At 39.8% G+C, this 72,089-nt stretch overlaps 4 protein-coding genes across 8 annotated transcripts; 2 read left to right on the plus strand and 2 right to left on the minus strand.

Annotated features, from left to right (window-relative positions):
• Nucleotides 1–362: 362 nt before the first annotated feature.
• Nucleotides 363–18,901, minus strand: RHO1_3 (GTP-binding protein Rho1). Of its 4 annotated transcripts, none has more exons than XM_051216803.1 (4): nt 1,139–1,357; nt 957–1,106; nt 749–923; nt 364–714 (listed from the first exon to the last, which is right to left on the minus strand). In XM_051216803.1, exons 1-4 carry the CDS (start codon nt 1,295–1,297, stop codon nt 617–619), a joined length of 582 nt encoding a protein of 193 aa, XP_051073843.1. In that variant the 5' UTR covers nt 1,298–1,357; the 3' UTR covers nt 364–616. The 4 variants fall into 4 exon arrangements, with proteins under 4 accessions (XP_051073842.1, XP_051073843.1, XP_051073845.1 ...); XM_051216806.1 differs by lacking the exon at nt 1,139–1,357 and adding an exon at nt 8,650–8,847 and having other exon boundaries at nt 367–714; XM_051216804.1 differs by lacking the exon at nt 1,139–1,357 and adding an exon at nt 18,707–18,901 and having other exon boundaries at nt 363–714; nt 749–1,106.
• A 1,602-nt stretch (nt 18,902–20,503) lies between these two features.
• Nucleotides 20,504–21,380, minus strand: MS3_00008479 (uncharacterized protein; the record flags this gene model as incomplete). The annotated part of the gene is made up of 2 exons (XM_012946433.3): nt 20,504–20,649; nt 21,218–21,380. The coding sequence occupies 2 exons, from the start codon at nt 21,378–21,380 to the stop codon at nt 20,504–20,506; spliced, it is 309 nt and encodes a 102-aa protein (XP_012801887.2).
• Nucleotides 21,381–35,195: 13,815 nt separating this feature from the next.
• MS3_00008490 (uncharacterized protein) lies at nt 35,196–36,325 on the plus strand (the record flags this gene model as incomplete). Its single annotated transcript, XM_035730154.2, has 1 exon — nt 35,196–36,325. One exon carries the CDS (start codon nt 35,196–35,198, stop codon nt 36,063–36,065), a length of 870 nt encoding a protein of 289 aa, XP_035587943.2. The 3' UTR covers nt 36,066–36,325.
• A 24,259-nt stretch (nt 36,326–60,584) lies between these two features.
• RHO1_5 (GTP-binding protein Rho1) lies at nt 60,585–61,711 on the plus strand. Of its 2 annotated transcripts, XM_051216837.1 has the most exons (4): nt 60,585–60,939; nt 60,972–61,121; nt 61,155–61,329; nt 61,364–61,711. In XM_051216837.1, exons 1-4 carry the CDS (start codon nt 60,781–60,783, stop codon nt 61,459–61,461), a joined length of 582 nt encoding a protein of 193 aa, XP_051073846.1. In that variant the 5' UTR covers nt 60,585–60,780; the 3' UTR covers nt 61,462–61,711. The 2 variants fall into 2 exon arrangements, with proteins under 2 accessions (XP_051073846.1, XP_051073847.1); XM_051216838.1 differs by having other exon boundaries at nt 60,756–60,939; nt 60,972–61,329.
• The last annotated feature ends 10,378 nt before the right edge of the window (nt 61,712–72,089 follow it).

The raw sequence follows: 72,089 nt of genomic DNA on the forward strand, positions 1-72,089 counted from the left end.
TCACAACAACGATAAGTAAAACACTCACTATATATCACACAAACAGCAGGTAATGGCATTGTAAAATGAAGCAGTATTCATGGTCAGTACACTCTTTTGAGCCAAAACCGACTCATTAGATGTAACTGGAGAAGTAATAATAATTAATCTGAACCTGCGCCGCTACGTAAACCAAACAGAAATAAACAAGGCAACTTTCCGCTCCACTCTTGTGAATATACGAAGCATAACACATAGTAAGTAGGTGAGTCGCAATCATTTTGCAGACCGGATAAACTTGGAACAGAATTTAGTTATAAACTGGCTTTGTATATTTTGTTACACTCAACAGGTATGAATGCTGGATAACAAAGTTAAAAAGCCGACTGATTATAATAATTTATTCTTAATAAATATAAGTTACATGAGGCATGCCCTGTCTTAGTATCAAGACAAAAATAAATGGTAAGTATTTCCGTGGAATGGATTGTCTTGTTGGTAAACAAAAAGTATGATCGTTAAAGAAACAAGTAGTCCATAGAAGTAGCAATTTAAGGTCCTGAGGAAGAATTAGGAGGGGAATGTACGTTTTGGAGACCGGAAAATCAAGTTTAGACAATTCAGAGAACAGTGAGGATCAAATTAAATCACATTTCCTCCTCTTCTTCTTCGCTGAATTCAAGGCGGCTCGAGTAGCTGCTACAAAAACATCGCTGACACCTTCCTTGGTCTTAGCTAGAGAAAGCTAGACAATAAGTAAAGACAGTACCTGAACACTCATAGAAGGCATAAGCAGAAATCTTTTCAGCTACTTGTTTACCCTCATTAAAAGTGACGGGAAGTTGCTTGGTTCTATGAAGCTCATTCTTCGTAGCCTCATCATGTCGTAAGTCTTTTTTGTTTCCAACTAAGATAATGGGGACATCAGGACAAAAATGCCGGATCTATAATAGGATTTATGAACTCGTGGTATCTACTTCTGGTAACCATTTCTCCTCAATGTTTGCAAAACTATCAGGAGAATCAATACTATAACACAACAGAACTACATCAGTATCAGGATAAGAAAGTGGCCGTAACCTATCATAATCTTCTTGGCCAGCAGTGTCCCAAAGAGCTAATTCAACCTGCCACATATAATAAGTACATATACACCTACTTGTCTGTTATCAACTTCGATATCTGCAACATAGTTTTCGAATACAGTAGGAACATAAACTTCGGGAAACTGGTCTTTGCTGAATACAATAAGTAAACAAGTTTTTCCACATGCACCATCGCCAACAATAACAAGTTTCTTGCGTACAGCACTCGCCATTGTTTCGGACCAAAACACCCGAACTGACCGCGAGTGCTCAATTTCGGTTTCAGTTTTGAGAGAGTATGAGGCTGGATGTTTTGGAGTTCTATCACACCTGAATAGAGTGTTTGTTGTATAAGGAAGGTGAGTAGAATGAAAAAATTCCATCATTTCAGTGGATGAAAATTGCTTTTGAAAGACTTTACCAATCACACATTGACTTCATGAATTAAGGTTAATAGTATTCGTGTCAGTTATCTCTCGCTTCTATTGCGGTGCTACGCTACAGTTGTCTGTGAGTGGAAAGTGTTGTCTCGAAACTTTTTGACGATATTTTTTAATAATGCCATGCTAGTTATGCAGTTTTTGGCAACATGTACTTTGGTACAGTGACAATAGTTCAGTTGGTGTCACTATCTTAAAACACCGACTTTGGTGACTCGGATATATGTTACAAATATTGTGCTTGTGAATTCTTTATCACGTATTGTATGCTAACGCTGTAACTGTTTGGGAAAAATAGGGAGGTGAGTAGTTTGTAACATGTATCTTGGGTTTGGGTGAATATTGTACTTGAATGTCTTCTGCCAGTCGATCACGATTACCCATTTTGGTGTCCTAGAATATGTGCAACACAGTGGCTTTGGAAATTATTGTACAGGACTCAGAACAAAGGACATTATTAGTCCTACCCTAATCGTCTGTTACTTACTGAACAAAGGTTCGTGGGACCTTTTTGACTGACATGATTCTTCCTGCTTATGTTTGTCTTGTTCGGATTGTTTATCCGATTATTTTTAAAACTCTCATTCACTTATTTTTATTCAGTTGTCGTTTTAATAAATTGTGTTCTTATTCTTTCATCTATCTCTTCATAAATTCACTTCCGTATTGTTTGTCACATGACTATGTTGGTATCAATTTATACTAGTGTTTATGTTTAAGTAAATAGATATCCAACAATCAATTGTCCCATTATACTGCTAACTATCACAAAATAATAATCGTCGTAGCAATCTTATTGGAATATTTTATTCCAATAATGTATTCATTGATTTGCTGCATTTACGTTATCCATTTATAGAATTGTGAGACGAATACAAATGCAGTAGTGCCATGAAAGACAATAAACATCCTATAAACGTTGCATTTCATATATAGATATGTAAGGAACTGATAGGAAGTCGGAGTTTGTTTTCCAATACACACATCCAATTTTTTCATACGTTAAATTACATAGTATTCGTGTTAGTTATCTCTTACGTCTATTACTGTGCTGCGTGTAGCAGCAAATATATCCCCAAAATCAATAGTCTTCGACATTTGATGCTGATCTCAACTGTGTCACAATGCAGGCCCTCTTTTGGAATCCTTAAGGCCAAAGGAGAATAGGAAGATCGAAGAGCACATTACGCCAAGAAATGGAGCCAGACATGGGGCGAATGAACAACAATTGCATAGAACTAGAAAGGAAGGCCCAGGACAGTGTGAGTTGGAGAATCCTGGTTGGCGGTCTATGCTCCAGTGGGAGTAACTGACGTAAGGAAGTATGTAGGTGACATTAGTTTTAATGGACTCACTTAGCTGAAGGAGCTCGGTTACGTATCCGCACCAGATCACGACTGGAAACGCTGCGCTCAACTTCTACTCCAACCGCTAGCCAGTATAGATCTGTCACTTCTCGATATATTGATAACCTATCAAATATGTCTTTGAACCTCATCGCTCCTGACTTCTGATTTCACTGGGTGGGCACGATTCAACTACAGAAGGTTTCTCTGGCTAAAGTGTTGTCAAATTCCAAATACATGTGGCACGTCATTGGTGATCCCGAAGTGATCTGGTATACCAACTCGGGAACTTACTTTAATTTTTTATATTTTGTGATATTCTTTCGGATTTTTGAATATTCTTCCTTTCGTTCATTCCTGCACTTTATATTCCCCATGACAGAACAGACTACTAATGTAATTAGGTTCAAGATTATGACACCAACCATATTTCAGCTAACGTTTATTTGATCGGATAACAACGAAGCCTGGTTCTGCTAAGCTGAGGCTGATTTCTACGAGCTCGGCCTGGCCGACCCACGTGCCCAATTCCTCGCAGTAGTAAAGTTACTACCGCGTGAATACACCAGTTACCTCACACCTAGTATCTAATTTTGGTCATCATTTCTCCTCAATGTTTGCAAAACTATCAGGAGAATCAATACTATAACACAACAGAACTACATCCGTATCAGGATAAGAAAGTGGCCGTAACCTATCATAATCTTCTTGGCCAGCAGTGTCCCAAAGAGCTAATTCAACCTGCCACATATAATAAGTACATATACACCTACTTGTCTGTTATCAACTTCGATATCTGCAACATAGTTTTCGAATACAGTAGGGACATAAACTTCGGGAAACTGGTCTTTGCTGAATACAATAAGTAAACAAGTTTTTCCGCATACACCATCTCCAACAATAACAAGTTTCTTGCGTACAGCACTCGCCATTGTTTCGGACCAAAACACCCGAACTGACCGCGAGTGCTCAATTTCGGTTTCAGTTTTGAGAGAGTGTGAGGCTGTATGATTTGGAGTTGTATCACACCTGAATAGAGTGTTTGTTGTATAAGGAAGGTGAGTAGAATGAAAAAATTCCATCATTTCAGTGGATGAAAATTGCTTTTGAAAGACTTTACCAATCACACATTGACTTCATGAATTAAGGTTAATAGTATTCGTGTCAGTTATCTCTCGCTTCTATTGCGGTGCTACGCTACAGTTGTCTGTGAGTGGAAAGTGTTGTCTCGAAACTTTTTGACGATATTTTTTAATAATGCCATGCTAGTTATGCAGTTTTTGGCAACATGTACTTTGGTACAGTGACAAGAGTTCAGTCGGTGTCACTATCTTAAAACACCGACTTTGGTGACTCGGATATATGTTACAAATATTGTGCTTGTGAATTCTTTATCACGTATTGTATGCTAACGCTGTAACTGTTTGGGAAAAATAGGGAGGTGAGTAGTTTGTAACATGTATCTTGGGTTTGGGTGAATATTGTACTTGAATGTCTTCTGCCAGTCGATCACGATTACCCATTTTGGTGTCCTAGAATATGTGCAACACAGTGGCTTTGGAAATTATTGTACAGGACTCAGAACAAAGGACATTATTAGTCCTACCCTAATCGTCTGTTACTTACTGAACAAAGGTTCGTGGGACCTTTTGACTGACATGATTCTTCCCGGTTATATTTGTCTTGTTCGGATTGTTTCTTCGATTATTTTTAAAACTCTCATTCACTTATTTTTATTCAGTTGTCGTTTTAATAAATTGTGTTCTTATTCTTTCATCTATCTCTTCACAAATTCACTTCCGTATTGTTTGTTGCATGACTATGTTGGTATCAATTTATACTAGTGTTTATGTTTAAGTAAATAGATATCCAACAATCAATTGTCCCATTATACTGCTAACTATCACAAAATAATAATCGTCGTAGCAATCTTATTGGAATATTTTATTCCAATAATGTATTCATTGATTTTCTGCATTTACGTTATCCATTTATAGAATTGTGAGACGAATACAAATGCAGTAGTGCCATGAAAGACAATAAACATCCTATAAACGTTGCATTTCATATATAGATATGTAAGGAACTGATAGGAAGTCGGAGTTTGTTTTCCAATACACACATCCAATTTTTTCATACGTTAAATTACATAGTATTCGTGTTAGTTATCTCTTACGTCTATTACTGTGCTGCGTGTAGCAGCAAATATATCCCCAAAATCAATAGTCTTCGACATTTGATGCTGATCTCAACTGTGTCACAATGCAGGCCCTCTTTTGGAATCCTTAAGGCCAAAGGAGAATAGGAAGATCGAAGAGCACATTACGCCAAGAAATGGAGCCAGACATGGGGCGAATGAACAACAATTGCATAGAACTAGAAAGGAAGGCCCAGGACAGTGTGAGTTGGAGAATCCTGGTTGGCGGTCTATGCTCCAGTGGGAGTAACTGACGTAAGGAAGTATGTAGGTGACATTAGTTTTAATGGACTCACTTAGCTGAAGGAGCTCGGTTACGTATCCGCACCAGATCACGACTGGAAACGCTGCGCTCAACTTCTACTCCAACCGCTAGCCAGTATAGATCTGTCACTTCTCGATATATTGATAACCTATCAAATATGTCTTTGAACCTCATCGCTCCTGACTTCTGATTTCACTGGGTGGGCACGATTCAACTACAGAAGGTTTCTCTGGCTAAAGTGTTGTCAAATTCCAAATACTTGTGGCACGTCATTGGTGATTCTGAAGTGATCTGGTATACCAACTCGGGAACTGTGAGTCTGTTTTTTACATATCATTTCTTTACTTTAATTTTTCATATTTTGTGATATTCTTTCGGATTTTTGAATATTCTTCCCTTCGTTCATTCCTGCACTTTATATTCCCCATGACAGAACAGACTACTAATGTAATTAGGTTCAAGATTATGACACCAACCATATTTCAGCTAACGTTTATTTGATCGGATAACAACGAAGCCTGGTTCTGCTAAGCTGAGGCTGATTTCTACGAGCTCGGCCTGGCCGACCCACGTGCCCAATTCCTCGCAGTAGTAAAGTTACTACCGCGTGAATACACCAGTTACCTCACACCTAGTATCTAATTTTGGTCATCATTTCTCCTCAATGTTTGCAAAACTATCAGGAGAATCAATACTATAACACAACAGAACTACATCAGTATCAGGATAAGAAAGTGGCCGTAACCTATCATAATCTTCTTGGCCAGCAGTGTTCCAAAGAGCTAATTCAACCTGCCACATATAATAAGTACATATACACCTACTTGTCTGTTATCAACTTCGATATCTGCAACATAGTTTTCGAATACAGTAGGGACATAAACTTCGGGAAACTGGTCTTTGCTGAATACAATAAGTAAACAAGTTTTTCCGCATACACCATCTCCAACAATAACAAGTTTCTTGCGTACAGCACTCGCCATTGTTTCGGACCAAAACACCCGAACTGACCGCGAGTGCTCAATTTCGGTTTCAGTTTTGAGAGAGTGTGAGGCTGTATGATTTGGAGTTGTATCACACCTGAATAGAGTGTTTGTTGTATAAGGAAGGTGAGTAGAATGAAAAATTCCATCATTTCAGTGGATGAAAATTGCTTTTGAAAGACTTTACCAATCACACATTGACTTCATGAATTAAGGTTAATAGTATTCGTGTCAGTTATCTCTCGCTTCTATTGCGGTGCTACGCTACAGTTGTCTGTGAGTGGAAAGTGTTGTCTCGAAACTTTTTGACGATATTTTTAATAATGCCATGCTAGTTATGCAGTTTTTGGCAACATGTACTTTGGTACAGTGACAATAGTTCAGTTGGTGTCACTATCTTAAAACACCGACTTTGGTGACTCGGATATATGTTACAAATATTGTGCTTGTGAATTCTTTATCACGTATTGTATGCTAACGCTGTAACTGTTTGGGAAAAATAGGGAGGTGAGTAGTTTGTAACATGTATCTTGGGTTTGGGTGAATATTGTACTTGAATGTCTTCTGCCAGTCGATCACGATTACCCATTTTGGTGTCCTAGAATATGTGCAACACAGTGGCTTTGGAAATTATTGTACAGGACTCAGAACAAAGGACATTATTAGTCCTACCCTAATCGTCTGTTACTTACTGAACAAAGGTTCGTGGGACCTTTTTGACTGACATGATTCTTCCTGCTTATGTTTGTCTTGTTCGGATTGTTTATCCGATTATTTTTAAAACTCTCATTCACTTATTTTTATTCAATTGTCGTTTTATTAAATTGTGTTCACATTCCTTCATCTATCTCTTCATAAATTCACTTCCGTATTGTTTGTCACATGACTATGTTGGTATCAATTTATACTAGTGTTTATGTTTAAGTAAATAGATATCCAACAATCAATTGTCCCATTATACTGCTAACTATCACAAAATAATAATCGTCGTAGCAATCTTATTGGAATATTTTATTCCAATAATGTATTCATTGATTTTCTGCATTTACGTTATCCATTTATAGAATTGTGAGACGAATACAAATGCAGTAGTGCCATGAAAGACAATAAACATCCTATAAACGTTGCATTTCATATATAGATATGTAAGGAACTGATAGGAAGTCGGAGTTTGTTTTCCAATACACACATCCAATTTTTTCATACGTTAAATTACATAGTATTCGTGTTAGTTATCTCTTACGTCTATTACTGTGCTGCGTGTAGCAGCAAATATATCCCCAAAATCAATAGTCTTCGACATTTGATGCTGATCTCAACTGTGTCACAATGCAGGCCCTCTTTTGGAATCCTTAAGGCCAAAGGAGAATAGGAAGATCGAAGAGCACATTACGCCAAGAAATGGAGCCAGACATGGGGCGAATGAACAACAATTGCATAGAACTAGAAAGGAAGGCCCAGGACAGTGTGAGTTGGAGAATCCTGGTTGGCGGTCTATGCTCCAGTGGGAGTAACTGACGTAAGGAAGTATGTAGGTGACATTAGTTTTAATGGACTCACTTAGCTGAAGGAGCTCGGTTACGTATCCGCACCAGATCACGACTGGAAACGCTGCGCTCAACTTCTACTCCAACCGCTAGCCAGTATAGATCTGTCACTTCTCGATATATTGATAACCTATCAAATATGTCTTTGAACCTCATCGCTCCTGACTTCTGATTTCACTGGGTGGGCACGATTCAACTACAGAAGGTTTCTCTGGCTAAAGTGTTGTCAAATTCCAAATACTTGTGGCACGTCATTGGTGATTCTGAAGTGATCTGGTATACCAACTCGGGAACTGTGAGTCTGTTTTTTTACATATCATTTCTTTACTTTAATTTTTCATATTTTGTGATATTCTTTCGGATTTTTGAATATTCTTCCCTTCGTTCATTCCTGCACTTTATATTCCCCATGACAGAACAGACTACTAATGTAATTAGGTTCAAGATTATGACACCAACCATATTTCAGCTAACGTTTATTTGATCGGATAACAACGAAGCCTGGTTCTGCTAAGCTGAGGCTGATTTCTACGAGCTCGGCCTGGCCGACCCACGTGCCCAATTCCTCGCAGTAGTAAAGTTACTACCGCGTGAATACACCAGTTACCTCACACCTAGTATCTAATTTTGGTCATCATTTCTCCTCAATGTTTGCAAAACTATCAGGAGAATCAATACTATAACACAACAGAACTACATCAGTATCAGGATAAGAAAGTGGCCGTAACCTATCATAATCTTCTTGGCCAGCAGTGTTCCAAAGAGCTAATTCAACCTGCCACATATAACAAGTACATATACACCTACTTGTCTGTTATCAACTTCGATATCTGCAACATAGTTTTCGAATACAGTAGGGACATAAACTTCGGGAAACTGGTCTTTGCTGAATACAATAAGTAAACAAGTTTTTCCGCATACACCATCTCCAACAATAACAAGTTTCTTGCGTACAGCACTCGCCATTGTTTCGGACCAAAACACCCGAACTGACCGCGAGTGCTCAATTTCGGTTTCAGTTTTGAGAGAGTGTGAGGCTGTATGATTTGGAGTTGTATCACACCTGAATAGAGTGTTTGTTGTATAAGGAAGGTGAGTAGAATGAAAAAATTCCATCATTTCAGTGGATGAAAATTGCTTTTGAAAGACTTTACCAATCACACATTGACTTCATGAATTAAGGTTAATAGTATTCGTGTCAGTTATCTCTCGCTTCTATTGCGGTGCTACGCTACAGTTGTCTGTGAGTGGAAAGTGTTGTCTCGAAACTTTTTGACGATATTTTTAATAATGCCATGCTAGTTATGCAGTTTTTGGCAACATGTACTTTGGTACAGTGACAATAGTTCAGTTGGTGTCACTATCTTAAAACACCGACTTTGGTGACTCGGATATATGTTACAAATATTGTGCTTGTGAATTCTTTATCACGTATTGTATGCTAACGCTGTAACTGTTTGGGAAAAATAGGGAGGTGAGTAGTTTGTAACATGTATCTTGGGTTTGGGTGAATATTGTACTTGAATGTCTTCTGCCAGTCGATCACGATTACCCATTTTGGTGTCCTAGAATATGTGCAACACAGTGGCTTTGGAAATTATTGTACAGGACTCAGAACAAAGGACATTATTAGTCCTACCCTAATCGTCTGTTACTTACTGAACAAAGGTTCGTGGGACCTTTTTGACTGACATGATTCTTCCTGCTTATGTTTGTCTTGTTCGGATTGTTTATCCGATTATTTTTAAAACTCTCATTCACTTATTTTTATTCAATTGTCGTTTTATTAAATTGTGTTCACATTCCTTCATCTATCTCTTCATAAATTCACTTCCGTATTGTTTGTCACATGACTATGTTGGTATCAATTTATACTAGTGTTTATGTTTAAGTAAATAGATATCCAACAATCAATTGTCCCATTATACTGCTAACTATCACAAAATAATAATCGTCGTAGCAATCTTATTGGAATATTTTATTCCAATAATGTATTCATTGATTTTCTGCATTTACGTTATCCATTTATAGAATTGTGAGACGAATACAAATGCAGTAGTGCCATGAAAGACAATAAACATCCTATAAACGTTGCATTTCATATATAGATATGTAAGGAACTGATAGGAAGTCGGAGTTTGTTTTCCAATACACACATCCAATTTTTTCATACGTTAAATTACATAGTATTCGTGTTAGTTATCTCTTACGTCTATTACTGTGCTGCGTGTAGCAGCAAATATATCCCCAAAATCAATAGTCTTCGACATTTGATGCTGATCTCAACTGTGTCACAATGCAGGCCCTCTTTTGGAATCCTTAAGGCCAAAGGAGAATAGGAAGATCGAAGAGCACATTACGCCAAGAAATGGAGCCAGACATGGGGCGAATGAACAACAATTGCATAGAACTAGAAAGGAAGGCCCAGGACAGTGTGAGTTGGAGAATCCTGGTTGGCGGTCTATGCTCCAGTGGGAGTAACTGACGTAAGGAAGTATGTAGGTGACATTAGTTTTAATGGACTCACTTAGCTGAAGGAGCTCGGTTACGTATCCGCACCAGATCACGACTGGAAACGCTGCGCTCAACTTCTACTCCAACCGCTAGCCAGTATAGATCTGTCACTTCTCGATATATTGATAACCTATCAAATATGTCTTTGAACCTCATCGCTCCTGACTTCTGATTTCACTGGGTGGGCACGATTCAACTACAGAAGGTTTCTCTGGCTAAAGTGTTGTCAAATTCCAAATACTTGTGGCACGTCATTGGTGATTCTGAAGTGATCTGGTATACCAACTCGGGAACTGTGAGTCTGTTTTTTACATATCATTTCTTTACTTTAATTTTTCATATTTTGTGATATTCTTTCGGATTTTTGAATATTCTTCCCTTCGTTCATTCCTGCACTTTATATTCCCCATGACAGAACAGACTACTAATGTAATTAGGTTCAAGATTATGACACCAACCATATTTCAGCTAACGTTTATTTGATCGGATAACAACGAAGCCTGGTTCTGCTAAGCTGAGGCTGATTTCTACGAGCTCGGCCTGGCCGACCCACGTGCCCAATTCCTCGCAGTAGTAAAGTTACTACCGCGTGAATACACCAGTTACCTCACACCTAGTATCTAATTTTGGTCATCATTTCTCCTCAATGTTTGCAAAACTATCAGGAGAATCAATACTATAACACAACAGAACTACATCAGTATCAGGATAAGAAAGTGGCCGTAACCTATCATAATCTTCTTGGCCAGCAGTGTTCCAAAGAGCTAATTCAACCTGCCACATATAATAAGTACATATACACCTACTTGTCTGTTATCAACTTCGATATCTGCAACATAGTTTTCGAATACAGTAGGGACATAAACTTCGGGAAACTGGTCTTTGCTGAATACAATAAGTAAACAAGTTTTTCCGCATACACCATCTCCAACAATAACAAGTTTCTTGCGTACAGCACTCGCCATTGTTTCGGACCAAAACACCCGAACTGACCGCGAGTGCTCAATTTCGGTTTCAGTTTTGAGAGAGTGTGAGGCTGTATGATTTGGAGTTGTATCACACCTGAATAGAGTGTTTGTTGTATAAGGAAGGTGAGTAGAATGAAAAAATTCCATCATTTCAGTGGATGAAAATTGCTTTTGAAAGACTTTACCAATCACACATTGACTTCATGAATTAAGGTTAATAGTATTCGTGTCAGTTATCTCTCGCTTCTATTGCGGTGCTACGCTACAGTTGTCTGTGAGTGGAAAGTGTTGTCTCGAAACTTTTTGACGATATTTTTTAATAATGCCATGCTAGTTATGCAGTTTTTGGCAACATGTACTTTGGTACAGTGACAATAGTTCAGTTGGTGTCACTATCTTAAAACACCGACTTTGGTGACTCGGATATATGTTACAAATATTGTGCTTGTGAATTCTTTATCACGTATTGTATGCTAACGCTGTAACTGTTTGGGAAAAATAGGGAGGTGAGTAGTTTGTAACATGTATCTTGGGTTTGGGTGAATATTGTACTTGAATGTCTTCTGCCAGTCGATCACGATTACCCATTTTGGTGTCCTAGAATATGTGCAACACAGTGGCTTTGGAAATTATTGTACAGGACTCAGAACAAAGGACATTATTAGTCCTACCCTAATCGTCTGTTACTTACTGAACAAAGGTTCGTGGGACCTTTTTGACTGACATGATTCTTCCTGCTTATGTTTGTCTTGTTCGGATTGTTTATCCGATTATTTTTAAAACTCTCATTCACTTATTTTTATTCAATTGTCGTTTTATTAAATTGTGTTCACATTCCTTCATCTATCTCTTCATAAATTCACTTCCGTATTGTTTGTCACATGACTATGTTGGTATCAATTTATACTAGTGTTTATGTTTAAGTAAATAGATATCCAACAATCAATTGTCCCATTATACTGCTAACTATCACAAAATAATAATCGTCGTAGCAATCTTATTGGAATATTTTATTCCAATAATGTATTCATTGATTTTCTGCATTTACGTTATCCATTTATAGAATTGTGAGACGAATACAAATGCAGTAGTGCCATGAAAGACAATAAACATCCTATAAACGTTGCATTTCATATATAGATATGTAAGGAACTGATAGGAAGTCGGAGTTTGTTTTCCAATACACACATCCAATTTTTTCATACGTTAAATTACATAGTATTCGTGTTAGTTATCTCTTACGTCTATTACTGTGCTGCGTGTAGCAGCAAATATATCCCCAAAATCAATAGTCTTCGACATTTGATGCTGATCTCAACTGTGTCACAATGCAGGCCCTCTTTTGGAATCCTTAAGGCCAAAGGAGAATAGGAAGATCGAAGAGCACATTACGCCAAGAAATGGAGCCAGACATGGGGCGAATGAACAACAATTGCATAGAACTAGAAAGGAAGGCCCAGGACAGTGTGAGTTGGAGAATCCTGGTTGGCGGTCTATGCTCCAGTGGGAGTAACTGACGTAAGGAAGTATGTAGGTGACATTAGTTTTAATGGACTCACTTAGCTGAAGGAGCTCGGTTACGTATCCGCACCAGATCACGACTGGAAACGCTGCGCTCAACTTCTACTCCAACCGCTAGCCAGTATAGATCTGTCACTTCTCGATATATTGATAACCTATCAAATATGTCTTTGAACCTCATCGCTCCTGACTTCTGATTTCACTGGGTGGGCACGATTCAACTACAGAAGGTTTCTCTGGCTAAAGTGTTGTCAAATTCCAAATACTTGTGGCACGTCATTGGTGATTCTGAAGTGATCTGGTATACCAACTCGGGAACTGTGAGTCTGTTTTTTTACATATCATTTCTTTACTTTAATTTTTCATATTTTGTGATATTCTTTCGGATTTTTGAATATTCTTCCCTTCGTTCATTCCTGCACTTTATATTCCCCATGACAGAACAGACTACTAATGTAATTAGGTTCAAGATTATGACACCAACCATATTTCAGCTAACGTTTATTTGATCGGATAACAACGAAGCCTGGTTCTGCTAAGCTGAGGCTGATTTCTACGAGCTCGGCCTGGCCGACCCACGTGCCCAATTCCTCGCAGTAGTAAAGTTACTACCGCGTGAATACACCAGTTACCTCACACCTAGTATCTAATTTTGGTCATCATTTCTCCTCAATGTTTGCAAAACTATCAGGAGAATCAATACTATAACACAACAGAACTACATCAGTATCAGGATAAGAAAGTGGCCGTAACCTATCATAATCTTCTTGGCCAGCAGTGTTCCAAAGAGCTAATTCAACCTGCCACATATAATAAGTACATATACACCTACTTGTCTGTTATCAACTTCGATATCTGCAACATAGTTTTCGAATACAGTAGGGACATAAACTTCGGGAAACTGGTCTTTGCTGAATACAATAAGTAAACAAGTTTTTCCGCATACACCATCTCCAACAATAACAAGTTTCTTGCGTACAGCACTCGCCATTGTTTCGGACCAAAACACCCGAACTGACCGCGAGTGCTCAATTTCGGTTTCAGTTTTGAGAGAGTGTGAGGCTGTATGATTTGGAGTTGTATCACACCTGAATAGAGTGTTTGTTGTATAAGGAAGGTGAGTAGAATGAAAAAATTCCATCATTTCAGTGGATGAAAATTGCTTTTGAAAGACTTTACCAATCACACATTGACTTCATGAATTAAGGTTAATAGTATTCGTGTCAGTTATCTCTCGCTTCTATTGCGGTGCTACGCTACAGTTGTCTGTGAGTGGAAAGTGTTGTCTCGAAACTTTTTGACGATATTTTTTAATAATGCCATGCTAGTTATGCAGTTTTTGGCAACATGTACTTTGGTACAGTGACAATAGTTCAGTTGGTGTCACTATCTTAAAACACCGACTTTGGTGACTCGGATATATGTTACAAATATTGTGCTTGTGAATTCTTTATCACGTATTGTATGCTAACGCTGTAACTGTTTGGGAAAAATAGGGAGGTGAGTAGTTTGTAACATGTATCTTGGGTTTGGGTGAATATTGTACTTGAATGTCTTCTGCCAGTCGATCACGATTACCCATTTTGGTGTCCTAGAATATGTGCAACACAGTGGCTTTGGAAATTATTGTACAGGACTCAGAACAAAGGACATTATTAGTCCTACCCTAATCGTCTGTTACTTACTGAACAAAGGTTCGTGGGACCTTTTTGACTGACATGATTCTTCCTGCTTATGTTTGTCTTGTTCGGATTGTTTATCCGATTATTTTTAAAACTCTCATTCACTTATTTTTATTCAATTGTCGTTTTATTAAATTGTGTTCACATTCCTTCATCTATCTCTTCATAAATTCACTTCCGTATTGTTTGTCACATGACTATGTTGGTATCAATTTATACTAGTGTTTATGTTTAAGTAAATAGATATCCAACAATCAATTGTCCCATTATACTGCTAACTATCACAAAATAATAATCGTCGTAGCAATCTTATTGGAATATTTTATTCCAATAATGTATTCATTGATTTTCTGCATTTACGTTATCCATTTATAGAATTGTGAGACGAATACAAATGCAGTAGTGCCATGAAAGACAATAAACATCCTATAAACGTTGCATTTCATATATAGATATGTAAGGAACTGATAGGAAGTCGGAGTTTGTTTTCCAATACACACATCCAATTTTTTCATACGTTAAATTACATAGTATTCGTGTTAGTTATCTCTTACGTCTATTACTGTGCTGCGTGTAGCAGCAAATATATCCCCAAAATCAACAGTCTTCGACATTTGATGCTGACCCCAACTGTGTCACAATTCAGGCCCTCTTTTGGAATCCTTAAGGCCAAAGGAGAATAGGAAGATCGAAGAGCACATTACGCCAAGAAATGGAGCCAGACATGGGGCGAATGAACAACAATTGCATAGAACTAGAAAGGAAGGCCCAGGACAGTGTGAGTTGGAGAATCCTGGTTGGCGGTCTATGCTCCAGTGGGAGTAACTGACGTAAGGAAGTATGTAGGTGACATTAGTTTTAATGGACTCACTTAGCTGAAGGAGCTCGGTTACGTATCCGCACCAGATCACGACTGGAAACGCTGCGCTCAACTTCTACTCCAACCGCTAGCCAGTATAGATCTGTCACTTCTCGATATATTGATAACCTATCAAATATGTCTTTGAACCTCATCGCTCCTGACTTCTGATTTCACTGGGTGGGCACGATTCAACTACAGAAGGTTTCTCTGGCTAAAGTGTTGTCAAATTCCAAATACTTGTGGCACGTCATTGGTGATTCTGAAGTGATCTGGTATACCAACTCGGGAACTGTGAGTCTGTTTTTTTACATATCATTTCTTTACTTTAATTTTTCATATTTTGTGATATTCTTTCGGATTTTTGAATATTCTTCCCTTCGTTCATTCCTGCACTTTATATTCCCCATGACAGAACAGACTACTAATGTAATTAGGTTCAAGATTATGACACCAACCATATTTCAGCTAACGTTTATTTGATCGGATAACAACGAAGCCTGGTTCTGCTAGGCTGAGGCTGATTTCTACGAGCTCGGCCTGGCCGACCCACGTGCCCAATTCCTCGCAGTAGTAAAGTTACTACCGCGTGAATACACCAGTTACCTCACACCTAGTATCTAATTTTGGTCATCATTTCTCCTCAATGTTTGCAAAACTATCAGGAGAATCAATACTATAACACAACAGAACTACATCAGTATCAGGATAAGAAAGTGGCCGTAACCTATCATAATCTTCTTGGCCAGCAGTGTTCCAAAGAGCTAATTCAACCTGCCACATATAATAAGTACATATACACCTACTTGTCTGTTATCAACTTCGATATCTGCAACATAGTTTTCGAATACAGTAGGGACATAAACTTCGGGAAACTGGTCTTTGCTGAATACAATAAGTAAACAAGTTTTTCCGCATACACCATCTCCAACAATAACAAGTTTCTTGCGTACAGCACTCGCCATTGTTTCGGACCAAAACACCCGAACTGACCGCGAGTGCTCAATTTCGGTTTCAGTTTTGAGAGAGTGTGAGGCTGTATGATTTGGAGTTGTATCACACCTGAATAGAGTGTTTGTTGTATAAGGAAGGTGAGTAGAATGAAAAAATTCCATCATTTCAGTGGATGAAAATTGCTTTTGAAAGACTTTACCAATCACACATTGACTTCATGAATTAAGGTTAATAGTATTCGTGTCAGTTATCTCTCGCTTCTATTGCGGTGCTACGCTACAGTTGTCTGTGAGTGGAAAGTGTTGTCTCGAAACTTTTTGACGATATTTTTTAATAATGCCATGCTAGTTATGCAGTTTTTGGCAACATGTACTTTGGTACAGTGACAATAGTTCAGTTGGTGTCACTATCTTAAAACACCGACTTTGGTGACTCGGATATATGTTACAAATATTGTGCTTGTGAATTCTTTATCACGTATTGTATGCTAACGCTGTAACTGTTTGGGAAAAATAGGGAGGTGAGTAGTTTGTAACATGTATCTTGGGTTTGGGTGAATATTGTACTTGAATGTCTTCTGCCAGTCGATCACGATTACCCATTTTGGTGTCCTAGAATATGTGCAACACAGTGGCTTTGGAAATTATTGTACAGGACTCAGAACAAAGGACATTATTAGTCCTACCCTAATCGTCTGTTACTTACTGAACAAAGGTTCGTGGGACCTTTTTGACTGACATGATTCTTCCTGCTTATGTTTGTCTTGTTCGGATTGTTTATCCGATTATTTTTAAAACTCTCATTCACTTATTTTTATTCAATTGTCGTTTTATTAAATTGTGTTCACATTCCTTCATCTATCTCTTCATAAATTCACTTCCGTATTGTTTGTCACATGACTATGTTGGTATCAATTTATACTAGTGTTTATGTTTAAGTAAATAGATATCCAACAATCAATTGTCCCATTATACTGCTAACTATCACAAAATAATAATCGTCGTAGCAATCTTATTGGAATATTTTATTCCAATAATGTATTCATTGATTTTCTGCATTTACGTTATCCATTTATAGAATTGTGAGACGAATACAAATGCAGTAGTGCCATGAAAGACAATAAACATCCTATAAACGTTGCATTTCATATATAGATATGTAAGGAACTGATAGGAAGTCGGAGTTTGTTTTCCAATACACACATCCAATTTTTCATACGTTAAATTACATAGTATTCGTGTTAGTTATCTCTTACGTCTATTACTGTGCTGCGTGTAGCAGCAAATATATCCCCAAAATCAATAGTCTTCGACATTTGATGCTGATCTCAACTGTGTCACAATGCAGGCCCTCTTTTGGAATCCTTAAGGCCAAAGGAGAATAGGAAGATCGAAGAGCACATTACGCCAAGAAATGGAGCCAGACATGGGGCGAATGAACAACAATTGCATAGAACTAGAAAGGAAGGCCCAGGACAGTGTGAGTTGGAGAATCCTGGTTGGCGGTCTATGCTCCAGTGGGAGTAACTGACGTAAGGAAGTATGTAGGTGACATTAGTTTTAATGGACTCACTTAGCTGAAGGAGCTCGGTTACGTATCCGCACCAGATCACGACTGGAAACGCTGCGCTCAACTTCTACTCCAACCGCTAGCCAGTATAGATCTGTCACTTCTCGATATATTGATAACCTATCAAATATGTCTTTGAACCTCATCGCTCCTGACTTCTGATTTCACTGGGTGGGCACGATTCAACTACAGAAGGTTTCTCTGGCTAAAGTGTTGTCAAATTCCAAATACTTGTGGCACGTCATTGGTGATTCTGAAGTGATCTGGTATACCAACTCGGGAACTGTGAGTCTGTTTTTTTACATATCATTTCTTTACTTTAATTTTTCATATTTTGTGATATTCTTTCGGATTTTTGAATATTCTTCCCTTCGTTCATTCCTGCACTTTATATTCCCCATGACAGAACAGACTACTAATGTAATTAGGTTCAAGATTATGACACCAACCATATTTCAGCTAACGTTTATTTGATCGGATAACAACGAAGCCTGGTTCTGCTAAGCTGAGGCTGATTTCTACGAGCTCGGCCTGGCCGACCCACGTGCCCAATTCCTCGCAGTAGTAAAGTTACTACCGCGTGAATACACCAGTTACCTCACACCTAGTATCTAATTTTGGTCATCATTTCTCCTCAATGTTTGCAAAACTATCAGGAGAATCAATACTATAACACAACAGAACTACATCCGTATCAGGATAAGAAAGTGGCCGTAACCTATCATAATCTTCTTGGCCAGCAGTGTTCCAAAGAGCTAATTCAACCTGCCACATATAATAAGTACATATACACCTACTTGTCTGTTATCAACTTCGATATCTGCAACATAGTTTTCGAATACAGTAGGAACATAAACTTCGGGAAACTGGTCTTTGCTGAATACAATAAGTAAACAAGTTTTTCCGCATGCACCATCTCCAACAATAACAAGTTTCTTGCGTACAGCACTCGCCATTGTTTCGGACCAAAACACCCGAACTGACCGCGAGTGCGCAATTCCGGTTTCGATGACAGTTGTAATCTTCACTGTTAGTTGCCGTTGCTACTCAGTAGACTGCTGATTTTCCATCCGCTTTACTCGGTGTTTGTGAATAAACTGTTATTATTCGCAATGTAGTGAAAGCCGAGACTGGATACATGACAGCCTAACTCTTTTACGTAATAACCTCCGACTTGTAGTTCCTCTATCTTCCGCATCGAATATAGACCTCAACTCCTATATGAGAAGGCTTACAAATACTATGAGGTCAGTCAAACCTGTTTCGGCTGGACTATGGTTAATTAGCTGCACTCGAAGAACTCTACGAGATTACTTATCACGAACCCATGTAACGTACTACTTATAAGGTCAGGAATAACGATAGTATCAGTACTGATCGACTAAAGGTCGCCTACTTATAAGTAAACCCCTTCTATTTTCAGTTTCCCCCTGAACAATTGAGTGATATAAGCCTTGTGATTACGAAGCCTTACATGATAATTAACGACCACAAAGAAACTTCGCTGACATCTAAAAAGCAGTTCTAAACGATGTACTCTGGAAGAATATTGTGGTTGCTAGAACATTTGGACGTTTACCGCACACGGAAACTACAAATTTTCGTTTTGCTCGCATTACGTACATAACAATCTTTTGGTTTCATTCTCAGTATCTTTAAACTGCTAAGCTGAAATGAAATAAATTGTTCTGTTTACCACTATGATTTCATACGTAAGTATTTTAATAAAACATTCCATGTCAGAATTGTTCACTTTGTCACACAATTTATATGTACGGAACTATACGAAATCACTCCGAAGAGAAATTTATCAATCAGACTGTTGAACTAGGTTATATTTTTACTAAAACATGGCCTTTCTGGGATTCTGTTCCACATGGTTGAATAGCAAAGAGAGAAGAAAGCCCGACGTAAATTTGTGTAGTTTCTCTCAGTCCACAGGATACTCCCCTTAATGTGCAGGTTGTGAGATGATATGATAGAGACGTAGTAGTGACCAGGTTCGATTTCTTATTAAATTATTATATCTGCAATTAATGTAAACTAGAATACCATATGAGAGTATGGGTATGATACAATTGTATATAGTAACAGTAATCTAGATCCGCTTTGATTAGAGTTTACCATTACGAATCACACCAGATTTTTTTGTTTTAGGCATTTGTGATGCAGTGCGCTCATAAAAGTTCAACGTTTTGTTGTACCTTGCACTCACGTAATGAACAATGTTGAGGGGTTTAAGTATATGATTAAGTAGAACCAAATTTAGGTTCGAGTTACCGTAAAACGCCACAAGTTATATTCATTTTTTTAAAGCAGCAAGATCCAGAGTGAACGATTTGGCTAAGTTCTTCTGACACAGATTTGAACCCAGATGGACACGCATCCCGTTTTTTCCTTAAACTCAAATTAAATACTACAAGACCTGTTTAACTGTGGTGGATATTATGCGAGCATTATTGGAAGTTGTGTATAATTGTATTTTTGGAGAAACCCAAAATGGTTTCTTCACAATACTTCTGTATACATCATCTGTTTGTGAATGGTGATAATAGTTCCCTTGCTGAGTTGCACGTCAATAAGATACCATTAGGTTAGGTATTCGACACATTTAGGAAACAAGTGTCAATTTCACTCTCGGGAATAATTTCTGTACTTGAATGAGTACTTTGTGGGTCAATAGTATCAAATTTTACCTGAGCATTCATCAGTCTTAAAATATGAGTTTCAATTGCGCTGTCTAACTATGAATACACCTATTTAAACTCATCAGTGACTGGCTTCAGAATGAATTCCCTGGACTTCTAGTGAGAAGCTGTGGCCAGTGGAGTTCAACCGTGTCTGCCATGAGGCAATTACTTGCTATAGACAATGGTGGACGGTTGTACAATATCTTGGATTGGTGGAAGTTAGGCATTAGCACCATTTGATGCCGGCTCAGCGGTCTGGAGGCTAAGCGTTCATGTGCGATACCGAAGATCCTGGATTCGAGTCTCATGTGCAAGGTTATGGAGGCGCACTGCTGAGAGGCCCCGTACTAAGACGAGACGGCCGTCCAGTGCTTCCAGGTTTCCAGTGGTGGTCTTACATTGATCCTTTCACGATACCAATTTCAACCCAACAATCGCCACAACTCTATACTGCAAATCCAAATAATTTAAAGGGTCTTAGTTAACATCAAACAAGAAAATGTTTTTTGATGAGTAAAATAATCAAATTTTTTAATCTACGTAGATTTAAAAAGCTATACACCAGAGTCCATGATAATTATCATAATACAAAGAATCTGTTTACCAACTTCCTGAGACTTGGGAATTGTAAAACAATATCCCATATTCTCAGAAGGTGAATAAACTCCTTCATGTTATACTTCATTGACTTTTTCATTTCACACACTGTATGCACAGCTCGCCACGGTAAGTGATGTTGTTGAAGATATGACTTAAGGTACGCGGTCATTCTAGACTGCATTTCCAAGGCAAGGATCTGAAGTCAGCCAGTGTATTAAATAAGAGGTTAATTCATTCCGTCCGGTTGCGGAAAGGAGTCACAATTTTGGAATACAGTTGAAGTAGTATAAATTCATTTAAATAGGACTCAGTCGATATACGTGATGGCGTAATTCCCGGCTTACAATATGTATATTAGTAATTCCTCAATCATTATCATCTGTGGCGAGTTCATTGTCAAGCAAGTCATATCAATGTAAACAGCCTGAGAAGATACTTATCTACGCCTGTTACTTTTCGTGAAGGCCGCTCATCAACATTCTCCATTCAACCCTGTCCTCGGCAATACTTTCCGGTTCTTTCCAGTTGTTATTCATCCTTTCCATATCTGCTTCTATTTCCCGACGCAATGTGTTCTTTGTCCTTCCCCTTTTCCGCCTTCTTTCAGGATTCCAAGTCAGGGCTTGCCTCGTGATGCTGTTTGGTGATTTTCGTAATGCATGTCATGTCCATTTCCATCATCTTTTTCTAATTTCCTCCTTAGTTGGAAGCTGGTTTGTTCTCTCCCACAGTAGGCTGTTGCTGATGGTATCCGGCCAATGAATGTTGGGTATCTTGCGTAGAGAACTATTTATAAATACTTGTATTTTTCTTGATGAGGTGGTTGTTGTAGTTCTTCAAGTTTCAGCTCCGTACAGCAGAACTGACTTGAAGTTGGTATTGAAGATTCTCACTTTGATATTGGTTGACCGTTGTTTTGAGTTCCACATGTTCTTCAGTTGTAGGAATGAGGCCCTCGCTTTGACCGGTCTCTCTGATCTACTATATTTCCCTGCTAGTTTCTTCGTTGTATCGTAAAGCTGTTTCATATTTCCTTCTCTTGCAGCTTTTTCCACGTATTTCTTCTTGTCGGCTTTAATGCACTTCTTTACTTGCTTGTTTGCTTCTATGTACTCAGCTTGTGCTTGGACTTATGATGATGCTTCTTGAGGCCCAGAACCTCTTGACACGTTGAAGTTCATGCTTCTTTGATACCTTTTCACTTGTCCTCGATAGTAGTTTTTTCTTCCTTCAGTAGATCTTGTAAGGCTTGGACCCTGTTGTTGAGAGCTATCTTAAATTCACTGAGTTCGTCAGTGTCACGAAGGAAGGCTGTATTGAACCTCTGTAGTGTTGTTTATCCAGTTTTCCAGCTCTTCTTTAGTTTCAGTTTTAAATTATCCACAACTAGGTGGTGATCTGAAGTTATGTCAGCTACTCTCCTGGTTCTCACATCTTCCATTGTCCTTCGGATTTTTTTTGTAAACTACAATTTCTCAATCAAATGAGTGTCCGCAGTTGTCCACGTGTATTGATAAAAGTGAGGAAATATCATGGCATTTGATGGCTCATTAACATGCCTCAGCGAAATAAACTTGTTCAAGCATCAAGCTCTAGTAAATATGACCTGTGAATAACATAAACATACATTGACTAGCAACATAAACAAGGACTAAATAGTTATCTGGACCTAATTCTTCATATTGTTTTTCTCACTTAACGCATCATCGTGTTTTAAACTATTCGCTATCCTATTATATCTTTTCTTCCGACCACTGCCTGCTTAATTTCCAATTTTCGAGTTCCATTGCAAAACGAAAAGGATAACATCGCAGGAACTTACAGTGAGTTTAATCCATAAATTTTCTGCAATCATAAGTCCATTTCAGATGGCTCACACAATGACAGCCACACAATTATCTGGACTCATTCATTTGTTCTGATTCGAACGAGTGACAAAAACCTCAACAGCACTAAGCACCCTGGAAATAGTTGCCATGCTGCATGTTTAATTCTAAATGCTTATGGATCGTTATATGTCGTCAATTGAATAATCGGAATAATCTACTTTACTGGATGATATTTTGTACTTAACATGTACATATTTTCCAGTTGCTTTTGTCACATATTTATAAATTTCATTAAGCTAAATGCAGGAACTTCTTATGGAAATTTTATAACTCATCATATTCCTACCTAAAGTTCCAAAAATAGTCTTAACACCAAAATTACTTTTCTGGAGACGTTTTTATTGTTAAATTAGCATATACCTCATCAATCTTCATGATAACCTGGCCTGTACATGCGCTGCATTATATATCTATGTCGTTTAAAATAAAAAATCGTTTGAATCTCCTTTGACATTTTCCACTAAACCCATCATAGTCACAACTGCTATACGCATTTGGGATTATGAATTGGTCTATCATAATAGATGCTTAAAAAGGCGAACATGGTTTAGATAATAAAGTCACCGAATTTAGGTATCATCATACTGCACTAGTATACTAACAAAAGTATCAGGTAGTCGTTGATCAAACAAACATTTAAAATCGTAACTCCGGAGCCTACTATTAAAATTAACACTAAGTAGACGAATGTTTTTAAGTTAGAATTCGCAATACAACCAGGCAGCTCGGATTCGTTAATGCTACAAACGTCTGATATTTTAGAAGCACCTGAAGCAACAATACCTATTATCCACTGGCTAGTCCTCAATCGACACCATAAGTAGTTAAACAAAATGGTTTCAGGATATCGTCATAAAGCAATGTCATGACTTGACAATCACGTAATATGATTAAAAATATTGATGAAACTATTGACAAAATCGGTCAACAAATTGACTTATAATTATCCTTAAATAGTGTTGTTTTCTCGTTATCTTCATCCATTATGGGTGATTACAATATGTTTCTCTATCAGTTGCTCATTCAGTAAATATCTCAAAACTTCTTTATCCTAATTGAAGGTTTAGCGACACAATCATGCATGCAAATCATCAGTATAAGCAGTCGAGCAAACCTCCTGCATTCTGAAAACATTACTGCCGAATTTTCCACAAAACTGACTAAGGTTCAAGCCATTATCATAGACATGAGTTGGGAGTGTAATCTCCTTAGTTAAAACTTATGTTCTCCCTGATAATCATATGAGCATCACTCACTGTTAATCATCTTTGTGAAGACTTATTTAGCCGAAGACATCTTGCAGGACCACATCACCTATAATTGTGGCACATAAGCTTGGTTGATTCCAACCAGTATAATCACTATATCAGTTCAATTGTATTCCGCCTTATGCTAAACTGCATACTTGCAACTAACTTGTGTGCACCATCAGCCGGTAGGTATAAATATAAATAAATAGTCTATTGCAAATCAGAACATTGAGTCTAGAGCATGTCTCTTACGAATACACTCATGTTTAACGAATTGCTCTTAGTTATCTGTCCAAAATTCATATAAGTATCACTTTTCACGTATTGAAAATTTTTTGATGACCATTCATATGTATTAGTAGTATTACTGAATTCTATCACGGTAAAGATGAGGTCGAGAAAATCTCCACATAACTAAATAAACCATATCAAACTAACTGAAACACTAGCTGGAATTCTTTTCCACGGTTATACATTTGCTATTTCAGCTGGCCTAACAGCACAGATTACTTGGAAATCACCTCATATGGACAGCTTACCGGCATAAACGTCATTTGAATTAATAATTTAAACCAAACATATTACCTGTTTTAACATTTCTACAACAATAATAGTGATGGAGTTTTATTCTCTTGGCTGGATGTTTTGGTCGTGGAGCTCTCATCGTCCTCCTGAACGACATCATCAGCACAAACCTCGGATAGAAGTGAAGTGTTCGAATTTTTCCATGTGCGTTTCCCAGCTTGTTCTGTACACCTCGATGTTGATTGGTTCTTACTGACCTTAAATTTTTCATTGTTTACTTCTTTGTTTTGGTTGTGTCTCCCATTGGTTTGGTTGTTGTTCCTATATTTGTGCATGATTTTCCTGATTGGTTGCTAAATTGGATCGGTTTCAACGTGCTTGTTGATTACTGGTTGACCTGAGTGCCAGGCTTCTAAAAATTCTCTGGTGTTTTTGGAACTTCCTCTGTCTTAGATTTCTACAATTTCCCAATCGAATGAGTGTCCGCAGTTGTCCACGTGTATTGATAAAAGTGAGGAAATATCATGGCGTTTGACTGCTAATTGATGTTCGTGTAGGCGAAGGTGAACGGGACGTCCACTTTGTCCGATGTAGTGTTTTTCGCAGTTGGCACAATTTATTTTGTAGGTGATGTTTGATTTGTTTTCCTTTGTTATTTCATCCTTTGGTTTGCATAGGATTGATTGTAGTGATTTTGTCGGTTTGTGTGCAACACCTATCCCGAAAGTCTTCGGCAGTCTCGTTGAATTTTCTGATATGTCTTTTATGTATGGTAGGGAGATCCTTTTGTTGATTTATGTGCCTGATTTGAGTTCTGATGATGCGTGCGGCTGGTATTTTTTGATGAAGTTGATTGTGTAGCCGTTGTTTTGAAATACGCCCTTCAGGTATTTCTCTTTATTTTTCTTGCTGCCAGTGTGCTGCAGTGTGTCCTCGCCCCTTGAACAAAGTGTGTACGCAGTTGATTTTGTGAGCTCTTTGGTTGTTTCTGTTGTAGATGAGAATTTGATCCATATGGGTCGGTTGCCTATACACTTGAGTTTCCAGTTTTCCTGAAAAACTAATAAAGGGAACTATGTTTATGAAGTCTATTTAGACTGTATGATTTGTGCCGTAATATACATATCGCTTATTCTCGTGTATAATCATCGACATAAATCGCATCAGTGAATAACGGAAATAAAATATGTCAAATGCGAGAATAGATTGTTTTGTATATATGTTTTTTCTACGTCATTGATTTGGACAGACAGTCAGAGGAATGAAGCGTAAAGAAAGCGAAGCGAAATGGCGCGGAGTAGAGATGGTGTGTGAGCCAACTCGATTTATAAAGCGTTAGTCAGTATTTATAGTCACAAAAAAATAAGCTGCAGACGTGTGGTGAGTAGGATAAAATGTGCACACACACAGGTTTATATAAAAACAGTCAAAGTTGATAAGTGAGCAGTTAGCAGTGTCAGAACGTGATTCGAGAAAATGGACAAATTGGCCTGTGCAGAAGCCAGGGTAAGTCATATAAGCTTAACATAGTGACCGACACTACAATACTGCTTCTGGGCATCATACTTAAAGGTAAGAGTGCCCATTTAACTCCTGTAAGGGTTCTACCAAATCAAGGTGAATATAGTCAAAACAGCGTCGGGAATTGTGGAAGAGCCTAAGTGACATTTGCTTTGTCTAATGAACTTAGATTCCGGCAGAGTTTTGTTCTCTGAGCAGGATGGTTTGTCGTGGAGTTTTCATCGTTCTTCTGTACGATATCATCAGCACAAACTTCAGATAGACGTTTGTGCTGATGATATCGTACAGAAGAACGATGAAAACTCCACGACAAACCATCCTGCTCAGAGAACAAAACTCCACCAAAATCATCCACCTGAGCTACAAATCTTCTCCACCATCTCGGAACTTAGATTCCTGACAGCCTAAATTAAAGCGTGCATACTCCTTCACGGCTTTATTCATTTCAGCCCAATGGAATCGTTCTCCTATGAGCTTGGTGGTTGCGCGAATACCCGGAATAGAAGGTTTATGCAACAGGTTGAAGACGTTGCATCGACAACGTATCGGCACGACTGGGAGATTACTACCTGTATATGTGTCACACATTAAAGTTTTCCTCTTTTCCATATCTGTTTGGTTCGAAGTTCTAGGATTGTCGAGGATAACTTGTGATGGGCATTGACGGGAGTCTCATACTTATATACGACGTGCCACGCGTTGACCCCACAACTCACCACTTTGGCGAGAACATAAGGGTGAACGAGAAAGTATGCTGGTCTTACGAATAAAACGCACAAATATCCATATATATATAATTGTACTCTTTAGGAAAACCACCTATTCCCTAGAAATTTTACCATTCTTCTGCATTTACTTCGAACATCAGTTTTGCACATCACGTCATCGGCTCTTCTTACAATGATGCCTACTACCCACACAGGCCTCCATCGTCGAAAAATGCTTAAGCGCACTGGTGACCCATTAAGAAACTACCGTTTGTCTCTCCTCGTCTTGGGTTTGAAACCCCGAATTTTTATTTGTGGGTACGTGCAAAGTAATTTGGTCCTAGTCTTCCTTCCGATCATTGACTAAGCAAGGGAGACGCAATTGGGTGAGGCTGGATTCGAGGTTATTCACAGCGGTTTTAACCGTCGTGCCTGATTGCAAACGAGATTAAACGACTGGTGGAGTATTTTAAAATCTGGATTACAAATTAGATCAAATGAATAGTCGAATATTTTTAATTCTGTGATCCACTCAAAACTCAATAGAATGAAGGATCCGTCAGTAGCATAACATTTGGATTTGATCATTAGATCACTAAACTTGGCAGTATTTTTGATAATTCCAAAATGTCGATTGGGATGCCATATGCATTATTTATGTAATCGTTAGTAGGATAAATGCTCGGCTGACCAAGTTTTGCAAGAAATGAAGGTAGCATCGGATGAAGTGTGATGATACAATCATCAAAATGTATGGATAAACACTTGCGTAATCACCGAGGGCTGGACTTTGACAAAATATGAACACAATCGATTCTTCGTGACATTTGATATTGAAATGAGGTTTTGCTGTGTCTGCGACATTCCTCCTTATGGCTAGTTACTCCATATTTTGCGCATTTGGGTTTATTAAAATGGAAGAAACTGGAGAAATTCCATGCCCCACGGTTCTAGTAACTATTAGTAGGCCTTGTGCAGCAACGTCGACTGGGATTAAGAACATCAAAAATTCGATAATGATGAGAACATTTCAGCAAATCATGCTTTGAGACATCGATAGTACGGAGTGACAAACTGTTGAGTCAAATGAATTAAGGTTAACGAAAGATGTGCAGTACAATAAGTAAACAAGTTTTTCCGCATGCACCATCTCCAACAATAGCAAGTTTCTTGCGTACAGCACTCGCCATTGTTTCGGACCAAAACACCCGAACTGACCGCGAGTGCTCAATTTCGGTTTCAGTTTTGAGAGAGTGTGAGGCTGTATGATTTGGAGTTGTATCACACCTGAATAGAGTGTTGTATAAGGAAGGTGAGTAGAATGAAGAATTCCATCATTTCAGTGGATGAAAATCGCTTTTGAAAGACTTTACCAATCACATATTGACTTTATGAATTAAGTTTGTAGCGGAGAATAAATCCCCAAAATAAATAGCTCTGTAAGTCTTCGGCATTGGATGTTGACCACATAAGTTTTAATAGGCTCACTTAGCTGAAGGTGTTCGGTCATGCATCCACACCAAATCACGAGTGGGAACGCCGTGCTCAACATCGCTCGCAATCGCTAGCCAGTCTAGATCAGTCGACCCTCGGTATACTGATAACCTATCATATATATCTTCAAACCCCTTCGCTACTGTCTCTTGATTTCGCTTGAAGGGTACGATTCATAGTGGAAGATGTTACTGGTTAAAGCGTTGCCAAAATCCGAATGCTTGTGTAATCTTCAAGTTTAATAGTATTGTTTTCACTTATTTCTCACGTTTATTGCGGTGTTACGCTTCACCTGTCTTTATATAGTATGTGTTACTTTTGATTTATTAGGCTATACATTGTGCACACAGTGGTCTTTAGGTCGTTTTTACTTGTCGTCTAAGGGTTTAGTGAAATGATCCATCTGTGAATGAATTCGAAAGTTCTTGAACCAAGCATAATTGACTTAGCCGTAACCAGAATTATTGGATAAAGTATGTTGAGAACAAATAATGTGGCCTTAAGGCCTCAAACACCATACGCGCTCGTTACAAAAAGGGCAGTGATTTTTGTATTTGTTGTAATTATACTTGCTTTGGGTACTTATTGCACCAAAAACCATTCTTGGTCTACTTTAACTAAAAGTATTTTGGTTAACGTTTGAAATTTTTTTGCTAAATTTTGTCCTAGGTACCTTTTTTAACTTCTAGACTAACACTTATATTCACATTGTGATCATTGTGTGTTTTTAAACCTTTTAAATTTAATTACAATGGTTGGTAAGACTCACAAATGTGGGCAACCAAATTGTTTGTTCCCTATTGAGGAGGGAATGCAGTGTGATGACTGTAAAAAGTGGTACCACAAAATGCGTACACGCCTAAGTCCGATGGCATACAGGAGATACTCGAAGCCTAACTCGCATTGGCTTTGTATGTTCTGCTGTACGGATGAAAAGGTACTAATTCAGGAGGCTATGGGCTTATTGGCTTTGGCCTGCAAGAAAAACGATGACACATGCGCTGACAACACCGGCGCTGACAGTGACGATTGAGTCTGTGTAGTACCTGCTGTTACGCGACGCCTCAAACAACCGACTCTGACCGACGCAAAAGTGAGATCGCCGTTAACATTAACAAGGGGAGTAATACCACCTGGTACTGACATTAATAACAATGCACCTTTAGTGGGAACCAACGAACTAGATAAAACCATCACCGTTCCAAATAGTCCTAATGTCCTGAGGGATGAAAAATGGACTACGGTACGTAGGAAACGAAACGAAAGGAAAAAAGCTGTAGGCAGTACACAGGTAGTTAGTAACTCACTGATGGACTCTCATTGTGAGTCACATACTTCACTACCAAAACCTGATGGTAAGAGTGAAACCCATCCTGGCGTGACTGAGAAGAAAAATCAAATAACAGCTAAAACTAATGACTGTTTACTTGATAAGTCCTTGGTGGACTCTCAGACCAATCCGTCCCAAAGTAAAGCTTTGTCTAACACTGTTGTGAGTCACTCACAGAACTCTGTTACAATAAAAGCTAATCGTAAGATACCAGTGGTTAATATACAGGATCTATCGTCACGGCCGAAAGCTGTTAACACAATTTCAAAGGAAGCTAAACCCCTTCCTAGTTTAATTATTTGGAATCTAGAGGAGTTGAAAGATAACGACCCTGCTAGAAGACATGCACATGACCTGCAGTTAGTGGTAAGAAATGTGCTGCCTGAAGAGGTTTCAGGGGTACATATTACAAAAGTAATACGACTTGGTAAATGGGTTGGAGGTGAGACCCAACCAAGAAGAATCCTGAAGCTGGTTCTCGAGAGTTTCAAAGAAAGAGACATATTATTGAAAAACGCACCAAAAACTCGTGACAAATATCCGTATTCGACCAGATTGGCCGCTCGAGGATCGAATCAAGTGGAAGAATGCTCTTACGGAGTTGAGGACTCGCATATCAAATAGCGAAAATAACCTTACCGTTAAGGGTTTTCGGGTAGTCAGGTCTTGGAAGCCAATGCTTCCGAGGCCTGTATGGGAGGAACGATTGATTGCCAAAACGACTTAAGCGTGTGCTACACGAACGCTCGTAGTCTTAGAAATAAAACGTCCGAGCTAAGTCTGATGGTGGAAGAATCATGTCCCGATATAATCGTTGTTACAGAAACTTGGTTCACAGTAGATATAGACTGTTCTCCGTTCACTGCAGACTATATCTGTATTAGAAGTGATAGGGTTTCAAGTCGCAAAGGGGGAGGTACAATATTATACGTTAGGGATCACTTTCGTATACAATTAACAATATCGGAGGCTCATATCAGTGGCACATGTTAGGTTGCATTTTGTAAGATTAAATCTAGAAATGGGTTAGTGACTATAGGGGGAATATACCGTAGTCCGTTTTGTCTTGCTGACGACTTTATCCTAAGACACATCTGTTCTTGGAGTATGGCAGAATGTTGTCTCATCATTGGGGACTTCAACACACCGCATATCAACCGGATAGAGCTTACACTAAACGTGCACCCTTTACGTGGACGAGGCATATTACTACCTTGTATCTTGCTTGTAGATATAAATAAGAGCAGTCACATACCGTTAGAGTCGACATCATTTGTCAGTCCGAACAAAAGCACCACATGTTGTGAGCAGTATTTAGACAGTGCGGCTGACCCCAAACACCCAACAATCTCACAACCGGCCATCCTGAGTAGCGGCCCACGGAGTACATGTAAGCCTGCCTGCAACAGACAGCCCGATGATGTAGATCTCGACTTCTCACCCAGACATATACCCCACCCCCCAACTAAGTATGCACAAAGTGAACACCCGGTAGACACCTGCAACAGGTCAGTATGTAACCGTAGCGACCTTAAAAACTTTGATATAAACTCCGATCATCTCAGCACTGGTAGATCTAAAAGCAGCCAAACAGAACTCAGCCTCACCCAAACTATCCAAGACTTATTACCGTACAAATATTTATTCAGTGTTCCAGAAATTCCGATCTCGAAATTATAAAAAACTCTGAAAAAGTAATTGACCACATATCAACTAAAGTGTCGAAAAGACTATAGGTCTTTTGTTGACCTATTTAATGGACAAGGTCATCCATGATATAACAACTTGTTGTACTGTTATTATTATTGTGCTTGTATGAAATACATATGCTTGAACATTGTTTAGCGCCTACGCATGTATTCATTCTGCTAGCTTCATTATTAACTGCCTAATCTATTCGCTGGCTCATCCATTTTCATATATATATATATATATATATATATGTACATTTGCACCCATTCACTACAACTACTCGCTACTGCTACTGCTACAATCGTAGTTCGCTTGCTCATCCATTTTGCCTCTGCTGTCTGGTTCGAATTATCTGCTAAATAAACTGTAGTAGCTGCTTCTTTTCGCCTTCTGATTTCAAACATCGTTGAAGATTATACGATAACGGTTCGAGGGTGATCAGTTGTCGAAGCACAGTCACTACAGAATTGGTAATCACGATGTGAGAACGGGAAGCGAATTTCGGCGAAACAATCAAATCCCAAAAATCCGACTCTTTTCATCTCAATTTGGATTATCATATAAACTATAATTACAACAGTGGATTTATATTACTATTTTAATTACACTTGCATTATTTCACAAACGTTATTGAACGTGACGATCATAATCATAATAAATAACGTTTTTTCATAAACAATTGATATATTGGTGCAACTTAGTAAGTCTGTTCCATTTTATAAATTGTACCATTTTTTATTATCATTGTTTTTGCCCGTCTATTTTTCCTTGTGACAGTTACATTATTTTCGTGTGCTACTTATTTTTTTATAAACATGTCTTACGAAAACACAGTGTCAAGCGTACAGCAAACCTCGTCCGTGAGGTCTCTTAACCTTCCTGCGCCTTCTTTTATAGTCATAGACCCAAAACTTTGGTTTGTAAGACTTGAAAATTATTTTCTCGCTAACCGCATTCTCTTGCAAAAGGATAAATTCGGCCTCACAAGCACACTACTCCTAGACGAAGTAGCAGACAGCATTTGAGAGGCATTAGCGAAGCCAGACACTGAAAAACCATACGACGTGCTAAAAGAGGCAGTAATTAAAACCCTCTCTCTCAGTGACCAACAAGCTGTTGAACAGCTCCTCAACCAAGTGCAAATTGGAGATAGAACTCCGTCACAACTAAAAAATTATATGAAAAGTCTACTTGGCGATAGGCACATTGACAATAACCTCTTTTATCAACCGTGGCTCCGCCGACTCCCGGCAAATATACAGCAGATCCTAGATGTGGGAGATACTGACGCTGACTTAGACAACATGGCAAAGATAACTGATGGAATATACGAAAGAAGCAAGCAAACAAGCCCTCTACTACACAACGTGACGATAGACGATAGACTTAATACTCTGCAGGAGGAAATAAATGTTTTGTGTCGAAGACTCTCAGAGTTAACGCAGAGAGAAAAGCCACGAAGGTCATCGCGAGATCACTCGCGTGACAGGAACCGGTCAACTTCTAGACGACGCACAAATCCCACGATATGTTGGTATCATCAAATGTTCGGCTACGGGGCCAGAAAGTGCCTACAACCTTGTAGATTTAACAGGGATAGTAACCGATACCCACGAGTATCAATGGCAACAGCATCAACACACATAATGCCTGAAAATAGTCGCCTCTTTTATATACAAGACCGAACCACTGGCGCACAGTTCTTAGTTGACACTGGAGTGGAAATTAGCGTAGTACCTCCAGTTAGCGAGGAAAGAAAAAACGCTAATCCGTCATTAGTGCTAAGAGCAACAAACAAATCAGATATTAAGACATATGGCAAACGGAAATTGTCCCTAGATTTTGGACGTGGTACTTTATACCGCTGGAGCTTTGTCATGGCGGACGTATCGATGCCCATAATAGGCATATATTTCCTATGTAACTTTGACCTGCTAGTAGACTCTAGACAACACAGACTTATAAACGGCAGTCAAACCACTTCGATAAAAGAAATACTTACGGAAGCCGTTTCAATGAACCTTGTGATAGATAAAAGTCGCAATGATCCATATAAATTGTTGTTAAGGGAGTTCCCGGAACTCGTAAAGGTGACATACAATAAAGCTGATCTCAAACATTCTATTCAGCATCACATAGTAACGAATGGTCCACCAATCAATGCAAGACCAAGAGGGTTGGATCCCAAAAGACTAGCTATCGCAAAACAAAAATTCGACAAGCTGATGAGGCTAGGCATCGTAAGGCCATCGAACAGCCCGTGGGCATCTCCGCTACATATGGTACCGAAAAAGAATGGAGAGGTTAGGCCATGTGGAGATTACAGAGCACTGGACAAACAAACAGTAGCTGACAGATACCCTATACCGCACATCCATGATTTCACCTACAGTATAGAGGGCACTACTATCTTCTCGAAGATCGACTTAGTCAGGGCATATTAACACATCCCTGTTGCCCCACAAGACATACCGAAAACTGCGGTAACAACCCCATTTGGTCTATATGAATTCCTGCGTATGCCTTTTGGACTGACTAACGCGGCACAAACCTTTCAGCGGTTTATCGACCAGATCATTGGAGGTTTATCTGGGGTATACGCGTATACTGACGATTTATTAGTAGCTAGCACCACTAAAGATGAGCATATACAACAACTACGGCAATTATTTATGCGACTCAGAGAATGTGGTATTTCCATAAACATTGAGAAGTGTGAATTCGGAAAAGAGTCCTTATAGTTCTTAGGTCACAATATAACTTCTCAAGGCATCACACCAATAGCAACAGAAGTCGACGCCATTAGGAATTATCCACTACCCGACTCATGGAACAAGTTACGTCGATTTATCGGGTTAATAAATTATTACAGACGATTTATTCCCAATTGTGTGTCAATATTGCAACCATTAACAGATGCGTTACGCGGGCACACACGGACATTCCAATTATCACCAGACGCGATTCAAGCATTCGAGGACGCTAAAAAAGCACTAACTAAAGAAGCGACACTAACCAGATGAAAGAGTGGGACACCATTAGCTATCATGACGGATGCATCGGACGTGGCGGTAGGAGCCGCTTTACAACAATTAGTAAATGGCATATGGGAAACACTCTCATCATTTTCGAAAAGACTGAATCCGACACAAACAAGATATAGTACTTTCGGAAGAGAACTCTTAGCAATTTACCTAGCAATTAAACACTTCGTCATATGGTCGAAGGCATAAATTTTACCGTCTATACAGACCATAAACCACTAACGAAAGCATTAAGTGCAAAGCAAGACAATTATTCACCGAGAGAGATCCGACCGCTAGAGTTCATTTCACAGTTCACGTCCGACATACAGTACGTTAAAGGACAAGAAAACGATGTGGCCGACGCATTGTCAAGAGCAACGATAAGCACACTTATGGCAAGTGGGATTGATTACAGCGGTCTGGCAAAGTTACAGGAGAGAGACATCGAGTTAAATAAACTCAGATCCGGTGTTACAACATCATTAGTATTCGGTAACACGAAAGTAATATGCGACCGCGACCATTTATCCCGAAAACGTTGCGACACAAAATATTCGAAAGCATGCACAACATGTCGCACCCAGGAATAAAAGCCAAGATAAAGCTGATTAGCGAACGATTTGTATGGACAAACATGAATCACGATGTACGTAATTGGACACAAGCATGCATGAAGTGCCAAAAAGTCAAAGTACATCGCCATACTAGCTCTGCGGTGGGTCCGTTTTCACACCCAGACACTAGATTTGAACATATACACATCGATATTGTAGGACCACTGCCTGTTTCAAATGGATACAATTATATCTTTACATGCATCGACAGGTTTACACGATGGCCAGTAGCAGTACCAATAAAAGACACCTCAGCTGAAACGGTAGCCAAAACCCTAATTGAAAATTGGATTTCTTACTACGGTGTGCCAACAACTATCACAACTGATAGAGGAGCACAATTCGAAAGTCGACTCTTTCAACAGCTTACAGAACTCCTCGGTATTAAACGAATCCGAACGACATCGTACCATCCAATGGCAAACGGAATGGTCGAACGCCCACATAGGCAATTAAAAGCGTCCTTTACAGCCGTCATTGTTAACAACGATTGGGTCAATAAACTTCCTTTAGTAATGTTGGCTCTAAGATCAACAATTAAGCAAGACATGGGATGTTTTCCAGCCGAGTTGGTTTACGGAACTACTCTACGGTTACCCGGAGAATTTTTCACTCCAAGTAAAGGTGTTCCGACTGATGTAACCGGCTATGTGCAACGCCTGAGAAAGCACATGAGCGAGCTAAAAATAACACCCCCAGATCACAACAACGACGAGTATTCATACCACAAGAACCGCATAACAGCACTCACGCATTCATTAGAAGAGATAAAGTACAACCACCTCTACAACCGAGTTACGATGGCCCATTTAAAGTGATAGAGAGGACGAATAAAACGGTTACCATAGAGAAAGCTGAGAAGACAGATGTAATTAGCATCGGTCGAGTAAAGCCAGCTTTTATCGATAGCGATATTCAATCAACAAGTACAAACTCCTCTAAGATGGTCACACCAGCGAAACACGAGTCGCAAGAATCAACGACGTTAACACAACAAAAAGACAAGACTCCGATAACAACAAGATTTGGCCGCAGAGTAAGATGGCCCCAACAATATGTCGCTACGGTTTCTTATTAATGATCTTCTACTATTTTAAATATTAATTATAACTTCCACTTCATTGCATACACATGCATTATTAAGCTCATGTTATACGCCATAAAACTCAGCATATCTTATGTACCCTAACACTTATTCGTATAATTTTTACTTAAAATGTAAAAACAATACCGCATTCCTTCTATTTCTTGCTATTATTTTATATAACCTCACGGACGGTCACAAACCAAATGTACAGCACACACTAACTTCATCTTAATTTTGCATAAGCCATTTTTTCAAACGATTGTAACTACCCTATTCAGTTTACTATTCTTTGTACAAACACAGACATTTTTCCATATATCTTTGTTTGCAGGAGGGAGCTATTATAGCAACTCACGTGCAGTTGAGTTTAGTTCAGTCAAGGTCTTTTGTTGACCTATTTAATGGACAAGGTCATCCATGATATAACAACTTGTTGTACTGTTATTATTATTGTGCTTGTATGAAATACATATGCTTGAACATTGTTTAGCGCCTACGCATGTATTCATTCTGCTAGCTTCATTATTAACTGCCTAATCTATTCGCTGGCTCATCCATTTTCATATATATATATATATATATATATATATATATATGTACATTTGCACCCATTCACTACAACTACTCGCTACTGCTACTGCTACAATCGTAGTTCGCTTGCTCATCCATTTTGCCTCTGCTGTCTGGTTCGAATTATCTGCTAAATAAACTGTAGTAGCTGCTTCTTTTCGCCTTCTGATTTCAAACATCGTTGAAGATTATACGATAACGGTTCGAGGGTGATCAGTTGTCGAAGCACAGTCACTACAGAATTGGTAATCACGATGTGAGAACGGGAAGCGAATTTCGGCGAAACAATCAAATCCCAAAAATCCGACTCTTTTCATCTCAATTTGGATTATCATATAAACTATAATTACAACAGTGGATTTATATTACTATTTTAATTACACTTGCATTATTTCACAAACGTTATTGAACGTGACGATCATAATCATAATAAATAACGTTTTTCATAAACAATTGATATATTGGTGCAACTTAGTAAGTCTGTTCCATTTTATAAATTGTACCATTTTTTTATTATCATTGTTTTTGCCCGTCTATTTTCCTTGTGACAGTTACATTATTTTCGTGTGCTACTTATTTTTTTATAAACATGTCTTACGAAAACACAGTGTCAAGCGTACAGCAAACCTCGTCCGTGAGGTCTCTTAACCTTCCTGCGCCTTCTTTTATAGTCATAGACCCAAAACTTTGGTTTGTAAGACTTGAAAATTATTTTCTCGCTAACCGCATTCTCTTGCAAAAGGATAAATTCGGCCTCACAAGCACACTACTCCTAGACGAAGTAGCAGACAGCATTTGAGAGGCATTAGCGAAGCCAGACACTGAAAAACCATACGACGTGCTAAAAGAGGCAGTAATTAAAACCCTCTCTCTCAGTGACCAACAAGCTGTTGAACAGCTCCTCAACCAAGTGCAAATTGGAGATAGAACTCCGTCACAACTAAAAAATTATATGAAAAGTCTACTTGGCGATAGGCACATTGACAATAACCTCTTTTATCAACCGTGGCTCCGCCGACTCCCGGCAAATATACAGCAGATCCTAGATGTGGGAGATACTGACGCTGACTTAGACAACATGGCAAAGATAACTGATGGAATATACGAAAGAAGCAAGCAAACAAGCCCTCTACTACACAACGTGACGATAGACGATAGACTTAATACTCTGCAGGAGGAAATAAATGTTTTGTGTCGAAGACTCTCAGAGTTAACGCAGAGAGAAAAGCCACGAAGGTCATCGCGAGATCACTCGCGTGACAGGAACCGGTCAACTTCTAGACGACGCACAAATCCCACGATATGTTGGTATCATCAAATGTTCGGCTACGGGGCCAGAAAGTGCCTACAACCTTGTAGATTTAACAGGGATAGTAACCGATACCCACGAGTATCAATGGCAACAGCATCAACACACATAATGCCTGAAAATAGTCGCCTCTTTTATATACAAGACCGAACCACTGGCGCACAGTTCTTAGTTGACACTGGAGTGGAAATTAGCGTAGTACCTCCAGTTAGCGAGGAAAGAAAAACGCTAATCCGTCATTAGTGCTAAGAGCAACAAACAAATCAGATATTAAGACATATGGCAAACGGAAATTGTCCCTAGATTTTGGACGTGGTACTTTATACCGCTGGAGCTTTGTCATGGCGGACGTATCGATGCCCATAATAGGCATATATTTCCTATGTAACTTTGACCTGCTAGTAGACTCTAGACAACACAGACTTATAAACGGCAGTCAAACCACTTCGATAAAAGAAATACTTACGGAAGCCGTTTCAATGAACCTTGTGATAGATAAAAGTCGCAATGATCCATATAAATTGTTGTTAAGGGAGTTCCCGGAACTCGTAAAGGTGACATACAATAAAGCTGATCTCAAACATTCTATTCAGCATCACATAGTAACGAATGGTCCACCAATCAATGCAAGACCAAGAGGGTTGGATCCCAAAAGACTAGCTATCGCAAAACAAAAATTCGACAAGCTGATGAGGCTAGGCATCGTAAGGCCATCGAACAGCCCGTGGGCATCTCCGCTACATATGGTACCGAAAAAGAATGGAGAGGTTAGGCCATGTGGAGATTACAGAGCACTGGACAAACAAACAGTAGCTGACAGATACCCTATACCGCACATCCATGATTTCACCTACAGTATAGAGGGCACTACTATCTTCTCGAAGATCGACTTAGTCAGGGCATATTAACACATCCCTGTTGCCCCACAAGACATACCGAAAACTGCGGTAACAACCCCATTTGGTCTATATGAATTCCTGCGTATGCCTTTTGGACTGACTAACGCGGCACAAACCTTTCAGCGGTTTATCGACCAGATCATTGGAGGTTTATCTGGGGTATACGCGTATACTGACGATTTATTAGTAGCTAGCACCACTAAAGATGAGCATATACAACAACTACGGCAATTATTTATGCGACTCAGAGAATGTGGTATTTCCATAAACATTGAGAAGTGTGAATTCGGAAAAGAGTCCTTATAGTTCTTAGGTCACAATATAACTTCTCAAGGCATCACACCAATAGCAACAGAAGTCGACGCCATTAGGAATTATCCACTACCCGACTCATGGAACAAGTTACGTCGATTTATCGGGTTAATAAATTATTACAGACGATTTATTCCCAATTGTGTGTCAATATTGCAACCATTAACAGATGCGTTACGCGGGCACACACGGACATTCCAATTATCACCAGACGCGATTCAAGCATTCGAGGACGCTAAAAAGCACTAACTAAAGAAGCGACACTAACCAGATGAAAGAGTGGGACACCATTAGCTATCATGACGGATGCATCGGACGTGGCGGTAGGAGCCGCTTTACAACAATTAGTAAATGGCATATGGGAAACACTCTCATCATTTTCGAAAAGACTGAATCCGACACAAACAAGATATAGTACTTTCGGAAGAGAACTCTTAGCAATTTACCTAGCAATTAAACACTTCGTCATATGGTCGAAGGCATAAATTTTACCGTCTATACAGACCATAAACCACTAACGAAAGCATTAAGTGCAAAGCAAGACAATTATTCACCGAGAGAGATCCGACCGCTAGAGTTCATTTCACAGTTCACGTCCGACATACAGTACGTTAAAGGACAAGAAAACGATGTGGCCGACGCATTGTCAAGAGCAACGATAAGCACACTTATGGCAAGTGGGATTGATTACAGCGGTCTGGCAAAGTTACAGGAGAGAGACATCGAGTTAAATAAACTCAGATCCGGTGTTACAACATCATTAGTATTCGGTAACACGAAAGTAATATGCGACCGCGACCATTTATCCCGAAAACGTTGCGACACAAAATATTCGAAAGCATGCACAACATGTCGCACCCAGGAATAAAAGCCAAGATAAAGCTGATTAGCGAACGATTTGTATGGACAAACATGAATCACGATGTACGTAATTGGACACAAGCATGCATGAAGTGCCAAAAAGTCAAAGTACATCGCCATACTAGCTCTGCGGTGGGTCCGTTTTCACACCCAGACACTAGATTTGAACATATACACATCGATATTGTAGGACCACTGCCTGTTTCAAATGGATACAATTATATCTTTACATGCATCGACAGGTTTACACGATGGCCAGTAGCAGTACCAATAAAAGACACCTCAGCTGAAACGGTAGCCAAAACCCTAATTGAAAATTGGATTTCTTACTACGGTGTGCCAACAACTATCACAACTGATAGAGGAGCACAATTCGAAAGTCGACTCTTTCAACAGCTTACAGAACTCCTCGGTATTAAACGAATCCGAACGACATCGTACCATCCAATGGCAAACGGAATGGTCGAACGCCCACATAGGCAATTAAAAGCGTCCTTTACAGCCGTCATTGTTAACAACGATTGGGTCAATAAACTTCCTTTAGTAATGTTGGCTCTAAGATCAACAATTAAGCAAGACATGGGATGTTTTCCAGCCGAGTTGGTTTACGGAACTACTCTACGGTTACCCGGAGAATTTTTCACTCAAGTAAAGGTGTTCCGACTGATGTAACCGGCTATGTGCAACGCCTGAGAAAGCACATGAGCGAGCTAAAAATAACACCCCCAGATCACAACAACGACGAGTATTCATACCACAAGAACCGCATAACAGCACTCACGCATTCATTAGAAGAGATAAAGTACAACCACCTCTACAACCGAGTTACGATGGCCCATTTAAAGTGATAGAGAGGACGAATAAAACGGTTACCATAGAGAAAGCTGAGAAGACAGATGTAATTAGCATCGGTCGAGTAAAGCCAGCTTTTATCGATAGCGATATTCAATCAACAAGTACAAACTCCTCTAAGATGGTCACACCAGCGAAACACGAGTCGCAAGAATCAACGACGTTAACACAACAAAAGACAAGACTCCGATAACAACAAGATTTGGCCGCAGAGTAAGATGGCCCCAACAATATGTCGCTACGGTTTCTTATTAATGATCTTCTACTATTTTAAATATTAATTATAACTTCCACTTCATTGCATACACATGCATTATTAAGCTCATGTTATACGCCATAAAACTCAGCATATCTTATGTACCCTAACACTTATTCGTATAATTTTTACTTAAAATGTAAAAACAATACCGCATTCCTTCTATTTCTTGCTATTATTTTATATAACCTCACGGACGGTCACAAACCAAATGTACAGCACACACTAACTTCATCTTAATTTTGCATAAGCCATTTTTCAAACGATTGTAACTACCCTATTCAGTTTACTATTCTTTGTACAAACACAGACATTTTTCCATATATCTTTGTTTGCAGGAGGGAGCTATTATAGCAACTCACGTGCAGTTGAGTTTAGTTCAGTCAAGGTCTTTTGTTGACCTATTTAATGGACAAGGTCATCCATGATATAACAACTTGTTGTACTGTTATTATTATTGTGCTTGTATGAAATACATATGCTTGAACATTGTTTAGCGCCTACGCATGTATTCATTCTGCTAGCTTCATTATTAACTGCCTAATCTATTCGCTGGCTCATCCATTTTCATATATATATATATATATATATATATATATATGTACATTTGCACCCATTCACTACAACTACTCGCTACTGCTACTGCTACAATCGTAGTTCGCTTGCTCATCCATTTTGCCTCTGCTGTCTGGTTCGAATTATCTGCTAAATAAACTGTAGTAGCTGCTTCTTTTCGCCTTCTGATTTCAAACATCGTTGAAGATTATACGATAACGGTTCGAGAGTGATCAGTTGTCGAAGCACAGCCACTACAAGACTCCAGTGTATGCAGAATGTCATTGCGTGTAATATACCTGATAGTGCGAACGTTAAGATTGCTAAAAATACTCTAATACAAGAATGTGGATTGTCGCAATCTTGGTGCGTAACAAGAAGATTACGTAAAGCACACACCTAAGCCTCTTGTCCCGTTCTATTTCACTTTGGTAGTACCACTGAAGCTAATCACCTCTTCAATAGTCAGTCATAACTGAGGCGTATTCCATTATTTAAAAAGATTAGAATCATTCATGACAGGACTGCTATCCAGCGTCGAACCTGCAATGAAACAGAAATTGATCAATCCAGCCTACTTAGCCGCGGTAGCTACAGCTCTTGTCACTGCACCAATCCCAAAACACCATACACTGCCCTTCCAAAAAACGGATGTTGCTATTATTCCTAAGAACAAGACCGCACATAAAGCAGCTGTAACCACTCACCATCAGCACAAACACTCAGCTACCCCAAAATGTTAATCCACTTATGCCTCAATAGCGTCCAAGTATTGCCCTAGCGGCCCCGATAAAAAGCATAAAAATGATCCTCCCAGGAATGGTGCCAACAGCTACAGACGCTCAGATACCGCTGTACGAAATAATACCAAACTCTCTGTAAAAACCCACCAATACTCTAGCACCCCTAACCCAAAACATACACCTCATAGCAATAGAATGCCCTACAACAAACATAGTGAGCTGGCAATACCCACTCATCCTAATGTGAAACGACACTCGACAAGAACCACACCTACGCGTGATACCCATAAGTCATATTGTGTGAATTTTGTAAGCTCCATGAACCACCACACAACTATTAAAAACAGAAACCTCTCTCTTGGCAACAATAACAGGCATTCCTTCATTTCTTACCAGAAACATACAACCTCCCCTACTACCCACAATAGGACTAAAATTGCCCACTGTACACAAGGAAGCCATGACGTTGGCCTACTTAGGAACCCACCTACTGATTCTGGGTACTATCTAAGTCAAGCCACCCAATACAACGGTTTAGTCCCCCCTAATTCGACATATACACCATCTCATCCTTTTTTATCTCTCTCCCCCTCAACATTACTGCTATGGGTCTCCAAATGTTGAGGGCGGCAATCCCACTATTCTGAGACCGTCTACGTACTCCGATTTAATGGGGAGCGGCACATCCTTCTCAACTTCGATAACTGTCTCTAGTCTTAAAAACTCCTTGACTGAACCTCCTGACCACTCCCCGAACACACTAACTAACCATTCAACTCTACATTTCACTCTTAGATAAACTTCTTTCACCAAAACAACACCCGACTACCCTTCTCTCATTAACCCCATTGGTAATAAACTAAACGCTCACCAATATGGAGTCGACGCTCCCAATTCTTCCTTTTCTCATGACAAAACTGACAATCCACTGGGTTTACATCATACTACTACTTTTACTAGACAAACAGTCGCCTTACCTGACACTCATGTTAATCAACGCTCGATCTGTACAAAGTAAGATGACTCACCTACGCACCCTTTTACTTTTAAGCAACCCTTCACTTGTTTTGATAACGGAAAGTTGGCTGTCCTCCGATACCACAGACACATATCTACAAATAGACACCTATGAGCTCTTCCGCTGTGATCGAGTCACCAAGAAGGGTGGTGGTTGTATTGTTTATGTAACAAAAAAAATTGAGAGCGGAAATCTATAGCGACCACGTCCTCAGCAAACTTCCTGAATCGATACGGCTTACTGTGCACAGCCATGAATGTAAAATACTAATCGCATGCATATATCGAGCACCTAACATTCCTAGTTTTACTGACACTATTATAACTGAGTCATCTGCTCAGGCTGCCTCGCTTGACTTCACTTACAAAATTGTATGTGGTGATTTCAACCTTCCCACCATCAACTGGACGACACATTCTGGCCCATTGTGCTTTGAAAGCATACTTAGATCCTTAAAGATACACGGTTGGCAACAACATGTACACATGCCTACACGAAATCACAACATTCTTGACTTGATATTTTGTCATAATGTCACACCAACATCAATGGTGGTTGGCGAAAAGTTTCACAACAGCGATCATAAAGTAGTCCTCTGCACCCTTCCGATTGCTGCCATATGCAACAAATTAAAGACATTAAATATGCGTTTCCAATATAGAGACTATGCAAACGCTGACTGGGAAAACTTTCGATTTCTAATAAAGCACTCTGACTGGAGCAGTTTCTTTACCAGTGATAACCTCTTAGAAACATTAGAAATATTCAATACCACTACCAAATCTGCACTAGACACTACTATACCCTCTAAAATTGGTTTTAAAACAATTACTCCCTATATAAACCAAAATACTAGGTCTAAACTGCGAAAACTGAAAAGGACGTACTGTATATCAAAAGACTTCAGTGCCCTGAACCAGATATACTATGTACTTGAAGGAGTACAAAGTCAACACAATAAGCACAAACAGGTAGAGGAACGTACTGCGCTCGCTGCTGCATCTAAAGCCTAAGCCTTATGTCGTCTCCGCACGAAACGCATAAGGAAGAACGCAGACCACAACATTCACTCCTTACTGCACGATGGAGTGACGTATAATGACCAAACAGTCATATGTGAACTATTAAGTGAATGGTTTTCCTACAATAAAAATACATCTCATGCTCCAGATATCGACATTAAGTGCATCGGCAAAACTATCTTAGTACCATAAACTTCGATATAAGGAGTATACATACCGCCATTAAAACCCTTAAGCCAAATGCGAGTTCTGGTGCCGATGACATACCTTCAATCCTTTATAAAATGTCAGGGCCGGACATACAGACGCTACTACTCGAAATATACACATTATCTTTAGAGACAGATACATATCCGGAAACCTGGAAGGTAACGTATGTTATTCCCAAACACAAATCCGGACCGAGAAACCTGGTCGAAAACTACAGACCTGTAAATATCACTCCAGTCATATCACGCATAATGGAAAAAGTGATACAAAATCAACCATCTGATCACCTACTTAAGGAAGGTCTAATAGACCAGTCACAACACAGCTTCATTAGGACAAGGTCGTGCAGTACTTGCCTGATAGACTTCTTTAACGAGGTTACTCGTATACGTGACCAGAAGAAACTAGTTATTATACTATACTTTGATATTAAGAAAGCCTTTGATAAAGTACCTCATAATCTTCTGATCAACAGGCTTAAGTCAGTTGGAATTATAAATCCCCTTTTGCAATTGATCAAGTCTTTTCTTACGGACAGATATCAAATAACCAAGATTAGCTCTAAAACATCTACACCTCGACCAATAACCAGTGGTGTTGTGCAGGGTAGTGTCTTGGGTCCATTGCTCTTTATAACCTACATCAACAATATATGCAAGTGCTTTAGCTCATGTAAGACCTACATCTATGCCGATGACTTAAAAGTCATCTATAAAACTGACATTTGCTATTTAAGTAGTACTATGCAAACAATCCAACATGAACTCAACATGGTAGACGACTGGTGCAAACGCTGGAGGTTAGAGCTCAACACAGAGAAATGCGGCTGGTTATGTATAGGAGACACGTCTCTTAAAATAAAACTAACAATTAGCAATCACACACTTCCCAGACTGGCATCAGTAACTGACCTAGGGGTACATTACTCACACAGTTTTAATTTCTCTGAACACATCTCAGCCAAAGCATCTAAAATGCGGAAATTGCTTGGCTTCATTCTCCGTAATTCCTATCAAGATGAATCTAAAATCCTTCTTTATAAAGTTTGTGTAAGACCTAGCGTTGAATACTGCTCGTTCTTATTTTCCAACCTACGCCTACCTGATATACTAAAGGTGGAAGGAATACAACTAGACTTCACCCGCAAAGTACTTAAGACTGACTCAGTCATTGACTACAGTACCCGATGCCAAATCTTAGGAATAGCACCCCTTTGGAAGAGAAGGCTTGGTCTAATTTGATTCTCTACTTTAAACTACTCAAAAACCTTACTTATTCAACATATAAGATAGTTCTTGCTAGAGATTCACATGAATACGGACTTCGAAACAAAGTACCTACGGTCAAGGTTGAGAAATACAGATCAAAAACTCGGGAAAACTTCTTTCTCACCAAGCATGCCATAATATGGAACAGTCTTTCCTCCGAAACTCGCATGGCAGATGAACTACATACGTTTGTAAAACTGCTTGATCAAGCCCTCACTTGCACTGATCTTGCAAGTACGAACACATCTGTGCCCCACTCAGACATCAAAGGCTCTTTCCATGTTTAGACCAAAATGGACTTCAAGTTCAGTTTGCCTTATTTTTCCTACTTTGCAGTTGAACTAGTTACATTTTCCACCCTAATTTTTCACTTGAAGTAGACAGGTAACTCGCTGAAACTATCGATACTGTTCAACTAAACGCGGTCGCTAAGGGACACTCACTACCACTCTCAGAAAGTCAGGAGGACCGCACAATCGATTGCCTACTACCAGTGGTCTTGCATCTATAGCGCCTGTTACCAATCAACTGGTTAGGACAACACAAAATAACATCGGCACCTAGTTACTGTGAGTTTCTACCTGTTTATCCTGTATTAAATTTCTACTCTTCTGCACACTATGTTGACTAGCAATTAATATTATTTCTCCACTCGTTACCTTATCTACAACTCATATACTACTATACTATTTCGCCTGCTTTATAAAGAACCATCCTACATTATACACTTCTTAATGCTTATACTCTGATTGGCAAACTATATTTTATACTATAGTCAACAAAAGCACAGCATCGATGCCTTACCCACAGTCCATAGCTTGTAACTGCCTGATAAGCTTGTAAAATGGTACTTATAGAAATAGTGCATTCTAACAGGATGTGAAACACAGAGGATTGTGTGAGGTATGACGTATATACAAAAATAAGCTTAAATGAGCCTAACATCACAAAAGGAGGGAGGGTGGAGTTACTGACCAGCAAGCATTGATGGTGAGGGCGATAACTTCAATCCATCCGTGTTTGTGGGGACAGAACATTTTGTATGTATCAGGCTCTTTATGATTGAGAATAAGTCAATCAATCTGTGATATAGATTGTTTTCCTACGCTCACCACCCGGACTCATGTTTCTAATATTATGCCGGATTACCTATTCTATTATTACAGCTCCAGGTAGTGGTTTCGCTAGCGACCTTTTATCTATCGTCATTCAGTGTGCACTTGTACAATGTATCACAAAACCGACACGTATTGATTTCAATCATGATCCGTCACTGCTAGACCTCGCACTCACCCACCACTGTGAGGATGTCTTCGATATTCAGCACCTTCCTCCACTAGTAAAGAGTGATCACGTTGTAATTCACTTTAAGTTTAGGACACATGGTATACAATTCGTATCTGCTCCACCCCATCCCAATATCTGGCGAGCCAACATTCTGGCAATCAGAAATTGTGCTATCTCGACTGATTGGTCGGTCGACGCGGATGGATTGATCGAAGATGAATGGAATAAGTTTAAGGCTACATTCGAGTCCGTAACGTCGCCGTTTATCCCATGGTCAGCACGTAAGCTATCACATTGCCCTCCACGGATTAATAAGGAACCCCGGAAGCTGTTAAAGCGTAGGAAACACTTCTGGGACTTGTTCTTGTTGACAGGTCATGCATTATTTAAGCGTGAGTACCAAAAATTCCGTAATATCTGTAAGTAAACCATAGCCAAATCCCGTACCACTTACGAACGACAGTTAGTATATGATAACCGTACTTGTTCGAAACGATTGTTTTCGTATGTTAAACGGCGAATGAAACGTAGTGATGGTATTCACCCGTTACTGTTACACGAAAATTCAGATTTACCAGCTGAATCAGATCGAGCAAAAGCTGAGACTTTTTCAAACTATTTTAACGAAGTCTTCTCTACGTTTATTGTAACAAATACTTGTCACACTCACACCGAGATACCAACCACTGAATCTGTACAGGTGACTGAGGAAACTGTCCTTCCGTTGATAACTAACCTCAAACCTGGTAAGATACCGGGCCCTGACGGGTTAAATCCACGACTGCTGTCATCTCTTGCGGAAACTATTTCAAAACCGCTCGCGACACCCTTCAACATGTCCTTTTCACTCGCTCAACTCCCTACAGATTGGAAGGACGCTATAGTTAGTCCTATATTTAAGGACGGTCAGAGACAAATCGTATCTAACTACCGGCCTGTTAATCTAACTAGCATTGTCGTTAAGTTGCTTGAAAAGATAATTCGGGTTAGGTTGCTAAGCCACATAGATTCACACGACCTATTAGCTCCTGAGCAACATGGATTTCGTAACAAGCGTTCATGCTTGACTAACTTACTTATTGCGAGAGAGGATTGGACAGCAGCCCTAGATAACGATCTGTCGGTCGATGTGATATTCATAGATTTTAGCAAAGGATTTGACAAGGTTTCACACTTAGGTCTTATGCAGAAGCTCACAAGCTTCGGAATGATAGATACTGTACAGGAGTGGATAGGTAACTTCTTATGTGACCTTAAACAGAGAGTGAGGGTCAACGTAACGCTATCCGATTGGAAGCCGGTCAAAAGTGGTGTACCCCAAGGCACCATCATAGGCCCTCTGCTCTTCCTTTTCTACGTCAATGAGTTACCGCTGTTGCTTAGGTCGTCGACATTATTGTTTGCGGATGATGTAAAGATCTGAAGAACAATAAAAAGTGCTGCTGATCATCTGGATCTTCAAGCTGACTTAGACGATTTAGTTAGATGGGCTCGATAGTGGGGCTTAGAAATCAATGCTATGAAGAGTGTGCTAATGCACATCGGTCACGGTAATAGTTACCGTTACACTATTGAGGGTAAACCTCTTCCATGCTCTCAAGAGCATAAAGACTTAGGAGTGGTAGTAAGTCATGACTTAAAAACAACTACGCATTGCGAAACAACCGCTGTCAAAGGTTTTCGTGCGTTATGGTCACTTCGCCGAGCGTTCAAATCTTTTGACGATGAAATTTTTCGAATTTTATATCCCACCTACGTAAGACCACATTTAGAGTACTGTATCCAAGCAGCTAGCCCATGTCTGGTAAAGGATACTAACTCCCTTGAGCGTGTCCAGTGTGTGTGATCAAAGTTAGCGAAGGGTCTTTCTAGACTCTCTTACGATGAGCGTATAAAACGCCTAAACCTTTTCCTCTTGTCGTTTCGTAGGACGCGAGGTGACATTATACTGGCATTTCGTATCTTTAATTGGGACTTGGGTGTTAATATCTCTTAACTTTTTGCTCCCTCCAGCACTAATAATCTCCGAGGTCATAGCAAGAAGGTTCATAAACCGTGATCTAATAAACTTAAAGTGAGGTCCCGTTTTTCTCATCGAGTAGTCAATGATTGGAACGCCTTACCCAAACAAGTGGCATCAGCCCCATCAGCGAATATTTTCAAAGAGAAACTGAACCTTCACTGGAAAGCAGTGTGTCAGGATCAATACAGGTTCATCAACCTACTATCCTTATTACTGAAGACTGAAGAAGAAGCTCCCGCTTAACAGGCTTCCTTATCTATTAGCAGGGGATCACCAAATCCTCCAGGCAGGAACTTAGGTATGTTAACATTAAAACAGGAAATGAAATTAATAAATCATAATGCGATACTATCCTTAGTCCTTAAGAATAGATCAAGTTGCCTCTTGAAGGATTCCTGGGAAGTCGCTTGGACTAGCTCGGCCGGCAGAGAATTCCAACATTTGACAACTCCTAAGGAGTAGAAGTTGTGTCTACAGTCCGTTATGCTATGTTGTGTCTCCAATTTCTGGATGTTACCCCTTAGATTAGTGTTGGAACTTAGATTAAGTAGATGTTTAAGAGGATGTCCAGAAGCGTTAAGGATACTGTAAGCCATTAGAAGGTCACCTCTAAGACGCCTATACTCTAATGGGTAAAGGTTAAGTGATTGGAGAAGCTCTTCGTAAGGTTTAAATTTTAGTCCTCGAACTGATTTCGTGGCTCGCCGTTGGATGCGCTCCAGAGTGTCCTTGTCCTTTTGGAGTGAAGGAGGAAATACTATTTTTCCGTACTCTAAATGGGGACGGATAAAACTATTGAAGAATATACGGAAAGTTCTTCCGTCAAACTGGCCAAAAATGCGCTTCAATGTTATCGGTGCGAGGCTTGCTCGAAAGGCATTTTTGCCACAGTTAGCATAAGACTTTAAATTGTAGGGCACCAGGACTCCTAAATCTTTTTCGACTTGGGATACCACTAGAGAGGAGTTTCCTAAGTTGTAACTGTAGTTTGCGACATGTTGCAGATGAACTACTTTACACTTTGAAGTGTTAAAGGTAAGTCCGTTATCGTCTGCCCAACTTTGAAGTCGAGTTAGATCCTCTTGAAGTGCCTATGTATCGTCTTGGTTGCGTATCTCTCTCCAAAGTTTCACGTCGTCAGCAAAAAGTAATAAGTCTGACGTTACCTGTTGAGGAAGATCATTTATGTAGATCAAGAAGAGAAGAGGCCCTAGTACTGAGCCCTGGGGGACCCCACTAGGACATTCCATAGCCTGAGATAAAGTGGAATTAACCCTGACCTTAAAGTGTCGATTTTTCAGGTATGAAGTGAGCCAATCAATTAGAGGTGGTCTGATACCCAATCGTTTGAGCTTATTGATAAGACATGTATGGTTAACCTTATCAAAAGCTTTTAAGAATTCTAAGTAAATGATATCAACCTTCCCCTTGCGATCGAGGATGCTTGTCCATCTGTCTACTGCAGTCAGCAGGTTGGTTATATGAGAGTAACCCTTCCTGAAACCATACTGTTGGGGTGAGAATAAATTTAAGGATAGTAAATAGTCATTTATACCATTGCATATCAGGGACTCCATGATATTTGAAGGTATTGAGAGAAGAGCCACCGGTCGGTAACTTGAAGGTTCGCTGCGTCGACCTCCTTTGAAAATTGGTGTGATGTGAGCCAGCTTCCAATTTTCCCGTAGTTTGCCTCGGTTTAGCGAGTGTGAGAACATCACGCTGAGCGGCGTTGTCAGGATTGAGGCTGCTTCCCTCAGTATGGCAGAATGGACTATATCCGGGCCAGGAGAAGTATCTAATCTTAAGTGCTGCAATTTCCGGAACACCAAGTCAGCGCTTAGGTCTACTTCGGAAAGTCCTGTGGAATTGCAGATGAAACTGTCGTCAGTAAAGCTGATGTCAGCCGGTTGAAATGTTTGAGAGTAATGTGCCGCCAGAAGGTCAGCGGCGTCGCCATCGTTGTTGGTCGGGCCGTTAAGACCTACCAGTTGAGAAACTCCTGTTTTGGCTTGACGAAGAGAGGCTGCATAGCGGAATAGGCTTCTAGGGTTAGAGGCAAATTTGTCCATAAGCTTTGTCTGGCACTGAAGCCTGTCTTCTCTTATAGTCTTCGTGCATATGTTCCTTATATGTTTGTATTACCTGTACGCGCCGTTGTTGTCAGTTCTTTTGTACTCTGCCCAACAGTGCCTTTTGCGGCTTAGCAGGCGAGAAGAGTGCGGTTCTTGGTGATTGTGGGTTGCTGATAGTTGTGGACGACCGTTTGCGGAACTGAATGATTTGCGGCACATAAGAGCGTGTGCAGTAAGAAGTCTCAATGAGCACCCATGTCGAGTTGAGGGTGAACATTCCAATTCACCTGTTGTAGATAGTCCTGTAAAGCTGACACATCCAACCGTCCGAAATTTCAGCGCAAGTTGTTGGTGGGATATCTTAGCTCAGTTTTGCTGACAAAATTGAGAGCTTTAATGGCGTGGTCGTTCTTTCCCAGAGGAGCCAGGATTGAGAGGTTGTCAACTAGGAATTCTTCGTTTGTAAATACACAGTCTAAGCGCGTCAGTGTCTGACTGTTTCTCCAACGAGTTGCCGACATCACATTTTTGTATAATCCCAAGTCCTCAATGAGGTTGAAGAACCGAGCTTCAATTGAGTTGTCGCCTCCAGTATACGTGTGTTCCGCGAAGTTGACTCTTGGGAGATTAAAGTCCCATAGAATCAGGATGTATGTGAAACCGAGACAAGTAGGGCGGGATAGTCCTTCCAGCAAACGACTGCCATACTCGATGTCGGCAGTGGGCTTCCGATATATGACTCCGACTAGACACCTCGAAGTAGCAGACAATCTTACAGAGCACTATATGGATTCCTCAAGATTGTCAAACTCGAGGTTATGAACTTGGTGTACCTCTAAGCAAGATCATATGTATACGGCTACTCCACCTCCAATTCCTGATTTTCTGTCGTTGCAAAACAAAGACATCCCAGGTACTGCTAACTCCCGGTCTGAGAACTGAGATATCCAAGTTTCAGATATTCCTGTCAAATGAGCCTTATTAGTATTGCTAAGTTCACGTAGGTCATCCATTTTTTTTGGTATACTCGCGGCGTTTATGTATAAGCAGTTTATGCTTTCAATTTGAAATGCGTGAGCTTCTTCCTGTTTGCCTGTATGAGCCTTACGTGAATGGACAGGTAGCCCACTTACATAAGGTTTACCGAGTTGGTAGGCCCTTTCCTTTACACGCTTTTTTATCATCGAGACAGTCCATAAGTGGAAAGGTCAGCTCCAATTTGCCTTTGTGCTTGTGGCCTATCCGAATGCATGTGGATCCCAGTTGGCAACCAACGTCTGTTGGCACGAAATGCCCTCAGAGTTCCAGCCGCCATATGGAAGGATGAGAAAGTTATCTTCATTAGCCGGGGTCTAGAATCACCATCCTTCTTAGCTAGTCTCGTCACATGTTGAGTCAGTATGTTTTTGAGCCTCTAGGACTGTTTGATGAATTTCCATTCCCTAATATCAGATTTTGCTTGATTACGGTCCGTGTTTTTCGGTACACCTTGCACAACTATATTTCTTCTGCGGAAAAACTCGCTAGATTCTTTAGGGATGTTTAGGATGAGATTGCGCTCAGGATACTGTGCGTCGGGAAGTGTTCTTACGTTCCCATCGGATGTCAGTAAATGACTAGCTAGCAAGACATCCTCTACGTCGGTAGCATTCTTAAATGTTTCACGAAGTTGCCTCGGGTGATTCTGATGCATGGATTCCTTTCCCCGAATGAGCTATATGACCGTCAAAGGCTCTATTCTAGGAAGTTTAAGTTTCTTGTTCAATTCACCCCAGAGCATCCTATCATTTTTGTCCTGCAAACTGAGAGGAGAGTCAGGGTTGTCTTTGAGGTTTATGATTATGAGAGTCATCACGAACCGTTATTGTTTTCCCAGGTTTTTCGGCGCGTTCAGGTTCAGCACCTTGTTGTTTGGAGGTCTAAGCACGTTTCTGGATCCTAGGCTCTTTGTTGACCGGACGGACATTCTTGGGATAGACTGTACGATCAAATCGCCAGATGCTTTCCGTGCAATACTTAAAATGTTCAGCTTAGACGGTGACACCTGGTCCTTTTTAGCTCCGTCAACGTGCGTCCAATCACCTACAGAGTTTTTGGGGATCACCATTGCATTCAAGGGCCCTGACTTGAGGCACCCGAGTTCGCTGAGGGAGTCTATTGCCGTCGACGTTATGATGGTGCTGAGTTTCTGCATATCATCACCAGTGCTAGTGTATGCTCTATCGATAGTAGACCTGTCGACATCCTTATTCTTGTTTTCATTGCGCATCCCTGTTTGTCTACCCGTTTAATGACTGCCCTTTTCAAAGTTTGCTGAAAACGTATTCCACAGACCTCTCAATAGGACAATGATGTTACTCAGCAAAACTACAGCATCCGTGTGGCATGTAACACATACCCACTTATGATCCGAACTTTTGAGTCTGTTGTAAGCAGTTACTGTGAGATCTGTGCACGCTTCGTGGAACCAACATTGCATGCTAGATGTAACAGCAAATCAGCATCCGGGTCGTTTGCATGAATTTTTTATGACTGTATTGACGTAAACTGTGTTATAGATGCTGGCAAAAGCCTAAGGCCGTAAAAAATACGCTAAAAAGCACACTGAAAAACGAGCATAAATGGATAAAAAAGGGTAAGATAAATTGAACTATCATTTACGTGAAAAACTGAAAAAAACCGAATAGTAAGCTAAGACAAAACCAGAGTTAACTAGTGAATTGGGTGAAACTTGAAAAAACGTAATCTACCGAACGTATGGTTTAGAATAGATTCTTTTGAGCAGAAATGGTACTTTTGTTGCGTAAGAACACAGCAAATGTTTGATAAATGCAAATCACGTCACGATTAAACTTCCGTTCGAAAAACGCGTAGAATGAAGAAGTCCATCATTTCAGTGGATGAAAATTGCTTTTGAAAGACTTTACCAATCACATATTGACTTTATGAATTAAGTTTGTAGCGGAGAATAAATCCCCAAAATAAATAGCTCTGTAAGCCTTCGGCATTGGATGTTGACCACATAAGTTTTAATAGGCTCACTTAGCTGAAGGTGTTCGGTCAAGCATTCGCTATTCAAAAAGGACAGTGATATTTTTTTCTGAGTAATTTTTATAGTATTGATCGTCAAATTACGCATCAAGACTACGGTTTTGCTTTAATTGAATTCTTTCAGTTTAAGTTATCCACAAGATTACAGTTTTTCTCTAAAGAAGTTAATCATTTGCACTTAACGAGTACAGATGCATGAAACCATAGGCACTAATACTTAGTCTTCGTCGTTGAATTTATCTTTGAGCCTTGTTTGTACCCATAGGTGTTAAGATCTTTCTGTTGCTACTGAAGTCGGATTTTTTATTGTTTCTTTGTTTTATTTATACAGAAACATAAAACAAATTTATGGCGCAAATAAAACATCGTTGTGGTGGACCAGCATACTACTTCCCGTTCGTTGAGGGGATGCAATGTGATAACTGCAATAAGTGGTATCACAGTGTGTGCACCGGAGTCACACCGGCTGCATATAGACGGCGCTGCAAGCCATCATCACGTTGGCTGTGTAAAACATGTTGTTCTTCTAAGTCTCTGCTGATTATAGAGGCTATCGAACTTCTAAACTTAGCTAGGAATTCGCCCTCTGATAAACAGGCGGCAGCAGATGATCGAAACTCTGCTCTCGAGGGGATTGAGAGTGTTATTATGAGCCCTAGAGCTCTAGACTTAAATGAGACCATAAAGGTATACCTCATTAGGGAAGCAGGGAATCATATGAATGTAGGCATTGTTACAAGGAGGAGGAAGAAGCGCGAAAAGAAGAAAGTACTTATAGACCGTACTGACGCATGTGAATCTGTGGGTTCAGTTCCGGGTTTAAATACCAATGTAATACAAATTGTAGGGGAGCCAATTCTGAGCAGTGTAGAGGAAGTGATCAAGAGACAGAATAAGGTAAATGAGTGGATCAAAGCCACACCTAGGGAAACAAAAGTAAAATAACAAAACGTAACCTCTGCGCTTGACGCTGAATTGAAATCGGAGTACACGGAAGAGGTGGTTTCAGGAACTACAACTGTACAGCGTATCAAGACAGACCTCGCTGAAAGGTCAGTCATTTTTCATAAGTTAAGAGAATCTTCCGACAAGGAACCAAAGGCTAGATTCGAACACGACACCAATCATAATAGGTCCTTAATAAGCAAGCTACTCCCAGAAACGGTTTCAGGAGTTAGCATCTGTAAGCTTTATAGAAAAGGGCAAAGGGTGGATTCTGAAAGTCCTCAGAAAAACCGCCTCTTGAAGGTCACATTTGCCACGGTTGAAGAAAGGAATCTGACTCTAGATAACTCACGTAAACTGATTGGACCCGGAATATACGTCCGTGAAGATCTCAGCCTATCTGATCGTATGAAGAGAGGAGCTGCAGAAGTAAAAATAAACGAGCGTCACCGAAATGGTGAAAGAAACCTCGTTCCTAAGGGTTTTCAAATTGTAAAATTTTGGAGCAAAATGATCCCCAAACCACTCTGGATGGCAAGAAAAAAACCTTCACAGACTTAACGGAATGCCACACAAATGCTCGCAGCCTACTAAATAAAATGGTGGAGCTCAAGACAATGGTTGACCGAGAAAAACCGGATGTTATTGCTGCCTCAGAAACCTGGTTAACGTCAGAAGTATTAGATAATGAAATTCAGTTGACTGGTTTTCTATCCAGTAGGGCTGATAGAATAAACCGTAGGGGGTGAAGTTGTCCTGTACACGAAAAGTACCTTAACCAACAAGAGCAGTTGAAACAATGGCACATGTTTCAGGGTTATGTGATCTGGTGCGATGCAAGCTGAAACGTAGACGGCAAGATATTGAATTAGTTGTAGTATATCTCAGTTCATAATGTCTCAGCGGATAAATTTCTCCTAAGTAAACTTAAGTCCTGGTGTAACAAGGGTAAAAGCCTTGTAGTAGGCGACTTCAATGACCGTATATAGACTAGGTTAACTTAGAAGTGGGGTCATCGATAACGTCATTCAATTGCAAACTGTTGGAAACCTCAATTGCATTAGCGTTATTAAAAACATTAGAAATCCCACAAGGTGTGATGAGTTCGTGTAGATGCTTTACCCACAGTCCATAGCTTGTAACTGCCTGATAAGCTTGTAAAATGGTACTTATAGAAATAGTGCATTCTAACAGGATGTGAAACACAGAGGATTGTGTGAGGTATGACGTATATACAAAAATAAGCTTAAATGAGCCTAACATCACAAAAGGAGGGAGGGTGGAGTTACTGACCAGCAAGCATTGATGGTGAGGGCGATAACTTCAATCCATCCGTGTTTGTGGGGACAGAACATTTTGTATGTATCAGGCTCTTTATGATTGAGAATAAGTCAATCAATCTGTGATCGCTCACCACCCGGACTCATGTTTCTAATATTATGCCGGATTACCTATTCTACTAAGACAACCTATAACATGCTAACTCGGACTTTTACACTAGGATTGTGTGGCTGGCATCGGATAGAAAAAAAAGATAACAAAAGATATAGTCATTAGTATTCTTAACACTTCACCCTCTATATACACACCCTTCTAATAAATCGCTTCCCTTGTACCAACCTTGACTTCCCTCCCTTCATGTGAGCTTACTCCAACTTGTTAAACATCACAACTCATTGTTCTTTATTCGTACATTCTATAATATGGAGCCTCTAACTTCACTTCACTCTAACAAGACATAATATGAATTTATTCTAATTTATTATTACCTCTGTCCGTTCTACTACACAATGTTAAGCAACCTTTGGCGTTCATATCCAAGTGCCTTACTGCTCTTCTGTTTCTCTTTTTTTCTTCTTCAGAATCTTGCTCTGAGAGCACAGCTATGAAACTTCTGACGTTTGGAGCAAACTTGACGTACGCACCCCCTCAAGGTCATAGTTTACAGCAAGCGCTCTACGATTTCACTTTATAACAACTATAAACTTAATAAGTTGGGAAGCATTTTGCGAACCAACAAATGTTGTAATTTATAGATCATGCCTGTAAAAACGGTGTGTACCTGCACATGCAGAAATATATTATTATATTATATTGGTAGTTACATTATGACAAATCTACAGTTTTAGGACTGGGTCTATTATTAGAGCAGTACTAATATCGAAGTAGACCATAAATCTACAGAATTACCATATTTATTATGGCACCAACATCAATGAAGGCCGTCCGTTTCTCGTAGTCTAAAGACTGATCTTATTCACTGCAGGCTTCCATGGGAAGTTTCAGAGTGTCTGCGAATAAGGTGAATGTGTTACATTATATAATACTGTGGTGTTTGAATGAACTAATGATTCCATTGTATTTGTTGAGTGCTTGGTTTTGAATTCTAAATACAGTACATTTGTTTGTGGTTATCTAGTAGTTCTTGATCCGATTACGTTATTTCTGGGATTTTTAGTTCATACTAAAATTCAAATAATTCGAAATACAATAAATACCCTTACAGCTTTTTCACAACACTTGTGTACAAATAAGTTGCTTGTAAACAATGATTGCGGTGAAAATAATCTATATGAAGTCTGGATGTTTGGCAACATGTATGGTCAATAAATGGACCACACACTGGATTTTTATTACGTCTATTCAACTTGTTCAAGCATCGAAATCTTATTTACAGTCTTAACTCCTCAAATACAATGATAAACCCGCGTTTCCACCTGGTAACTGAGATAACTAAACAGGGAAATTATTGTATCTAATCATTTATGATCTTGAGTTTCATTCTTCAGTCTTCAGTAATAAGGATAGTAGGTTGGTGAACCTGTATTAATCCTGACACACTGCTTTCCAGTGAAGGTTCAGTTTCTCTTTGAAAATATTCACTGATGGGGCTGATACCATTTGTTCGGGTAAGGCGTTCCAATCATTGACTACTCGATTAGAAAAACGGGACCTCATTTTAAGTTTATTAGATCACGGTTTATGAACCTTCTTGCTATGACCTCAGAGATTATTAGTGCTGGAGGGAGCAAAAAGTTAAGAGATATTAACACCCAAGTCCCAATTAAAGATACGAAATGCCAGTATAATGTCACCTCGCGTCCTACGAAACGACAAGAGGAAAAGGTTTAGGCGTTTTATGCGCTCATCGTAAGAGAGTCTAGAAAGACCCTTCGCTAACTTTGATCACACACACTGGACACGCTCAAGGGAGTTAGTATCCTTTACCAGACATGGGCTAGCTGCTTGGATACAGTACTCTAAATGTGGTCTTACGTAGGTGGGATATAAAATTCGAAAAATTTCATCTTCAAAAGATTTGAACGCTCGGCGAAGTGACCATAACGCACGAAAAACTTTGACAGCTGCTGTTTCGCAATGCGTAGTTGTTTTTAAGTCATGACTTACTACCACTCCTAAGTCTTTATGCTCTTGAACGCATGGAAGAGGTTTACCCTCAATAGTGTAACGGTAACTATTACCGTGACCGATGTGCATTAGCACACTCTTCCTAGCATTGATTTCTAAGCCTAACTATCGAGCCCATCTAACTAAATCGTCTAAGTCAGCTTGAAGATCCAGATGATCAGCCGCACTTTTTGTTGTTCTCCAGATCTTCACATCATCCGCAAACAATAATGTCGATGACCTAAGCAACAGCGGTAACTCATTAACGTAGAGAAGGAAGAACAGAGGGCCTATGATGGTGCCTTGGGGTACACCACTTTTGACCGGCTTCCAATCGGATAGCGTTACGTTGACCCTCACTCTCTGTTTGCGGTCACATAAGAAGTTACCTATCCACTCCTGTACAGTATCTATCATTCCGAAGCTTGTGAGCTTCTGCATAAGACCTAAGTGTGAAACCTTGTCAAATCCTTTGCTAAAATCTATGAATATCACGTCGACCGACAGATCGTTATCTAGGGCTGCTGTCCAATCCGCCCTCGCAATAAGTAAGTTAGTCAAGCATGAACGCTTGTTACGAAATCCATGTTGCTCAGGAGCTAATAGGTTGTGTGAATCTATGTGGCTTAGCAACCTAACCCGAATTATCTTTTCAAGCAACTTAACGACAATGCTAGTTAGACTAACAGGCCGGTAGTTACATACGATCTGTCTCTGACCGTTCTTAAATATAGGACTGACTATAGCGTCCTTCCAATCTGTAGGGAGTTGAGCGAGTGAAAGGGACATGTTGAAGAGTGTCGCAAGCTGTTTTGAAATAATTTCCGCAAGAGATGACAGAAGTCGTGGATTTAACCCGTCAGGGCCCGGTATCTTGCCACGTTTGAGGTTAGTTATCAACAGAAGGACAGTTTCCCCAGTCACCTTTACAGATTCAGTGGTTGGTATCTCGGTGTGAGTGTGACAAGTATTTGTTACAATAAACGTAGAGAAGACTTTGCTAAAATAGTTTGAAAAAGTCTCAGCTTTTGCTCGATCTGATTCAGCTGGTAAATCTGAATTTTCGTGTAACAGTAACGGGTGAATACCATCACTACGTTTCATTCGCCGTTTAACATACGAAAACAATCGCTTCGGACAAGTACAGTTACCATATACTAACTGTCGTTCGTAAGTGGTACGGGATTTTGCTATGGTTTTCTTACAGATATTACGGAATTTTTGGTACTCACGCTTAAATGATGCATGACCTGTCAACAAGAACAAGTCCCAGAAGTGTTTCCTACGCTTTAACAGCTTCCGGGGTTCCTTATTAATCCGTGGAGGGCAATGTGATAGCTTACGTGCTGACCATGGGATAAACGGCGACGTTACGGACTCGAATGTAGCCTTAAACTTATTCCATTCATCTTCGATCAATCCATCCGCGTCGACCGACCAATCAGTCGAGATAGCACAGTTCCTGATTGCCGGAATGTTGGCTCGCCAGATATTGGGATGGGGTGGAGCAGATACGAATTGTATACCATGTGTCCTAAACTTAAAGTGAATTACAACGTGATCACTCTTTACTAGTGGAGGAAGGTGCTGAATATCGAAGACATCCTCACAGTGGTGGGTGAGGGCGAGGTCCAGCCATTTTAAGCATTCACTCACCTTCTTTATCCACCAAACACACTATTCAGGTGTGATACAACTCCAAAACATACAGCCTCACACTCTCTCAAAACTGAAACCGAAATTGAGCACTCGCGGTCAGTTCGGGTGTTTTGGTCCGAAACAATGGCGAGTGCTGTACGCAAGAAACTTGTTATTGTTGGAGATGGTGCATGCGGAAAAACTTGTTTACTTATTGTATTCAGCAAAGACCAATTTCCCAAAGTATATGTCCCTACTGTATTCGAAAACTATGTTGCAGATATCGAAGTTGATAACAGACAAGTAGGTGTATATGTACTTATTATATGTGGCAGGTTGAATTAGCTCTTTGGGACACTGCTGGCCAAGAAGATTATGATAGGTTACGGCCACTTTCTTATCCTGATACGGATGTAGTTCTGTTGTGTTATAGTATTGATTCTCCTGATAGTTTCGAAAACATTCCTGAAAAATGGTTGCCAGAAGTAGATATCACGAGTTCATAAATCCTATTATAGATCCGGCATTTTTGTCCTGATGTTCCCATTATCTTAGTTGGAAACAAAAAAGACTTACGACATGATGAGGCTACGAAGAATGAGCTTCATAGAACCAAGCAACTTCCCGTCACTTTTAATGAGGGTAAAGAAATGGCTGAAAATATTAATGCTTATGCGTTCTTTGAGTGTTCAGGTATTGTCTTTACTTATTGTCTAGCTTTCTCTAGCTAAGACCAAGGAAGGTGTCAGCGATGTTTTTGTAGCAGCTACTCGAGCCGCCTTGAATTCAGCGAAGAAGAAGAGGAGGAAATGTGATTTAATTTGATCCTCACTGTTCTCTGAATTGTCTAAACTTGATTTTCCGGTCTCCAAAACGTACATTCCCCTCCTAATTCTTCCTCAGGACCTTAAATTGCTACTTCTATTGACTACTTGTTTCTTTAACGATCATACTTTTTGTTTACCAACAAGACAATCCATTCCACGGAAATACTTACCATTTATTTTTGTCTTGATACTAAGACAGGGCATGCCTCATGTAACTTATATTTATTAAGAATAAATTATTATAATCAGTCGGCTTTTTAACTTTGTTATCCAGCATTCATGCCTGTTGATTGTAACAAAATATACAAAGCCAATTTATAACTGAATTCTGTTCCAAGTTTATCCGGTCTGCAAAATAATTGCGACTCACCTACTTACTATGTGTTATGCTTCGTATATTCACAAGAGTGGAGCGGAAAGTTGCCTTGTTTATTTCTGTTTGGTTTACGTAGCGGCACAGGTTCAGATTAATTATTATTACTTCTCCAGTTACATCTAATGAGTCGGTTTTGGCTCAAAAGAGTGTACTGACCATGAATACTGCTTCATTTTACAATGCCATTACCTGCTGTTTGTGTGATATATAGTGAGTGTTTTACTTATCGTTGTTGTGAAACGTCTTTTTTAACCCTTATTTGTTTGCCAATGTAGTCTACTGCTACCAAGAAAGCCGGGTTACACTACTTGTGGAAAGAGCCAGCGACTTGGACTTGTTATAAAACGGATATTTTTGTTCCTAACCTTTTTCCGTACTTCGAATCGCCTCAAGGTATTTTGAACATATACTCTTATAACTAGTGTGATCCATTGTCCTGAACATCACGAATCAGAAAACCTGGGTTATCAAGTATTTGGTGGGATTTGAGATACGTTTGCTATATCTCAACAAACAACTCCATTCCATACCACTGTTTGGTTGACTAATGGTTTAGAACGCCAAATAATATTTCCGTTATTTGTAGCCCAAATGTAATTAATCAGCGTTGGTTGTATTCTGATTCATCTATTTGTATGGTCAGTAACAAAGCAACTAGAGAGGAATAATAGGAATTGAAGAGGGAGGTTGGTTATGAATACAGTGGTCTTGAGTGCTGTTAGAGTTATGAGGGTGGTTATCACTTCCCGGTTGCCTACACCGTTGAAGGGTTCTTTTGAAGGTACCTGTAAAGGAAATTGGATTAGAGATGGTCTTAGTGACCTGAGAGCGTGAACACAGTGCGCAAGGGATAACTGCTTGAGGTCGGTCACACACAACCTTTTTATGAGTAATTTTTGCGTTAGCTCCGTACTTGTTAAGACCTTACCGCCGGAGACGGATATCCATGGGACAAGGCGAGGTATGCATTCTCAGGGTCGACCTTTTCTAACCCCGCCCCTCCTTGTGGGAAGGCAGCATCGCTGTCATGCTGGTTGTCTGAAGGAAACGCCTTACTGCTGTCACACCTCTGTACAGTCAGCAGTACGACTTCGCCTTCGGACCTTGGGTTTTGCTGCTTTTAGTCTTACCGCTCTTCAACCGACCTGTCTGACATGGTAGGACCTTGAGGAACGTTTGTTCCAGCCAGTATGGCTCGGTTGCTTCGTCACGATTGGCAAGCCCGACCACCACGTCAAGATAGCAACAACGGTGGGGAACTAGAGATATACATAACAAGGTAATTCTGTTCACGTTTATATACATGCTGTGCAAGCGGGTAATTTATGGTCATACTCTCAAGGGAACTAGAAACCATCTAAACGTTTTATAGACTGAATAACACAGCTTCCCTCTGTGGGGCAATCCTAGGTAACAGAAATCTTAGTGGTGACTTACTAATTAAAGTGTTTGACTTTCAGCTAACAAATCTTAGGTCTCCACACTTCAGTTTGGTTAACAGGTTAGTTGGTCGTCACTGATGGGTTAAGAAAGACAAGGCAGCCTAATTATTTATTTTATTTTTATTTATTTGAACACATGAATATTGGTACAAGAGAGCGCCAATATATATGCGCCACACAAAGCAATGAAAATTCGAAGAGAAGTAGAAAAAAAAACTAAGGAGCGCTAAAGAAAAAGAGAACAATAACGAAGAGATTGGTGTAAGGTAGTGTGGTAGTAACAGGGGAACGAAAAAGGTAGAATCAGAAGAAATCTTTCAGGTAAGGGAGACACAACCACTTTTTATGAAGAAAGTAAAAGAAGGTTACAGCAGGATCGCCATTGGCTTCTATTCTGAGCCATATCTGATAACGTCTCTAGCCACTGTGTAGCACCATCTCTCAGACCCCAACCAGGGAGTCGTGAAGGACCGACAGAAGCCAGTCCTTTGCAGCTTTCTTTCATACCACGACACCATGTCATGCACTGACCACCTCTCCGCTTCTTCCAACCAGTCCCAGAGTCGGCAAATAATGCACGACGTGGAATTCTCTGGGACGACATTCGGAGAACATGTCCAAGCCACCGAAGTCGGTGTTTCAAGATGGTGACACCAATTGAATTATCATCTCTGTGCCCGAACACACGATGCCGAACCTCTGCATTACTGACATGGTGTTGCCACTGGATGTCAGCAATCCTTCGGAGACAGCGATGATCGAACACAGAGAGTCGTCTAACGTCCTCAACTCGGAGAGGCCAGGTTTCACAAGCATAGAGCAAAACTGCTCTCACCGACGCGTTGTAGATCCGACCTTTACAGCCAGACTAACATCACGAAGGTGCCAAAGGTGGCCCAGATTGACATAAGCCGCTCTGGATTTCACTATACGTGCATTGATCTCATCACTCACGCGACCACCAGCACTTATGCAGCTACCCAGATACACGAACTTCTCAACTACGTCTATCTGCTCACCATCCAGGGTGAGTACAGGATTGGAATCCTGCCAGTCTTGTAGAAGTACTTTGCACTTCGAAGGTGCAAAGCACATACCATACCTACGGACACTGATTGCCAACTGATTACGTGCGGATTGCATGCCTTGGGCATTATCACACAGTAAGACAATATCGTCCGCATACTCAAGGTCGAGAAGTCTTTCTCCAGGCAACAGATCCACACCACCATTACTTACATTCATCAGAGCTGTTTCCAGAATGTCATCGATGGCAAAGTTGAAGAGGAATGGTGAGATTGAGCAACCCTGCCTAACCCCACTGCTCGAATGGAACAATGGAGAGAGGTGGTTGTATGCCCTCACTCTGCCTGAGGTGTTTTTATATAGGGCTTTTAGGATGTTAAGAAACTTCTCAGGCACACCCTTCTTCAATAGACAATCCCAGAGAACAGTCCTGTCCAACGAATCGAAGGCAGCCCTGATGTCAAGAAACACTACGATTGTTGGCCTTTGAAAAGTATGATGGTGTTCTAACATTTGGCGGAGGGTGAAGATATGATCAATACATCCTCGACCAGAACGAAACCCAGCCTGCTCCTCGCGAGTCAATCTTTCTCGGGTTTTGAACAACCTACGAAGTATGACGGAAGACAATAGCTTGGACGCAATCGGATGTAGACTTATCCCCCGATAGTTGTTACAGGAACGACGTGAACCCTTTTTAAAGATAGGGACAACTATCGACTCATTCCATGACGTTGGTACACTCTCTAGTTCCCAAACCTTTGTAAACTACGTCGTCAATTCCTTAGTCAGAAAGTCACCACCATCTTTAAAAAGAGCCGGAGGTAAGTCATCTGGGCCGGGTGATTTGTAACGCTTCAAGAGTTGGAGTTCCTTGCGGACTTCCTCCTCGTTTGGTGGATCAGTCGTCACCTGCCATGGAGGGCAGGACAGTCTGACCGATGTTGCCGGAGCAGCAGGCCAGTTGAACTGCCCTTCGAAAAATTCTGCCCACCGTCCAAGACGTCGATGGATGCTGGTGATTGGCATCCCGTCATCCTCACAGATTGTTTCGCACACACCAGACTTCTTGCTGCCAGTGGCGCGGATGAGTTGAAATAGCTTCCGGTAGTTACCAGATGCAGCTGCTGCTTCCGGCTCATTAGTGCGCTCCGACCACCAGGCTTCTCGGTCCTTACGCAAGCTTTGCCCAATTTCATTACGTAACATCCTTCGTTTATGGTCAAACTCACGGTCACCCGGAGTAGACCGACGGGCTTCAATGAGTTGTAAGGAACCTGCAGAAACCCAGTGCTTAAAAGCGGGACGTTTCGCGAACCCACAACTGACTGTACCCGCCATTTTCATGGCGTCATGCAATTGCAACCAATGCTCATCTATACTTTTCGGTGGAGTGGTAGCTAGCCTAGAGGCTAGCTCGGTTCGATACTTACTTGCAACAGAAGTTGCAACCAGCTTGCTAACATCAATCTTTTGGTGGTGGTCACTTCGTTGGCCACTGAAAAGTAAGGCAAGATTGGCACAGACCAAGGCATGGTCAGAGTCCAGATAGGTACTCCAAAAGGAGCGGCAGTCTTGTACGCAACCACTCCAGCGGTAGCTGATCGCGATGTGATCAATCTGAGTCCACGCTTGAGATGCAGAGGGAGGACGCCAGGTGGCACATCGGCGATGACTGTGCCGAAAGTTAGTGCTGTCCAGAAACAGGTTGTGGTCTGTGCAAAGTTGCAGTAGACGGTTCCCGTTATCTGACCTGCGACCAACGAGTCCCCATCGGCCACTTAAACGACTCTTCCGTGCCTAGACGCCCGACCTGAGCATTCAAGTCTCCGGCTAGTACTACAATATCTGTCGAACGCACTTTCTGGAGAAGAACAGATAACTGGTGGTAAAACTCATCCTTGATTGCATCCGGGCTGCAATCTGTCGGGGCATAGGCGGAGATGACGAAAAGATATCGTTTCTCACGCCGATTTCTTCTCACTTTGATGGAACTTTCTAATCTAACAGCACATAACCGACTGTTAATGGGGATCCAATCGACTAGTGCTGCCTCAGCTCTAGCGCTTAGTGCGACACCAACTCCAGCAAGACCAGACGAAGATGCCACAGGGTCCCTGGATAGGCGCACGTAAAACAAGCTTTTCGAAGCAACAGATGGAGATCTAATTTGTAGTACTTCGCCAGAGTCTTGAATACGAGTCTCGGATAGACAACAAACATCAATATGAAGACTTTCCAAAGACATAGCCAGCCCTATCTGTTGTCCGACCTGCATAAATGTGCGAACGTTGAAGGCAGCCAGTTTGAATGGTGCACGTGGTTTCAGAAAAACTGCTTCAGTTCTCGTATTCGGTGGTAACATACAATTTTCAACCGGACAGTGATTCGAGAACGTTTAGATACAGTCGAATTACACCAAAGACGAGCCGCTGTATAAGTATAAAAGAGGGTGAATAATGTGGATAATAATAATAATAATAATAATAATAATAATAATAATAATGATGACAATAATGGTAATAATAATAATAGTATTAATAATGACAATAATTGTAGTGATAATAATTTGAATCAATTGATTGTTTTTCGAAGCGAGAAAAATAATTTCCATAGACATAAAGAGTTCATCATTTGTGTGTGGGCTGTGATACTGCCCGGGTGCCCAAACCGAAGCAGGTGGTTATCTTAGGGAGCCACACCCCGAGCCTTTGACCTAAAGGTCTAACCCACAAGGCAGTGGAGCATCGTAAGGAGATGCAATCCCATTGTAGCCGGTGACCAACGATTGGTTCATACGCCATTTGTTCCCGCAGGATACTCGAGCCCATGTGCACCATTGGTTTGTGATCCGGTTAAAGCGCCGGACATTCGCTTTTCGTCCTCTCATTTTCGTAAACAACACCCCCTCCACGAGAAGGCAATGAGTAGGACTTCTCTGGCAGAGGCTGTATACGCGTGGCCGTGTGAGAGTACTTCGAGAGGGAGAGCGGACTCTCCCCACTCTCGGCCGTACCAGGGCATTCAGGGGCTCTCGAATGATCTTGATCAAGCTATCTTGCGTAGACAGTGTCTCCTGAACTAAGTGTGGTTTCTTGAAATAACAATTATTTTCGTGTGACTGCTGATTCCATCTTGATTGTCTCTGTCAACAGTGGCAGCTATCGCTTTTTTATAAACACCACTGTATCAATCAACCTTATCTGACCAATACATCCTGATCATCTAAGTAGATTAGAACATAATCAATGTGTTTCTCAGTTGGTAGTTACCGATCTATTTGAGAGAAAAATATTGCAAACCTAATAAGCAGGACCGAAATCTAACTCAGACGAAATTTCTATTTGTTTGCAAGTTACTGCTTGTTAACACCAACGTAATTTTCTTGCAGTCCACTTTTGAGGGAATGGATGACACTGTTTACATGTGATGGCTATTGAGTAGTTTGTCTCTGGCCACTGTATATACAGTGCTCGGGACATATTGTTTGCTAACTTAAGTTTCCCACTTATAAGTGTTAAACAGCTAATTAAATTTAAAAGCTATTCAAACGAACACATATATTCTTATAAAGTGGTACATTGTTTTTTCAACTGACTTAATCTGTTGAAATGCGTGGATAGTCATCTCTTCGAGAGAATTTCTCACTCTGAATAGATTAGCTAGTTTTCACTGCTAAATTATGTTAATATTAAATGACTTTTGTGCAACCATGAGAGAATGCAGTGAATTAATTATATCATGCACTTTATTACTCCTGCTTAGTTTCTTTAAACAACGACTCATCTGTTATTGGCGGTTGTCAGATTGTAGAAAGGTATCTACAGTAATAGTAAATAAGTCTCCAGGTGATCGACTTTCATCGCGCAAGCATTAAGGATGCGGTAGTCTGGAACTGGTTCCCATTCTAATAAAATAGTATTTCTTGTTTTAATTCTGGAAAGGTAGCTTCGGGTTATTGCTGTCATACTTTTCGTATGGATCGTTGCGGCCACATATTTAGCATGGAAACGGATCGATAGCATTATACAAACAAGTAAACAAAAAAATCAGGTCACTTTTAGTCTGAAAGCAAGTTGTTTTGTTTGTTGGTTGGCGTTATTAGTGTTTGCACCTATTTTAAATGTGTTTAAAAAGAACTACACACATTAGGACGTAACCATATGAAGTATTTACTCATGTGTGTACGTATGAGCGTAAATTAATACTACCATGTAAAGTGTATATAATGCATATAACCAGGTCTGTTCAATTTAGTTAAGGATAAATAGCGTGTCATTAGACTCCTAAATGCCTTGAAGTCTAGAATTAGACTTCTAAACATCAGGTTAATCGACTCCTGGACTATTTAAGGATGTCAATCGATGTTTATCCGGTATCCGGATTTTCATCCTTACTCCCTAGGATGTGACTGCATGTTCCATTATCAAAGTAACGACTGGATTTGACTGCTAATTTGTTTAATTTCCACTTGAATCTCCGAGTATTGTATCTAATAACCGTATAACCTGAAGGCTTGCTTCAACTGACGATTTTATTACACTAACCAATAATGAGTCAGTTTTGCGTTCACATTAACAGTCTGGCTTCACATCGCACGCTGATGATCAGAAGATTAGTTACTTGCATTTACCAATGTGCGTGATATCAGTATATTTTCAAAGCATTTTAACTTTAATCCTGAATGTCTCACTAATTAATGACGAGATTTCATTTCAACGCCTTCAATAATCGAGTTAGATATTTCAATCTAGAAACTTTATACAAAACAATCAACTGCCACATTGAGTCACTATAAGTTCTCCCTATCAATGTAAAAATTATAGAGTAATGATTCTGTTCAAAGCTTAAAATTGATAGCTCACCTGACCTACTAGTACTTATTACTCATTGTTTGTGCGTAAATCAAAATAACTGCATGTTTCTTCCATCTCCAAAAACAAGTAAAGTAGAAATTATGTAAACCACTGGTATATTTATTGTCTGATTTCTCTACATAATCTTCGATTCCACTCTTTATTTTGATTATATTTACCGACTAATTGTCTTAAGATTTGTGTATACTATGAACGTGTAACTCTTCTAATAGAAAGAAATGTTTCCCCACTTGACATAATATGAAAACTGTTTTGTAGATTGAGTCAAAAGACTGCTCTTTGTGACCCAATCAGATTCATGTCTATTTAAATAAAGTATGTAGTCCTAAAGATTTCATGTAATCACAATTCGAAGTTAGATGAGAATGGAGTATAAGTCAGGCTAAATTCGATAATATAACAGATCCGAAAGGCCTTCAGCAGTATCAATCTCTCAGAAATATGGTTGTATCTGAGACTAATGGTAGTGAAAGATGGGACTGAAGGAATTGCAATTCATAGTGGTATAATCCTCTAGATGCAGAACAGTGTGCTCATATGACTTCAAGTGAAGATGTTGCTTAGTAGTGGGGCATATGAACTCCTGGTCTGTCGGGTGAAATGTAAAGAACAAATCACTATACTAGTTTTAATTCGGTGTGACTCTGGTCAGAAGGGTGGTACGTTTCTCTCAAATTAAGCAAGATGTTGGGTCAATAAAAGTAGGCGCTTGATGGTAAGCTATTTTAGTACAGGATGTAATAGCTTCAAAAATCTGGACGAAGGTGCCAATCAACCCAGTCCTCATCCATTGTTAAGATCTGTCACCATATGAGTCGTTCTTTATTGCACCACTGAATTTACCTGGGAACGCATTTACTCTATGTGTCCCTTTAACAATTAAGTTTCTTATCTATCGTATAGGTGATTTTTTAATTATTCCATGAAGCTATATTCTCCTCTTGGATCACATCGTCTACGAGTAATCTTTCCCATTACCACCAATACTGTTACTACACACACTACTATGGCATTGCAATTTTGAACTGATCCGCACATGTGGTAGGTTCTAAGTCGCATTTGACTAACTTTTAGAGTGCACATGATCATGCCAGTCGCGCGACGAACAAATGTATTGGTTCTTTCGTAATTAGTTTTACAACTAATTCTCGATCATTATCCGCAAAATCTTGTTTATTTGCGTATCATATTACACAGTTCCTTTAGATAACAATTATTCGAGATACATCAAATTGATTTTAAGCTATGGCCATCTTAATTTGACATATCATTAATGGATTGCTTCAGAAATGGATGAATGAAATAAATTTATAAAATATTTTTAATTTGACTACTGATAAAATATTAACTTGAAAAAATCAGGATATTTTACATTTTCAACAAAAATGTGTATAAGGTAACTTTGTTAGTCTATGTGCGCAATATTATTTCTTTTAGCAAATTTGTGTACATGATTAAGCGACTATTAACTTCTTTTTAGTCCTTATTAACTCATCTTTGTCTGTGAATCTCACTTTTACACAGGAATATATCAACGAGGCATTTTAATTCATTTAAGCAAATTGAGTTTGTAAGTGAAGTTACAATGTAAAACAATACTGATGATCTTTTTATTACATATCCTGATTAAGTTGATCAACAAGCTACAAATATCCACACACATCCTAATAGAACCGTTGTTCTTAGTTAGTACTAATGTGTATACATTTTGTGTTGAATAATTAGTCATAAAATCATATATTTTTTTGCTGAATACAAAACAATCCATTTATGTTTGATTCCATGTGTTTACAAATTAGACAAAACCAAATATTGGCCGTGTGTTCTGATATACAGTATAGATAATAACAAAATACTCCTGAATGGTGCACAGTTTTTCGCATAAATTAAGAAATTATTGTAATAATACCATGATTGAATGTCGTTGATTTGTAATAAAAAATATAACTTGGTCATATATTTTAACATTCTTAATTGAAGTGAAAGTTTTGAATAATCGTAATTCATGGATCAATAAATAAGAATCAATTCTTTCTATATTATAGTTATATTATTTTACAATCACTTATTTTGTCTAGGAGTACATATTGTCTGCTTTCTTTGATGTTAGACTACGATTAAGATTTAACTAAATAGTTTTCTTAAATAACAAAAGTAACTCAAGGTGTAACTGAAGAAAAGTTAAAGACAATTATTTGCCCCAAAATGCCCTGATACGGCCGAGAGTGGGGAGAGTCAGCTCTCCCTCTCGAAATGTTCTCACATGGCTACGCGCACACAACCACTGTCAGGGAAGTCCTACTTACTAACTTCTCGCGGCACCACTGTTGTTCACGAAACTGAGAGAACGAAAAGCGAATTTCCGGCGCTTTAACCGAGTTGGTAGATACGGAGGATCCATCTACGGGGGTTGGAAAACCGTGATTCGAAACCAATGGTGCACATGGGCTCCAGTATCCTGAAGGAGCAAATGGCGTATGAAGCAGTCGTTGGTCACCGGCTACCATGGGACTGCATCTCCCGACGTTGTTCCACCGCCTTGTGGATTAGACCTTTAGGTCAAAGGATCGGGGTGTGGCTCCCTAAGGAAACCACCTGCTTCGGTTCGGGTACAAATGTAGTATCCCAGCCCACACAAATCGGATGATTTATGTGGTGCATATCTATTTGGTGCATCCTTGTACTCATATTTATGCTTAAATAAATAAACGACAAGCTTGACAGAATAATGCAGAAACTCACTGAGTTTCTTAATTTTCATAGGTTTCTACACAACTCTATCAAGCTCACTTGCTCGAATAAACGGTTTTTATCAATAATTTTTCAGAGGGAACCTTGGTAATATTCTGTGTTTAAGTGGTGACACTTTGACCTCATAAAAAGACGTTAAAACAAATAAATTGTG

Source organism: Schistosoma haematobium, chromosome 1, assembly GCF_000699445.3.
Source record: "Schistosoma haematobium chromosome 1, whole genome shotgun sequence".
Taxonomy (NCBI): domain Eukaryota; kingdom Metazoa; phylum Platyhelminthes; class Trematoda; order Strigeidida; family Schistosomatidae; genus Schistosoma; species Schistosoma haematobium.

Bases quoted from the DNA above. Each gene is read 5' to 3' on its own strand.
- RHO1_5 (XM_051216837.1), top strand. From the start codon at position 60,781: ATGGCGAGTGCTGTACGCAAGAAACTTGTTATTGTTGGAGATGGTGCA. The intron at 61,122-61,154 runs GTAGATATCACG...ATCCTATTATAG, and splicing joins CTGAAAAATGGTTGCCAGAA to ATCCGGCATTTTTGTCCTGA. The intron at 61,330-61,363 runs GTATTGTCTTTA...AGCTTTCTCTAG, and splicing joins TGCGTTCTTTGAGTGTTCAG to CTAAGACCAAGGAAGGTGTC.
- RHO1_3 (XM_051216803.1), bottom strand. From the start codon at position 1,297: ATGGCGAGTGCTGTACGCAAGAAACTTGTTATTGTTGGCGATGGTGCA. The intron at 924-956 runs GTAGATACCACG...ATCCTATTATAG, and splicing joins AGGAGAAATGGTTACCAGAA to ATCCGGCATTTTTGTCCTGA. The intron at 715-748 runs GTACTGTCTTTA...AGCTTTCTCTAG, and splicing joins TGCCTTCTATGAGTGTTCAG to CTAAGACCAAGGAAGGTGTC.